The sequence below is a fragment of the Ostrea edulis genome, chromosome 2 (assembly GCF_947568905.1).
Source record: "Ostrea edulis chromosome 2, xbOstEdul1.1, whole genome shotgun sequence".
NCBI lineage: Eukaryota > Metazoa > Mollusca > Bivalvia > Ostreida > Ostreidae > Ostrea > Ostrea edulis.
The window spans coordinates 88156218-88218991 of NC_079165.1; the positions used below are offsets into that span (position 1 = coordinate 88156218).

Sequence of the window (62774 nt, forward strand, 5' to 3'; positions counted from 1 at the left end):
CAAACTAAACTTTTACCTTGATATTCTGTTGATGTATATACATACCAAATTTCAGTCAAATATGCGCATCTGTAGCAGATATAATGAACGAAAATTGATTTAAGACGGGAAAAGGTAACACAATATGCCCCCAGCATTTCATAGCGGGAACATAAAACAACCCGGTATTTCATCAATTTAAATTTTAGACCGAAAAACGTATTTCTAAACTTTATCTAACTTTATTTAAGTTAGCATATTCCTAACCTTATTAGATTATGTTCTATAATGAGGCCACCAGGTAGTCGATATTGAACATAGTCTTTCAATGAAATATACACTATTTTAGGTAATTAAGAAAAATGACGACACAGAAAAAAAAAAATCATATCTCTCCGTTGAGTACTATATTTTTCATTCAAAATAGTTATAACGTTAATTATTGGGACATTTCATATACAAAGACTGTAACCAATATATCAAACGGTATATTTAATGTTACAAATAAGAGGTAGAACTTTCAGCTTTCCCATTGATTATTTTTTCAAAATAAGTGGGGAAAAAATTATATGAAAATAAACTAAGTGTGCTTCAATGGTCTACTATCGCATATTGATGCATTGAAACCCCGTTACGTAAACTGTAAAATAAAAATAAAAATTGCCCTCAACTCCGCACACACTGTCACCAGACATTTTGAATATTACATGTAACATGAAGGATGCATATGGAATCGATATTTTTGCTGTTAAAATCAATTCAAAGTAAAGGAATATTTATATTTTCATCTGGTACAGCTGTTATTAAATATTGGACTTAAACAAGCATGAATCCATTAAACAACATCATTAAATATATTTCTAATATCAACGTACCAGAAAAAGTTGAAATCAATATTGAAACACCACGGGTTCTTAATAGCTATTTCCAAATTTTAGAATTTACACTCAGTATTTTTCATCAAGTGTTTAAAATGTCATTTCAGTTAACTGATATCGATAGAATGGACTGAATGAAACAACCAACATGCATCATAAGTGTTTTTTATCAATGATAAGAGATAAGATATTTCAATCAGAAAGAGTCCATTATTACTTTTACCGTACTTTTAATTGATATTGAAACTATTAACTTACCCCTGACATGAGTCAGAAACAGAACACTCCCGTACAGATGGAACAAAAATACGGAAAAGCGCAACATAGCAGTGTCTTCTGGGACACCCAGGTGCACTAAATATATGAAATCCGCTTAAAGTCCGCCAGGGTAGTTATACAGGGCGGGAACTCGGCCAATGGAACGTCCATTTCTACGTATGGAAACTCGATACCAACGTCGGGTTTGGAAGTACTCAATGATTGCTGAGGGGTGGATTTAAGACCTGTGCTTAATGTCGCGAGAAAAGAAAAAACAGGGTGATACCTATGTTAATTAAGACAGGGTGACCGGTAACAGACCCTTGTAATTACGACTGTCAATAGTTAACAAAAACCAATGAAAGGTACAAAGATTTATTTTAGATTTATAAACGCTATCACTTTATCAACAATAAAATAAGGAAATTTTTGTTTGATAATCCACTATTTTACAGAGCTTTATTTATGTAACATATACATTAAAAATACATCCATATATTGCAAAGGAAAACTTGTCACTGTAATCTAAGATCTACGGATGTGCTTGATTTGCCTACATCAATGTACACCCGGTGCAGTCGATTTACACCTTATAATCAAGTGCAGTTGGGTGTAGTGTAGTATATTCTATATGGATGTTCAGCAGCTGATAAGATCCTTAATGGAAAGTTATAATGAACCATTTTAATGCTAATAAAGAAAAAACAAACTACTAGTATTCAAGATTTTTTTTCTTAAAAAAAAAAATTGTATTATACTAATGTGTATTTATAAATACCCACATATAGGTCATATTCCAAAATGCTGATTTATTTGGCGCCGAACTTGTTTTTAATGATTGAACGAAATAGCAATCGTTTTCATTTATCCTTTAAAATAGATTTCAATTTACACTTCAATTCTTTTATTGTCCTTGGGTTATACAACTCATCGGAATAAATCTAGTACATATACAGGTATACACACAATATATCTCATTGTATAAGATAAACAACAGGTGAGTGGACAGGAGAATATGGGGGGGGGGGGGAGAGAGAGAGAGAGAAGAACTCTTGTAAATGACTGCATACAGTACACTGGAATTATCGTCGTATCTACATGTACATTACAGTGAGCAAAATACGGAAAGAAAAATCTGCATTCCCGTTTGATTATTTTTCAGCCATATTGATTTTTTTCAGTTCATTTACTAACACATGCCCTCTACAGGTTGTAGATGGTGCACATAAAAAAATGTATACTTTTGCACTTGATTAAGAAAAGGTGTACACTTTGTGGTCGGTGTAGACAAATCAGGTACACCCATGTTCTTTCCATTGCACCGAGTAGAAACAGACTGTATGTATACATTTTCTGCTCAGATTAACATGAAATCGGATGAACAAGTTCTCGACAGTGTAACTAATAACCCTTTAACGTATACAAGGTGATGGACGGAGAACTCGCCTGCATCTGGGTGACAGTATTACCCGACAGCACAGAGCCTGAATACAGAGAACAGGCCTTAGTGATGACGTCATACGTAAGGGTGGCGCACACAAAGAAATCTCGCAAACACAACAAAGTGCAGGAGGTTAGATTTTCCGTGGAAGTGACGTACACGGGGGTGTCCACTGGCTCTTTTCCGTACATCACAGGTATGAAAGTCCCGTAGTGCCTCTTCTCAACAGGCACATTAACTGCAAGTATAGTAGGTAGTCCGTGCAGTTATACTGCATGTCATACACATACATTGTACTACACTCACCTCCTGAGCGCAGCTGATGTACATGTATATACAATAAACAGAACATACACGACAACTTCTCAAAATAATATGTTGTAGGTGTGACTGTTGAGACGAGCGAAGCCCATTAACATCTTGCCCATTTTATCCGCCTCTTCATTTAACGCGGTGGATGTAAACAGTTATATGTAACGTCATATTAGCTGCAATGTTTTTTCTTCTTTTCTCAAACCAAGCAAAAACAAAATATTTGAAGCTATGAGAAAGCTTGTCTGGAATTTAAAAACGTTTATGGTACTTTCTAAACAATCTAATTATTTTAATTACAGGATTGTCAAAGAAGTATACCGCAGTGATGGCGACATTTTTCCAGAAGCATTATGGGTAATACTCATCTTTTTTCAGCTGAAGTAGTCTCGTGCAACCAGACGCTCTGCTTTTTCCGTAAAAATCTGCTCGTCGGAGATTTACGGAGACAGTCGAGTGTCTGGTTGAACGAGACTACAGCTGAAGAAGAGCAAATTACCTGACTCCTATGTGTAATCATTGGAGCGAGCTCGTCGCGTCGCTTCGCTCGCAATTAGGATTTACTTGTTAAATGCGCCGCTTGCATAACTTACTTTGTATATCACTTTAATCAAGCTTACCTCCAGACCAGATTGCAGCATCATAGCAATTTGTGGAACAGTCCAAATTTTTATCCGTGTTGAAACCAACACAGGAGACTAGTCCACTGTAAGTCTCCCCGTCAAACGATCCACCCACTCTCAAAGTCCCCGGAGTCCTTATTCCAGGAGCAGTATGCTGTGCGCTTGATTCCTCTCCCGTTTCATATTGATCAAAAGTGAAACGATCTACGAACATCTTGATTTTTCCTGTGCTGACGTCTATCCCTAACCCCACTTTCTGCCAGTTTCCGATTACCAAAGGGCTGTGTGTGACAGATATACCTGTACTGTCGTTAATGACGATTCTAGACTCAGTAGGTGTAGAAATAAATTTCGTCTCAAACATATTGTCGTCGGACTTGTAATGGAAGATGCAGCTGTGCAGAAGCGAATCCGGATTGACGAAGGCGGAAAATCCGTAATCCGCAAGGCTGTTGAAGTTTGGGACGCGGAGGTCGATGAATGCATCACCCTGCAGTCTGACAGAAGGCGGTGGAGAGGGAAAGGTAAGGTTGGGGTAGTTGTCGACGAAAGTCAGGGAACAAGGCATGATAGAGATCGGATCCGCATTCAGTTTGATTTCCTGAGTACATATTATTGGAACCAAAGGCCATCTCATCTCATTTTTCGACGTTGTACACGCTGCGTCATTGCCTGCCAAGGAGGAAATGAGGAAATTAAATGGTATGCTTTGCGTATTTAACTTAATGCTTCGATTTGGTCAGTTGAGTAGGAGTTTCAAGCAAATGAGTTCATTTAGATTAGGTTATGATACATGCAGATCTATCAGACCAAAATTACAAATCCATTGTAATCATTTGATTATCTGTATAATCGATATTAGCATGTGTAAAATCAGAGATCAACTACTTATTTGCTCGATTGTATTGATTTGATCTATTGGGAATTTGATGTATAGGAGTCATTTTGCGTTAAATAAGGAATTTACAGTATGGTATGGAGTCGCTAAAAATCTCAAATAAAACTGATTTAAATAATAGTACTCATCAACCTGCTGCTGAAATATTTTGATATCGAAATAATATGTATCACAGAATAAATACCCCACCCCTTGGAAAAATTCCTGTTTTCATCAGATTTCCATTGTTATAAGGGTCAGAGGTCCAGAGTTAAAACGGTCATAGGGTTTCAGTGTTAATACAGTGAGAGTTTAAGTGTTAAAACGGCCGGAGTTCAAGTACTAAAACGGTCAATGTTCTAGTATCAAACGGGTAAGAGTTTTTGTGTTAAAGGTCAGAGGTTCAAATATTAAAAGGATCAGAGTCCCAGTGTTAAAACAGTCAGAAGTCAAATATTAAAAGGGTCAAATTTCAAGTATTACAACGGTTAGAGTAAAAGTATTAAAACGGTCAAAGTTTTTAAAGTGTTAAAACGGTGAGAGTTAAAAGAGTTTCAAGTTTCCGCGTAATGGACTCCCAGGGTTCCTTAGAAATGAAAGCTGGATTGATTTCCGAGATTTTACTTTGTGAAAATGACAGAAAAACTAATTCCCCCCTGCCCAGGTTAGTTGACTTTAATTCGCGAAAACTTTGTAGAGGAAATTTCTACGGAAGCATTTTAGGGCCGCAGCAATATCTTTTTTTAGTTTGTTATAACAAATTAATTCGTGATATAGAATTGCGGAATTATTAAGAATATAATAAATAATTTGAAATTATAGATTTTTCAATTCATTAAATCAGATTTTGATTCATTAAAACAAATTAATACAATTTGTTAAAACGAGTAGTTGATAAAATGTAGTTGGATGAAGATGTCGCAAGATCAGACACCTGATCCCACCTCTGGTATATTTACGGGTCCGTGTTGTCCCAACTCTTAATTTTGTATTCTTTATAGGAGTTATGAAATTGATGACTGTTCGTTATCTTCACCTTTTCATCAGTACAAGTTTTTAAAAATTTGTTGTAACGAATTTTGCAATTTGATATAACGAATTTCGGAATTCGTTATTTCAAATTGAATTCGTTATTTTCAAATTTTGAAATCCGTTATTACGAAGTTTATAAATTCATTATAACGAATTTAATCCGTTAAAACGAATTTTAATGTTTGAAATAACGAATTAAAATCGAAATAACGAATTCTGAAATTCGTTATTTCAAATTAGAAATATATTTTTGACAAGTCCTAAATGGGCTTCCGTAACCAGGGGCCCTAGTGGAAAAATGAACTTTAAATGTGAACTAGTTCTAATTGTAACGGGGACCGTTACAGATGTTCCCCAAACCTCCCCCAATTAAAAAGTGATGTCCTTGTGAATCTATAGGAAAAAATCATTTTATTTTAGCCTTTAATTACATGTAGTACGTTCAATATGGTCATTTCAGTACCAAGAAATGAAAGAAAGCGTTGCACGTGCATACACGCGCACGCGTGTATGATTCAGAATTTTTGTTGATGTCGTTCAACAGGCATTTGTATCATATACCCACAGTATGAATTTCATAACGTTTCCACCAAATATAAGGAAGTTATAGCGATTTTAAAATCGTCCAATCAGAAATCAGCACACGTGCATGCACGTGATGAGCAGTAATTCTAACCACAGCAATTTGTAAGGAGTACCAAGATACATCTAAACCCCTAATATGAATAGAATTTGATGAAAAACAAAAACGTTATGGTCCTTTAAAAATTGAACATTTAAAAAACGTTGCACGCGCATGCGCGTGTGCGTTGGCATTTTTTGTTACACCAACATATAGATACACATATTGTCTACATATGCTGTGAATATCATCTCATTCGCTTCATAAATAAGATAGTTACAAACGTTTTAGCATTATCCAATCAAAATGAAGCACACGTGCATGCGCGTGCAAATTGGTAATTTTGACCATGTAAATATGTTAAGGGTCTCAATATCTACCTATGATATGAATTTCAAGCCATTTCAATGAACAACAAAAAAGTTAGACTGATTCCAAAGTTAGCGTACAAATTTTGTAATGCGCGTGCACGCGCATGCGTGCTGGCAAAATAACTATTATTTTTCATATGTACAAATGATATACTATCATCCTATTTAGGTTTTATATCGCTTCCTTCAATATTCTGATTTTCCATTTTTTGTACCAAAATTGCAATGCACGTGCGCGCGCGTGCATGCACGTGCAAACAAAATGACTATCACTATGCACATCTACAAACGCTATACTATCATTCTGGAAAGTTTCATATCGATCCCTTTTGTAGTTTCTGAGAACACTACCGGACAAAAAAGTACCGGAGAAAAAGAATAATAATAATAATAACTAGACACGATCTCGTTGCGAGCAACGAGTAGGTCTTCCGTCCGATTTGTTGATACACTCGGAGTTAAAAAAAAAAAAAAGAAGACAAATGAGTCCCAATTTAGTTTCCGACTTTAAGACACTTTAGATATAATCAATTTTTCATATCATAAGCTTCTGAAGCAAAGTTGCGGTGAAATTCGTTTGAAATTCGACTCTCCAGGCGAGCCATAAGGCCCTCAGGCCTATTTCTTGATGTCATTTGTTAGCCCTCTATAGACTCAACAACTTTAGTTCTATATGTCTTTACAAAATATTTACCTGTAAAAAGTTATTGAGATCGACCGATATCGACAAAAAATCGACTCTACAGGCGAGCCATTAGGACCATAGGCCTATTTCTTGATATCAATCGATAGATCTCGATAAACTGAACAACTTTTGTTCAATATGTCCTTACAAAATATTTACCAGTTACAAGTTTTTGAAATCGACTGATATCGACAAAAATCGACTCTACAGGCGAGCCATGAGGCCCACAGACACATTTTTGGATATTGATCGATAGGTTATGACACATTGAACAACTTTTGTTCAATAATGCTTTTCAAAAAATATGTCGTTTTAAAGATATGAGGCGTCAAATATTTACGATTTTGGCCCTTAAAATCTCTAATTACGTAACATATGACCTACTTTTTGATTTGATAAGATCAAGCTCGTTGAGATGAACATTTCCGCTTCTACAACTTATTATAAAATATTAATAGTTTCTGAGATATTCTCAAAAACATTTGGACCCTTCTGAACCCCTAATTTAAAGGGCCAGCCCGTTTTGCTTGATATCGTAAGAAAGGCCTTGTCATTTGAAACATTTTTTGCTCAACAAGTATTTAGAAATTCTTTACCGTTCTCGAGTTATCTCTACAAGAAATATTTAGGGGCCAAACTGTAGCTCCCTAACGGGGCCACATAGGGAAAAAACGAAATGTACATATTGTTTAGATTATCATTCTGAACAACTTTTGTTCAATAATGCTTTTCAAAATATTTGTCGTTTTAAAGATATGAGGCGTCAATTATTTATGATTTTGGCCCTTAAAATCCCTTATTACGTAACATATGACCTACTTTTTGATTTGATAAGAACAAGCTCGTTTAGATGAACATTTCCGCTTCAATGACTTATTACAAAATATTTCTAGTTTCTGAGATATTCTCATAAACCTTTGGACCCTTCTGGGCCCCTAATTTAAAGGGTCAGCCCCTTTTGCTTGATATCGTAAGAAAGGTCATGACATTTCAAACATTTTTTGTTCAACAAGTATTTAGAAATTCTTTACCGTTCTCGAGTTATTTCTAGAAGTAATTTTTAGGGGCCAAACTGTAGCTCCCTAACGGGGCCACATAGGGTAAAAACGAAATATGCATATTGTTCAGATCATCATTCTGAACAACTTTTGTTCTTTATTGCTTTTCAAAATATTTGTCGTTTTCGAGATACAAGGGGTAAAAAATTTATGGTTTTGGCCCTTAAAATCCCTTATTACGTAACATATGACCTAAATATTTATATGAATAGATTTGGATTGTTGAGATGAACATTTTTTGTTCTTTGACTTATACCAAAATATTAACGATTTTTGAAATATTTGATCTAGACTTTGAGCCCTTCTAGATCCCTAATTGAAGGGGCTAGCCCCTAAATCTTGATATTTTCGAAAAGATCTCAAAAATGTGCACAACTTTTGTTATACATGTTTTAACAAAATATTTGCAAGAAAAAAGATATTGGAGATCAAAGGTCAAAAATCGCCGAAATCGGCGAAAAAATTTGTCATCCATTTTTTCAGGTCCAGGCGAGCGTTTAGGCAAATCGCCTCCGGTAAAATCGAATCCCCCACAAATCTTCTAAAATATTTACTCTATCTTGTGTAGAAATTTCAAGACTCTAGCTTCAAAACTAACGGAGGAGATGTGTGGACAACAAGGCCCTTCAAAAAGTCACTAAAAGAGAGATAACTCCTGACCGGAAGTGACGTCAAGCACGAAATTTTGCAAGCAAACTCTCGTCACCAAAAGACATCTTTCCTGAAAATTTCGTGAAAATCGATCGAGAAATGGCTGAGAAAAACGCGTGTACTACCAAGGAAAATAATAATAATAATGAAGAAGAAGAACGCGAACAATAATAGTAAGGTCTTCCGCAGGAGACGGAAGACCTTAATAATAATAAACAGTAGAATCACTAGAAGGTCTTCCGTTGGAAACGGAAGACCTTAATAATAATAATAAGAAACAGAGTAAAAACAATATGTTCCCAAACTTTGTTTGGGGAACATAATTACATCCAGTTATTAGAGCAGGTATTTTGAGTGCTTATACACTAGAAAATACCTAAATATCAGCACGATAAGATACAGCCTATTGCGTTGCGTCATATTTCTTTCACTTTCAGTTCAAATCCTATTTTCAAATAAGAAATGGTCTGAATAAGTGAGTTGTTCTAATACTCTTGATATTTTGCATGACGTGATGTCTTGCAAAGAAATTATCATTACCAAGTTCATGGAAGAGAGGTCAACATGAATATTTAACTCCTATTCTATAGATTAACATCGCATATTTACTAGTTTCCCCACAAAATTAGAATGGAAAATATAATGGTGTTATAAAGGCCGACCTCTTTTAAAACTTTTTTATTTCACTAGAGGCTCCACATGGAGCATAATAGTACAAAAAAGGTAAAATCAACAACAATGTTGAACACAATGAACGAAACACAACAGGACAGTAATTTCATAAAAAATATGGACAGTACTAACTTGATAAATTTGGCAAGTCCTATCATAATATATTTCTCTTTACGGTTCAATAATACACTATAGCTAATAGTATTTCGACATTCAGTAAAGCGTTTTGGCAAGAATGTACACCTTTCATGAAGAAAATAAGTACAACTGAACAGATAATGGCATTCATCGCCTAGTTCTAGTTTGTTACAAAGAGTACATAATCGATCAGATCTATCAATACTTAAAAACCTACCAGATTCATTTGGCAGTTTATGGCTACTGCATCTAAAGCGACAAAAACTATGCAGTAAATCTTGTGGTAGTGTAGGTAAATAATTTTCAAAACCAAAAGTTGTCTTGTACATCCTATAATTAGAACACTTGGATGAGTTATATATTTCATCTTTCCAGGTTTCAACAAAGGAGTTATACAAACACTGTTAAACCTTTTTAGATAAATGAAAGTTAAAGCTGTATGACCCGATGTTCATCTATTATTTTTGTGCATTATTACTTTAAAGCAGATCAATAACTTTATAAAGTTATTAACTTTCCCCTAATTACATGCTTGAAAACATCTGCATGTAAAAGAAAACAGTGAGAATATTATTTAGAAAGTAAATAAGAGTGGTACATATATAAATCATCCCATAATAGACGTCTATAAATAGACCCACGCGCGTCAGGGGAATCCCAACATGATGTATTAACTCGTCTTGTTTTAAGGCTGAAAGAGCGTAAAACAACGAATTACTAAGAGGTATTTGATATTTTCATTTCTATTAAACTTGTGGCACGGTACTGTTGTAACAAAATACACAGCTTTACACAGATAAAACCACCGCTGATCTGAAAGTTTGAACTGGTCACGTGACTATCACTTGAAATGGCAGTGACGCAGTTATTTGTAAACATCGATTTAAAATCAAATAATTTGGGTTGAAACATGTGAAATAATGTATGATATGTCATACTACATAACTACATACGTGCGATGATTTAATAGCGTTTTTACGAGACGGAAAAAAATATTGTAATTCGGACCATACAGCTTTAACATCAACATGCTGATCGTTCCGAATCTGGATATTGTCAGTTCTAATTAAGATATCTGTTATACAGTTTAACCATTTTGAATGATACACTTTTCCTCTATCTAATTTGTATAATATGTTGTACAAAGTATAGGAGATCTTTTCATGGTTACCATTTATAATGCGTTCCCAGAAACCAATCATTCTTGCACTAATAGGAATAGACATAGGTATTCTATCAAGTTCCGCATATATCATACAGGTTGGTGAACATTTTTTAATTTAAGTATATACAATGTACTTACAAAATTCAAGATGCAATCTTTCAATGATATTATTATCTTCCTAACCCCATACTTCTGCTCCATACATCAAGATGGGAGCAATCATTGAATCAAACAATTGTAATATCATATCTATAGGTAAGCATAATTTTCTAGATTTAAGTAATACATAGAACATGTCTTTTCTTGCTTGTTGTACAAGTCTGTCTTTGTTAGATTTAAAAGAGCCCTTTCTAGAGAATTTAATACCTAAATATTGAAATTCATCAACTACAGTCAATTGCTCACCATTAAAATCTAACATTGTCTACATTACGATTCTTGCAAAAAGTGACGACTTTGGGTTTTTTTCAGCTCAGATTCCAAGTCTGACAATACAAGAACATTGAATTCAAAGAAGATTGTAGTTCTTCTGCAGATTCAGCTAATATTACAGTGTCGTCAGCATATAACAGTAGATGTAACTTAAAATATACTTCAATTTCTGAATCATCAAACACCAATGTTACAAATATCAGTGAGGCCACAATATGGATGTGACATAAAATCAACCAGATCATTGCGAAATATGGAAAACAAAAGAGGTGATAAATTTTCACCCTGTCTAACTCTAATATTTGAAGTGAAAAAATCTTAACAAATAGAGCCATCTCTAACACATGATTTGGCATTCTTATACAAATTTTGAATAACAGTTAGTATTTTGCCATCGATAGACGTACGTAGTAATTTTTGCCATAACATGATTCTGTTTACAGAGTCAAAAGCTTTACGATAATCAATAAATGCACAATAAAACTTTCTCTTTCGAAATAAGTATAACTCTATCAAACATTTAAGATTATATATATGGTCTGTTGTACTGTATTCTTTTCTAAAACCAGCTTGTTCCTCACATAGTAACCCTAAATTTTCTACGTAATTAAACAATGAAAGGTGAAGATAACGAACAGTGATCAATCTCATAACTCCCTAAGTAATTAAACAATCTATTATTGAGTATATACAACTTAATATTGTAATACCCCTATAGCTGTCTACATCAGCTTTATCACCTTTTTGTTTTTGTATATTGGACAAATGTAACCTTCAGACCATGTACTAGGTATTATACCACTTTCAAATACAACATTAAAAATCTTTACCAAAATGGGCTTAAGCTTATCAACAGAGTGCTTCAAAAACTCGTTTAATAAGTGATCACCACCACATGCTTTATTATTTTTAAGAGACCTAAACAGCATCAAAAACTTCCTTTTCACTAATTATTTGGTTAAGTTCATTATTATGTTCACTAATATTATCAGGCAGAACAATATCAACATCATCCTGAACAATATTGAGATTCTTGAAATGATCATAAAATACATTAAGAGCAACCTTACTAACAGTATCCGAGCTAGTTTGTTTTGCACTTGAGACTTTTTGAAGAGTTATCTGCCCTTTGTAAAAATAAGAAAAATCTAATTTTCTAAAAATGTTTATGTAAACGATTAATCTTATTTCATATTTTCATAAAGAGAAAGTGTAAGTAATTTTCTACCAAGAGATTTGTATGAAATTATAATTTATTTGAAAAAATATCTTGATAAAAACATGATCTCCCCCATAGAATTCAGTATTAAATTCTAAGCAGTAAACAAAATCTTGAAATTTCCTATGATGGATTATTTCTATTTGATGAACTCTTCAAAATGATACCATAATTACAAAAATCCCACCGTCCATTTACTAGATATGAAATATAGTCGTTATACATTGAATACCTTAAAGGGGCATTAGATGTCATTTTGTCACCAAAAATTGAATTCAATGAAAATGCTCTGTATTATACATTTCAGTAATAACACCAGTATTTAATTATTTCAAACACTTTAACCTCAAAGCAGGCATAGTAATATGTAATTTTGGTGATTAAATAATCATGGTCTTGCAAGACAATAATTCTTCCTCATATATTTCTTTACTATCTAACGTAGTTTTATTAGGTTTCTTTTGTTTTTTAAACAAAATAGTTTTATAAGTCATTAATAAATTAATATTCCTATACCATTGAGAGATTTTGAGAGAAAAAGGTTGCCACCACTTCACAGTTAATGCCGCTTTAATTTCTGATGCTTATAAATTATTCGTTGAAAACGAAAAAAAACATTTTGCACTTTACTGTCCTGTGTATGACAAAAATTCGATTTCAATATTATGATATTTTAGTGATAAATTATACTGTGGTACTGATCCTATTAAAGAAATTGTTAACCCATGTGATTATAATATAACAAGACATTTGTGTAACTATTTAGAAAACAAATTCATGGACTTTAAAGAACCGTATGAATATGTCTTATATGCTATAGTCATTATGTCATAATTTTTTCTCTTCTTTTCGTTATCTGTCATTTGTTTTGTTATTTTGACTGTATGCCAACATGGTGATTGCAATAAATGAATTAAAATTGAATTAATTTCTTTTAAGAACTATCAGAAAACAAAGAGTTTATATTACTTACTTGGAAAAATAAACAGATGCCAAATAAATATCATCCAATATGATCTCGGAGGTTCCATGATGTATGCCAAATAAGCATCGGTCTGTGTGTGAACAGCGGCCTCTCAATTCGATCCGTGCGGGTAACGTTTCCGTACTTCATATAGAGCAGGCATCCGTGTTTAGTTTCTCCGAGTTCCCGTTAAAAGCAGAAAATGACCTCTGCCATTGATATACAAGTGTAAGTAAACAAAGCGCGTTAGTGGCTGTTTTATCATGAAATTGAATGTCCTCAAATATGGCTAAGATCTATTTTAGTCTGAATTACCTTAACATTCGTACTTTTAACCTTACTAAATAGATGAGGATTTTATATGACCTTGAGATTTATTTAATATAAATCTTTAGCGTTTCCTTCGTTTGACAATAACAATATAATGTTTCTATCTAGAATGTACAAGTTATGAACAAGGTTAAGGAATACCCCCCCTCCACTCATTTATTTTGATGGCATAAATATAGCGATTTCAGAAAATTTGTGATGTACATCGACGGATTTTTTTTTAAAAAGACACCTATTTTGTGATTGTACCACATTAAGTGAAACCATGATGTGATAGTCATGGAAATAAATTATCATTTTTACAATGTCGTGTTTTTACTCTACCAATATACTGGTGTACTCATAACCATACATATTCTTTATTCTTACTTAATATTAATGGTATTGAAGATTGTAACTATATACATGTATATGTAGAGAGAGAGAGAGAGAGAGAGAGAGAGAGAGAGAGAGAGAGAGTTCAGTTGAAGATACATGTATATCTATTCCATAGCGCTTCCGCCTCACGTCTCTAAAACAGCATATGCATATCGACCAACGACATGAACAATTCGATAATCCCATTCTAATTAAATCTACACTGTAGGTCCTTTGATCCTAGCGACAACCTCTGTTCCTCAGGGTATATATATGTACACTGTACAGTGCAGTGCTACTTACCGGTATGCCTTAAGCAATTGGGAAATAACAAAATATAATACCTTATATCATTTATTCTCGAGTGTTCCTTTGTGTGTTGTCTGTGTAGATGTGACTTTTCAGAATCTACATGTACATGCATTTGTACACGTGATACTGGGATTTGATGAACAATAAGCCTTTTTGTCTGATCCTCTGTAATTGCTTAATAAAATGATTTTATTACAGTAAAGTCAGTAATTGTATATGTACATGTAATTTAAGCTGAAATAACAAAAGACCAAGCGGTACATTTATAATGATATCTTGCTTTATGCCATCCTTTAAAATTTCAAAGTACATGTACCAATATATTAGTACTTGTACAGCTATACGACATATGCTCAACTTTAACATAATTAATAGGCTATGGACTACGGTTTTTGATTGGTGGTTTATTACGGATTATCAGGAAGTTTACCAGCAGCTGTACGAATATAAACCTTCAAATCTATACAATATTATCTTCGAATGAAGGTCAATTTAACACACTTCCATCAAGATGCAATAAACGCGCTTTTTCAGTGATCGATAGTGCTCTACTTCTCCAGGGTCGTTTTTGTTTTTAAATAAAAATTTCTTAAATTGGTTCTAGAAGGGATTATTCTATTAAAGGAAAAGAACAAAAACAAATTGAAAATCAAGCAAAAATTCAATACCGAGAAATGTAATATTTGACTGGCTGAAAGCAATCGGTGATGTGTATGTCTACTCAGCTTAGCGAATCTGAAGACATTACAAAATTGAATCTCGTTATTTGAAATTATCAAGCATTTATCTCTGAGGAAAAAATCTATATTAAAACTCTTTAAAAAAAAACCCAAATGTAGATCGTATTTGATGTGCCACTTGCAAGGATAATGAAACCAGAAAATGCGTGTTTAATGGATTTATTCCTTCTGTCATGAAATCGTACTCGATTTCAGTTTTCACAATATATTTTTTGTTGAATGTTGAATCGTGGATTTTGATATATTTTTTTAAAACTCTGCGGTACAAGTTAAAATAGAATCCTTTCAATGTTTTGTATCTATGGTATGAAAATATTTGCTCAGCACTCCCGATATTAATAATTTCTTTGTAAAGATGTTTCAAAAGTGACACACACACACACTGGTCTTCCGGTGAGGATCGACGTTATTCATTAGGCGTAGTCGGGGCGGTCGATGTCATCCGGTAGGATGTAATGGTGCTTGTGTATTGTGTATGGATCACTCAAAATTGTACCGTTTCTATATATGTTATATTGAGGCATATCGAACGTTGGAGTTTCGTCAAAGAAATTCATTGGGTGGATTGAAAATCCGCGCCGCGCTGCAGTTGTCATGGGGAAATCTTCAGTGCTTGGGAGGTGGAAAAAGTGCACGGAAATCCACGTAACTAGGTCAGAGTTGACGATATCTTCATCATTTAGATATTTGTTTAAATTATGAAGTGGGTCGTGAAGTCTTTGTTTATCGTACTGGAAAGAATCGACGAACTGCTCGTCATCATGGTGTTTTGATACCGCCAAGTTGTACTTCATATGTGGAAGAGCATGCAGCGCTGGGTGATCGGTGGGTAGAACATCCTGATATTCCTGCGTGTGTTCGATTTTGACCCCGCGGAAACTTCCCCACTTATTTCGTAAATTTTCGTTAATTATAGACCAAACTACGGGTTTAGGTTCAATAACTAGTCCCTTTTCTTTGTTTAATCTTTCGTATTCTAGATAGCGAGTGTATTTGAAAGGAATACCAGGTACATCAGATGAGGTTCTGTTTGTTTGACTTCTAATGGCTTCTGAGACCGTCCCTCCTTTCCAGTGGATCTTTTCGAATGTGTTCTTGTGACTAACAACGTCAATGTCTACCTTGAATGCAAAGATATGATCGTGGATGCTTCCTACGGAATGCTCGGCCACTCGGTTACCAAATTGGGTTCGCGATTTTTCAGAACCGACTGTGTCGTCGTCTTTGAACCAGAATGATGTGTATAAACTCCCAAACGCAGTTGCATATGTCCCCATTTTACCGTCAAGATGAAATTCAAAGTCAATGATGTAATCATAATTACCGAGCCCGAGTGGAATACGGATATTGAGATAGTTATCATTCATTCCGCTGTTTACATATCCATTATGACGCCACAATGGGCGTTGTCCGTCAGCCTCGAAAACACAAATGCCCTTTCTAAGGACAGGTATCTGTCTGGACTCACTGAAAGTTGTCACATTTAGTATGGTACTATGCTCAGGACAGTCAAGTCCTTGGATCACATTTGGATAACTACCCAAACGAAAAATCATGTCGCTTAGAATAGTGGCGCTCGAACCCGCTCCAGGATTCAACGACGAGTATAATAGGGTGATATCATTTAATGAATTCTCGTAAACCATTCTATCTCCTTTGTAGCAAATGTCAAACAAGGCTGGTCCATGATAGTTATTCATTGATAGTTCTATGGACCATCCCATCCACTCCACAAGATTGTCTGTAATTTTGTATCTGGGTCCCTGAGGCTCCACGGTTTTTGGTGGTTTTCTCGACGCGTTTTCACGTGATGGCTGCTCACTGCGCCTCCTATAGTCCCGAGAGTTCTTAATTTGATCAACGTACCCTCTAGGTAGAGTGAAAAGAGAAAGGCTCCCATTCTTGTATGCAGCCAAGAGTTCCTCAACGCTTGCAAAAGGCCCCTGGCGAAAGAAGAATATATCATATACTTTCCATTTCTTCCAGTCCAGTCCTGCGTGAGATACGGTGGCAGACAACGGGAGCATATCAGAGGTGGACAATTTTCCACGAATCCCAAGGAACACAATTGAGATCCGCCCCTCCTTGGAACTAGACGAAGAAACAAACACATGTAATTGTTTGGCGTGAATTCCTCGGGAGTTCACTGTACATCCATCAAAACATTCCTTAAATAATTCATTTAATTTAGATAGTTCTATCGTAGCTACACTTTGGACCACAGCTGATTCACCGGAAGTTCGAGGTCGTCTGTTATAGTCAACAAGGGTTCGTAAAACCTTGTGTCTCATTTTTTGCTGTTGTAATGGTCCTATTTGATATTCCACAAAGTAGGGGGGTACTGCTTCCGCTTTATCTACGTAAACCCTGGCATACCTCCCAGGATAAGGACCATTGTTGTCTAAATAGGACAAGATCGTCTGCTTACTTGACAGCATGACAGAAAGACTAATTATTCTGCTCCTTTTCAAAAATGGTATAGATCTATTTATCTTGGTTATATTTGCTTTCATGCAATAATCCATAATTGAATTCATTTCGTCCATTGAAAGTTGAGAAAACACAGAGGGCAGGGACTTCCGCTTATAGAGAGGTGAGGGGTAGTTGTAAGGGGGTGAGTCCTCCCTGTCGGTAAGTAAAACATGTCCTACGTAGTACCCCAGTCCTACCCCCACAGACAAGGAAAGGACAATGATCACAGCGTACCGCCAGGTCCGGGAGAAACACGTTTCATCCTTGAATGTGATGTCGGGTAATGTGGTCGCCTCGCTGAAGTCTTTCGAGTTCGCCTCGCTGCAGTCTTTTCTGAAAATTTAAATCATCTAAATTGGTTACTTGATAACAACAGCATTCCAAACATTTCGCTCTGTATCTGTGAGCATTTCGGTGTGTGTGTGTGTGTGTGTGTGTGTGTGTGTGTGTGTGTGTGTGTGTGTTTACTCGCATGAGCACGGAAATGACATAGATCTGGTTTGTACCACATTTAAAAAATCGCAGAGTCTACCAAATTAAAAATTTCATCGGCCTAACGAAGTATAGGAGGCAAGTCGTGGACATTAAAACCCCGATTTTGTTTTGTTCTATCATCAACTTAGACTTGATTACGTGCATGCCCCATTGCCAACTCGTACTAATTTCAAAATCTACGCGCTTCAGTGTAACACAATCGCGACTCAAAGAAACGTATCTCTCTCAGGAGGCATATTAGGAAATTATTGTTGAAAACAAATTTTTACCTTTTCATGCTTCAAGTCCCAAACTGACAGAGACGGACGAGACACCTAGAGATGTAACTTTACGGAAGTGCACCGCTACCCCAGGTAACTATCTACTCGAACACCTACAGATGTACAGGTAACTTCAGGAAACATACGGCTACCCCAGGTAATTACTCGATCACACACTGAATTCTTGATTAGACAGGGACAGTAATGTAGTACTAGTATACACAGGTAGAATTATAATGCACATTTGTCACTTCTTTCTTCGTTCATCTTACAATTTCTTGTTCTAATCCATCTAGATTTTACAAAGATCTGAATATTAATAAAATGATAATATGACACGTTGTTTTCTTTTGACGGGATTTAAACATTTGATAAATATTTCGCGATGGAAAGCAATGGTCGATATTCACATACAAAATTATTCTTGTGTGTCTTTGTATAGAAATAATTTAAATCACAGCAAATGCTTTCTGCTTATGTTTAACAAAAAATCGAATCACCAAGGTTTTCCAATTTAATTCACTTTAAGAAAACCTACGTGTTTTAAAGATACAAGTTTATGATCAATAATGTTTTACAACAAAGCATCATAAAAATTAAGCACCGTTCCCTAGCGGTTGTTTTGTTTGTTTGCACATTTATTACCAGATTTAATATACATGTACCCTATAGTGACAAGTACAATCCTGCATTGGATACAGAGAGAATCCTGTTTTCAAATACAATATTAAGAGATTCTTGAGAACGGCCTCCTGGTGTCCTTTGCAGTTTTGTGATAATTTTTTAAAATCATTACATATGTATGATGTGCTTTGGCAGTGGTATATACATGTATTGTGCTACATCTAGTCTTAGAACATATTTTGTAATTTCTTTTTTATTGTTGATTTCCCTCCACTTACAATCAATCTCAATTGTATATTGAGTGAACAGGACTTTGTTATATATGTAAGGCCTTAGTATATGCATTTAATCATCAATGTCCTTTTATGTTATTGCCCCGTGTGGGTCCATAATTGGTAAATAAATAATATCATAGAATAAGAAATCATTGAACCCTACTTCCCTCAACTGATAAAATTCATATTAGGAGAGATATATGAACTGAAACGACATTTCCTTGGTACAGGATAGAAATAACCTTGAAAAGTCTGATCGGTATAGAACTTAACACCTTGAACTCAACTCCAACAACCTTAAAAATCTGCTCGGTATAGAACTTAACACCTTGAACTCGACTCTAAACAACCTTAAAAAGTCTGATCGGTATAGAACTTAACACCTTGAACTCGACTCTAAACAACCTTAAAAAGTCTGATCGGTATAGAACTTAACACCTTGAACTCAACTCCAACAACCTTAAAAAATAACCTTAAAAAGTCTGATCGGTATAGAACTTAACACCTTGAACTCAACTCCAACAACCTTAAAAAGTCTGATCGGTATAGAACTTAACACCTTGAAGTCGACTCTAAACAACCTTAAAAAGTCTGATCGGTATAGAACTTAACACCTTGAACTCGACTCCAACAACCTTAAAAATCTGATCGGTATAGAACTTAACACCTTGAAGTCGACTCTAAACAACCTTAAAAAGTCTGATCGGTATAGAACTTAACACCTTGAACTCAACTCCAACAACCTTAAAAAATCTGCTCGGTATAGAACTTAACACCTTGAACTCGACTCTAAACAACCTTAAAAAGTCTGATCGGTATAGAACTTAACACCTTGAACTCGACTCTAAACAACCTTAAAAAGTCTGATCGGAAAAGAACTTAACACCTTGAACTCAACTCCAACAACCTTAAAAATCTGCTCGGTTTAGAACTTAACACCTTGAACTCGACTCTAAACAACCTTAAAAAGTCTGATCGGTATAGAACTTAACACCTTGAACTCGACTCCAACAACCTTAAAAATCTGATCGGTTTAGAACTTAACACCTTGAACTCGACTCTAAACAACCTTAAAAAGTCTGATCGGTATAGAACTTAACACCTTGAACTCGACTCTAAACAACCTTAAAAAGTCTGATCGGTATAGAACTTAACACCTTGAACTCAACTCCAACAACCTTAAAAATCTGATCGGTATAGAACTTAACACCTTGATCTCGACTCTAAACAACCTTAAAAAGTCTGATCGGTATAGAACTTAACACCTTGAACTCAACTCCAACAACCTTAAAAATCTGCTCGGTATAGAACTTAACACCTTGAACTCGACTCTAAACAACCTTAAAAAGTCTGATCGGTATAGAACTTAACACCTTGAACTCGACTCTAAACAACCTTAAAAAGTCTGATCGGTATAGAACTTAACACCTTGAACTCGACTCTAAACAACCTTAAAAAGTCTGATCGGTATAGAACTTAACAACTTGAACTCGACTCTAAACAACCTTAAAAAGTCTGATCGGTATAGAACTTAACACCTTGAACTCGACTCTAAACAACCTTAAAAAGTCTGATCGGTATAGAACTTAACACCTTGAACTCTACTCTAAACAACCTTTAAAAGTCTGCTCTGTATAGAACTTAACACCTTGAAGTCGACTCTAAACAACCTTAAAAAGTCTGATCGGTATAGAACTTAACACCTTGAACTCGACTCTAGATAACAACCTTCAAGGTATCACACCGGTAATTACTTTCACTATATATTACTATATATAGAGGTAAAAAAAAAAATCATTAAAAATCAGTTTACAGAATTGATGCCGAATAACGCAGTCAAATGTTCTACGACACCTTCTCGTCTGCCGACACCAGAAAAACAACACTCTACGCGGCATTTTCGAAGAAATTTTTTTTACCCGCAAACAAGACTACCCTCAAATCCACGTGTTTTTCACATGTGTCTAAACAGCCGGAGTGCACCTCAGGAAGTAGCCTCAGCTACCAACATCAAATAGTTCCTTTGTATACACTTGGTTATTTCTGCAAATTACACAAAGTTTCCTAATCAGGGGTACAAAAATTAAAAGAAAAGAAGAGGAAATGAGAAAAATCGCGCATGAAAAAATATTCTTTTAAATATATGGAATTACATTTGACTAAGTTCATTTTGATTGGACAATTGATTGGACAATTACCGGTGTGGCACCTTGCAAAAAATCTTATCGGTATAGAAGTTAGCACCTTGAACCCGATTCTCATAACCTTAAAAAATCTTATCGGTATAGAACTTAACACCTCGAACCCGACTATTTACATCTTCTTTTCCAAGAATTTTCCTGCAATCTTCCATGAAATGCAGGGACACATAATTCAAACTAGCGTTGTCTTAGTGCAATGAGTGAACATACAGCAACCGAACTACATGTATGTAGGAGATGGATACAAAGTTCGTGGTTACGATAATCAAGCAATATCTCCATGACAACATTACTTCACGCGCTAGTTACCGTCGACAAACCACTAGGTGTGCTGAAACTGGTCGAGACAGGAGACATATTCGCCTATTAACTTAGAAACCTTCTCACAGAATCTCATTTTTTTTTATTTTTTTTTATTTTTTTTTAGATATTCGTTCCACATTTGAATCTTGGTGTCCAGGTTTAACTGTTGGTATGGAAACTTCCACACTCAGAAGAAAATATTCATATACGTGACACTGGCAGGTATTTCGCATATTCGAAAGAAAATAAACCAATAATATACAAACATGAAAAAACCAAAATGACCGTTGATTTTTACCTTTTGCTCCACATCTGTGTTAGTTCTCTGTGCATTTATACCTTCTTATGGTACATTCAGATTAAATAAGAGTAAAGGTAGAATTGTCCTGCTTAAGAATCCCCTCTTTAGTGAATTCTAAAAGTAGTAATGGAATATAAAGATCCGGTTGTGACCTTATACAGTAGATTGTATCTTACATTTTGTAGATCCCTTCTAACGAGGACACTTACTAACTTAATAACAGTATGTATTCGCAGCGTTAAGTAGCAGTCTACGATCTGCTCCTGAAAGGTCAAGTATTCCTAAGTTTAATGTGCTTTCTAGCATGGTTCTTCTTCTTGTTTGTGTAAATTGTTAGACACAGTAATCTTCCTGGTTCATTATATATATTATGTCACAAAACCATTTGTAGTTGTTTCCAGCATGTCCACTGGTCATTTGCAAACACGCCAAGTTACCTTTGGGCGGGTGGATCCAATTGGTAATTTGATTGTAGCCTTTGGTGGGTTGTTACCTACCCCCCCCCCCCTTTTTTTTAAGGACAGACAGCTATTTTTATGGCATTTTATATATTTTGATTCCTATTATCAATATTTTGTATCTTCCTGGAGTAGGGGGGGGGGGGGGGTTCAACTTGCAAACCATGATGCCATATTGATATGTTTAATGTTTACTAGTCTCCTGACCCCCTATATATATTTTTTTAGTATTTTGTATATACAACTGCATATTTTTTATTGCGTCATTTACATAATGAATGGAAAGTTTCAATTCAAATGATGTTGGGATTTGCCTGCCAAAAACAAAGCAAAGTCTCCTTGGCAATGTTTCTAACGTCGGAACATAAATACTGTTTTATAGTATAAATAGCAGATGTACATACAATACTGTTTTATAGTATAAATAGCAGATGTACATACAATACTGTTTTATAGTATAAATGGCAGATGTACATACATTTTACCATGATATACATAAAGACATCTTTCAACTAGCTTTTGATTAAGGGTCTTTACACCGGTACATTACACATTGAAGAGTTCTAATATAAGGGTCTTTACACCGGTACATTACACATTGAAGAGTTCTAATATAAGGGTCTTTACACCGGTACATTACACATTGAAGAATTCTAATATAAGGGTCTTTACACCGGTACATTACACATTGAAGAGTTCTAATATAAGGGTCTTTACACCGGTACATTACACATTGAAGAGTTCTAATATAAGGGTCTTTACACCGGTACATTACACATTGAAGAGTTCTAATATTTTGGGGTACTTTTTCACTACGAGTTAATCAAGAGATAATTGTGCTTTACTGAATGATCTACGAAATATTTAACCTCTTACTAAGTCGGACATGTACCTGTATGTGGTGTTCTCACAAACTAGGTAAGTGTTTACTTTTATTGTATTGCATTAAAAGAAACCATCAGAATCTCGATAGAATATTGGAATAAATACTATGGATAATCACTGTACACATGGAATAGATACTATGGATAATCTCTTTACACATGGAATAGATACTATGGATAATCTCTTTACACATGGAATAAATACTATGGATAATCTCTTTACACATGGAATAAATACTATGGATAATCTCTTTACACATGGAATGAATACTAAGCTCGGCGCTTACGAACTTTGAGCAGGAAGGAATCTTTATCGTGTCATACCTGCAGTGACATAGGGCCTCGGTTTTTAAGGTGATTTCACTTAACATAAGTGATGTCATTTATTGTTTATTGACCAAAGGATCCCTGTGGCTCATCCGAAGGACCGCCCCATTTACTCGCCTGCTACGACAAGCAAGGGGTACTGACCCGGATCCCCACGGAAACAGTAAAAAGTGAACGTTTTAAATATATACACAGTTGCATGTATATTGCATACAGATTAAAACATGAAATTTGTAGCTGGCAGAATTCCATAAGTTCAGAAGACGACTAAATCTTTGAAACTACTCTATATTTTCAAACTCAAGGTAAATCGTGGTCTCTTGTTTAGAAAAATGTAAACGATAAAAGAATCAATAATCCCCCCCCCCCCCCCCCACTCTAAGAGCAGTAAATGACAAAAATTTTTGATTTATTGAATTACTTTTATTGGGCAAACTTTCATTTTCCCCCCAAAACCTTTAAAATATGCTTCATCTTATTGATTTCCCTCTATCAAAAATGACAAAAGTAGTAAAAATGACTACATAGGAGACATATTTCAAGCCCTATAATTTCCATAAAATCGCTTCGCTCTGGACCCACTGTGGGCCTCAACGCGGCCCCAGACCAAGTTGTGCCCCTAACCGCAATTCCTGGATCCGCCCCTGATAGTGAGGGAAATATGAAGATTTATTCACCCCAGAAAAATCATATTCCCCGAAGGCAACGCTCGAGGGAAATACGCTTTTTCTCTTGGGTGAATAAATCTTCATTATCTCCTAAACATTCATGCAATAAATTGTGTATTATACCGAAACAATGCAAGACTACACAAATGCAATAGACATTGCGGGAAAAAAATCCTGGATTCCCTTATTCATATGTAGCTGAGCTCGCCTTAATGGCACATGTAACATTGCGCCGTCGACTTATTAGAGTGTACAAGAAACGGAATAATTTATATGTTAACCATTTTTTGTTTCATTTCTTCTCGAATTCGGATTACGAGTAGACTCCCGTGCAAAACTGTGGCGTTAAAACCGCTGGTATATGGCGATCATTTTTATTTCACTTGTAAAAGTCGGCAAAAGGTTTTGTATAAATTAACTGAATTTTGAAAATTTACTTTAGATCTAAAACTCATCAAGACTGTTTTTGAGGATTGGCGTGATATCTGTTACGAGTGTTCGTGGTATTTTCTTTTGAGGATTGGCGTGATATCTGTTACGAGTGTTCGTGGTATTTTCGGGAAAGGAAATCTTGTCTTTGTTTGGGTGGTTGTCATTAAGAAATGAATCTTATAATCCTTTTCTTGATGGCGGCATCAAAGGGAATATAGGACGGAAAACTTCATCAATGCGCTTAAAAAGTTTTCCGTCCAATTTCCCCTTTGATACCGCCACCAAGAAAAGAATTGTAAGATTAATTTCTTATCATTTAATTATGTTTTTGAATAGCATAATCATTAGTTTCTCACATCAAAAAGCTTTAATTAACGTTTTTGAAATGGCGCGTAGAAATACATGTACGTAACACACTAATATGTGTTAAAGTCAGGTAGAGTTACTGGGCAGAATTAAATGGATTTTAACGCCAAATTAGAGGTGCACTGGTTAAAATATGAATTATATATGAAGGAAGAGGACAAGCGGTGACTTGATGTATGCTGCATTGTGTTAGATAGGAAACACATTGAACACTGTCCAGAGTCGTAGGAACGGTGGAATGCAACTAGTGGAATTTTTTAAATGCAAAAATCAAACGAATTTTTCAGCCAATCAAAAAATGCAGTAATTTTATCAAGACAATAATATTAAATGATTCAGAAATCAAATTCAGAAAGCGAACAAAAGGGTCGGTGGAATCGTTCAAATATAACTTTTGGATGCAGTATTGGGAAAAAGTAGCTGTCATAAAGGGTGCTCCGGTTTCTTATTTGTTTATGATTTCTGCAGAGCTCGTCCGATGGATTTGATTGTGTTGATATTGTATTGTGTTGTTTATTGGCTTTAAACCTTACCGTTCATCACCATAATATATATTCAATTACAAAGTATAAACAAAAAAGCTGTATACAATATGAAAAGTGGAGTGAATATTAGAGGATGGACATACATGAAGAGAGTTATAATTCAAGTTTACATAAAAAACAAAAAACAGCATATACATTAGATGATAAATTGACTAGATCGTAAGAGTAAAGCACTTTTTAAAAATTTACCCAGATTACAGAGTTGGTTTTTATTATGAATTGACATCAGTTGTACCAGTTTAAACATAGAATCATGCGACCAATAATACTTTTTTATATATGCAGATCTGAGGTTTTTGTACAAAAGACATATTAAAATAAAATGATATTCATCCTCAATTTCGTTCAAATTACAAAATTCACACAATCGATCTTGTCTTGCTGTGCCATTATATCTACCTTGTTCAATTCTAAGCTGGTGAGCAGACAATCTAAATTTTGTTAAAAGATTAATAAAATTTTCCGGAATAGATTTTGTCAAGTAAATTTGATTGTAACATTATCAATAAGGTGTTTATACAGAATACATTTGGGTGAATTATAAAAAAAATCATCTCGTGACTGCATTAAGTTGTCAGTTAAATGCTATTTGAGACATTCTAGAAATAAAACTTCAGTGGTTAAACCATACATCACCAAATCCGGTGGTCGGGCTTATTTTAACAGCCCAAACCAGATAATAATAAATGCTTAACTTGGCAACGCCAATTACAGTTCTTGTGATGGCAAATTAACATGTCATCATATTTTAGTTTTTATAACTTTCAACCAATATTTAACAATTTTTATCATACGTAAATTATACATTGGCACACGACCAAGTTCCCCGTAAACCATATAATTTGGAGTGCACTTCTTTACATGTACAATTCGCTTACAAAAGTCTACATGCACCTTTTCAACATCGTTACCTGGATTAAAACCCCAAACACTACCATAATTCAAAACGCTTGAAACATAAGTATAAAATACATGAAGTTTAGTTACAATATTCAGTGACAGATTATCACAAATTCGAAGAATATGGTACACACATTTTATACCCTGCTCGGCGATAATTCACGAAGATTTTATAAATTTACCATTAAAATTTAAAGTAAGGCCAAGATAATTACAGCGGTCAACAACTTCTAGTTTGCTACCATTGTACAACCATTTGCTGGCGGCATTTATTTTCCCTCCGTTACGAAAGACAAGAACTTTTGGTTTTTTGAACGTTAACCTTTAGGTCCCATTCGTTACAATAAACTGATAAAGTATTTAACATGCTTTGTAACCTTGTGGCTGATACAGAAAAAAAGTACAGTATCATCAGCGTACATTAGCAAAAACAGTTATATATCTTTTTAAAAAGTAATTCCATCACAAAGGCTACTAATAAATGCATTCTCAAAATCATTCACACAGAGAGAGAGAACAAAAAGGGGGACAACCTCTCACCTTGCATTAATCCGTTTGTACATGAGAAGAAGTTCGATAATTCGGATTGAAATCTTACACAGGATTTTAAGTTACTATACAGTGATTTGATAATTGTAAGCAGTTTACCAGTGATGCCACAGCGTGATAATTTAGATAATAACTTGTTTCGATTAACATTATCGAAAGCCTTTTGATAATCAACAAAACAGCAAAATAACTTATTTTTGCGTGATAACGCTCTACTAATGACACTTTGTAATGCAAATATAGCGTCTGTAGTGCCAAAACCTGGTTTGAAACCAAACTGGGCATCTGACACAAAATTATTCCCACTTTAGCAACCTATCATTTAGAACAGATAAATATTTTTGCTAACCAACTCACCAGAGTTATGCCTCTATAGTTATTAGTGTCGTTAGCATTTCCTTTCTTAAAAGATGGGGAAATAATTTCCTCAGACCAACACGTTGGAAATGTGCCTTGATTAAAGATAATATTGAATAGACGTGACAGCAATGGAGTAAAAATAACTCGAAATTTACAAAAGTATTCATTTAACGAGTTATCAATGCCTGGTGATTTACCAGCTTTCGTTTTCTTTAATACATTACAAACTTCATCACATGATATTGGAACATCTAGCTCTTCGAAAATGCAACTTTGAGCTCGGTCCACATCTGTATTATTGTTATCTCCATCATTGTTACAGACAGACTTGAAATGCTCAAAAAAATTATTCAAAGACAACTCTGTAGGTGGAGACCGTGAATTCTTCTTAAAGGCTTTGTAAAATTGCTTAGGATTATTCTTACGTAACAGACTCAATCAGTTCCCCTCTGACCTTAAATACTTACGTCTGACCTGTCGTTCATAACGTTTGTATTCACCTTTAGCTTCAACCAGATTACATCTATTTTTCGGGCTACGCTCAGAATTAAAGATGCACATAAAATGTCGATAAGTGTTGTACAAGTGTTAAAATTTTTTGTCAAACCAAGGTTTATCCTTGCCAGTAGGACTTTTCTTATTAGGTGATTTTTTTTTTACAACATGGGACATTTCTGGAACAAGGTTGGTATGAGCCCCAGAATCTGGATCACAGAATAATTTTACGTGTTTTAATTAACAATGTACCTGTGTGTGTTGACACTATTGTATCACGATTTGTGTATATCATTGACTCTAGCAGGTTTAATAGCTCCTTGTGTCGAGCTAGTACAACTTTGTACATGAGAGGCCGTTCTTTACACACAGATATCGACTACGGATTACTCCTTTTACGCGATCGAGATATTGGGTTCACGGCGAATGTGACCGGTCAACAGGGAATGTTTACTCCTCCTAGGCACCTGATCCCACCTCTGGTGTGTCCAGGGGTCCGTGTTTGCCCAACTCTCTATTTTGCATTGCTTATAGAGTTATGGGATTGATCACTGTTCGTTATCTTCGCCTTTTCATTTAAAATATATCAAACCATGAGCGAAGGACGTAGAAATACGAGGATTTTGATTAAAGGTATCATGACCTGGTGAAATCACCCCTATTACTTTCATACTGAAGCGTTTCAGTGTTTTGTTTTTTAGGAGGCAGTGGACCCACAAAAGAATATCCAAATCCCTTGTCTGCAGAAGGATCAGGGAACAAGTACACTGGATTGATTGATTGACTGATTATTTTACGTCTCGTCGAGAAGTTTTCATTCATATTGAGACGTCACCAGCTGTAGGTGAAGTACCACAAATTTAGACCTATGCTTAGTGCTCAGGGATGTAGCAGTGAGAGTTTTTAATCGTGCAAACGCCTGCTACGACACGGGATCTCCGTTTTTAAAGGTCATATCCGAAAGACTCGTGATTCTCACTTCTAGCGTTTGGCGAAGAAGCAATCACTTACCTACTTTAACATCTTCTGTTTGACGCAGCCATGACACGAGCGGGGCTCGAACTCACGACCTCCCGGTTACGAAGCGTACGCTCTACCACAGAGGTACCGCGACCGGTCCAAGTACACTAGAACTCAGTGGAGGAAAAAACAAAGACTACATGTTGGTTAGGGAAATTTTGATTTCGTGATTTTGATCTTGTCATTGTTAACTTATCATACTCACAATAATTTGATTATATTCATCAAAATTATCACATTATATATCAACATACTTGCAAAAAGAAAAAGGACATTGCACATTTATGTAGGGTGTATACAATTCTATATTGAATGAACAATAGGTATATATTATGCAATGAGCATATAAAGTTTGAATGGGCATTTAGCATAGGGAATCTGTTAGTTGTAAATACTCAAAGATCTTGTTCACAGAGTAAAATTCGAATTGTACATGGGTTACCTTACAGACGTGTTTGCCCAACTCTCTATTTTGTATTGCTTATAGGAGTTATGAAATTGATCACTGTTCGTTATCTTCACTTTTCATGCAATAATTCAAAAATGCATTCATCGACTGATATGATTTGAACAGCCCTAACGCATGATTAAAAAGAGAATAACAGGATCGAAATTTTTGAAAATCTGAAATTGTACAAACATTGAACACGTACAGTCAGATGATACAATTATTATAATATGATTCTTTTAAACCATTATAGATCTAGACTGGATTTTAAGTAAATGAAAATTAAAATCACCAAAATGACGGATCTGTAACCTCAGAGTCAGATGGACAAATAAATAAGGTCGTTCATTAACCACATTGATCAGTTGGCATATAAGTAAACTTTTTAAGTGAGTAAACATTCTGCTGATGTTAACCCACTTTGACTTCCATTATAGTTCACTATGAAATCAATTACAAAATGTCGATTTCAGAAGCATTAGGAATGAAGGGAAAATCAGGAACAATTCATTGAACACAAGAGTCTTTCGTAGTGTAAACTACAAGGCCACTCCATGGTGCATCTGTAATCGGTGTGTGATTTTTTCCTCTTTTCAGAGGAAATCCTCTGATTGGTTCAATTTTCGAAAGAAAAAAAGAAACACTCTGGATTTGATCTAAAGTGAAGAAAATGATAATTTCCCTGGTAGGGTGAGGCGTTTTCCTTCCTTTTTGACCAGGTTTCCTCCGATTTCTGAGGAATTCTGTCACAGCCCTGCAGTTTAACAAGAAGCCGACCCTGTATAAATTATGTAGTAATCACAGCCCCTGTTAAGTTTGAACTTACCCAATCTCTACCCAGAGTTGTCGATTCTTGCTCTCACATATATGTGAGTGTAAGGAATGATAACTCTGGGTAGAGATTGGAACTTACCATTTACTTTTCTAAGATAAAGTCAGTCTTAATTAATTTGAACAAGCTTCCTCCATTTTCGTAGCAACCTTTGGACATTTAACCTGTAGTATGCCGTGTTCCTTGCCTTCACCTACATGTAATTTGGCATTTAGTGTCGCAGCTGGAATAAGATGAAAATAATACCATACCCGTGGATGTGGTTGTCGGTGACAGGTTTTAAGAGGACATTTTTCTCTAGCTAATTTCTCCCTATTTAATACATAATCAGTCGCTGCAGTTGAAAAATAAGAGATTTCAACACAGTATTGGTTGGGACCTTTTTTCGGTTGGAACCTTCTTTTTCACAACTATGTGTTTCTTTGATGCTGTGTTTCTCTTATCCAGTCGGGTTGAGGTTTGTTCTTAAATCGCTAATGCTTTTCGCACGGTTAATGCGTATTATGACAATATACAGTTGTACCATGGGGCCAGTCTCAGTCTTGAGACTAGAGTAAAAGAAGCATCACCACAACTCGTATTGTAGCTCTTTACAGTTCCTCTCCTATGCACGCTTTCTGCTTGCAATTTGATACATTGCAATTTTATGATCTTCTAGAACTGAATTATAAATGAAAGGAAAGTTATTGTACATTGGTATATAGGTCACATTTAACATGAAAAAAAAAGAAGAAAAATGACCCTTATTTTTTATCAAAATTTTTATCATCGCCCCTCCCCTATTAAATTGTCATCAGTAGCAGATATGAGAAGCTTGCAACAACCAGCTGAACTGCAGCGGCAAAACTTAAATCAACAGTCTATATACATGTATCAGTTTTTAACACAAAATGTGCAACAATCTATATTTATGAATTAATGGGGTTTATCCAATATGGATAAACCTGGTTATTTCGTGCAGGTCCGTTTACTAGTTCTTGCTTAATGTCCAAAGATCGATAACTCTTCCCAAGTGTGTTTAGTGGTAATTTGTTCGAGCTTGGCGTTTAAAATTACACGCATTTACATCTGAGCATGTCAACTGGGTTTCTTTCTTTTTATTTTGTCATTCAGAGAGCAGACGAAAAATAAATCCAACCCACCCTCTCCCCCTCGCATATGTTTTGCTTTAATTTCTCTTTTCAGCGTCATGGCTAGGATGGTATGCAGATTTTGCCACATCAGCGTATCGGAAGCGTGCAGAGGACATTGGGATCGTAGACTACTCATGGACATTGGTTTCTGATCAGGAGTGGCATAATTTGGCCATAATTTGCCGTCTCCAGGAGGTACTGGTTTTTTCCAGCACCCCTCCCCTGCCCAAGATGGTACCTCTATGCTTAATTTATATGCTGCCATTTGTTCATCGGCGCATTTTTGTATTTTCTGTGATATATCTATTAAATGGTCATGACAAGCACGCCAAACATAAATTCACTTAATGAATTCACTAATGTCCTTATATTAAACCCAATTTGCATTCTGTTCTATGCTGTTTGTCGTCGTTTATGTTAAAGGTGTCGCGAAATAATACCTTTGCCAATAAACTCTGAAACGCTTGCTCCAGAGTGACTGCTTGCACCTTTGATATTGTTTCATATGTGAGGTGAAGTTTGTAAGCTACAAGTAAAGCTTTTTAAAAAAGTTTGCCGTCTTTAGCAGCAACTCTATAAAGCGAAGTTGAATTATGTCCCTTGTCTTCATTATTGAATTGAGCTAAAATAAATAATCTCACGGACATCATACCTACAAAGCTGTGTCCTGACTCCCATTGTAAAAGTTTGTATTTATGAAGGGTATATGTACTGGAAATCAAAATCACTGTTCCCTGTATTAGCACTGATTAAAGCCTCTATATCAAATGAAACTGAGATTTTCAGTGTGTATATCAAAATATTTATTTTTTAACAAAGTTATGAAACAAAACAAACTAAAAAGATTTAAAATGCTCAAATTTGCATAAAAATTATTCTTGCATATTGTATAGTACAACTGCTTTAGAAATTAACCAGGATAAAAACCTGAGAATATTGTAATAGTTTTGCCAAAAATAATATCATAAAATACATAGAGTTTGATGGAAAAGATTAATAATTGTTATTCAAATTTGAGCAATTGTAAGGAAAAATATATTCTGAAGGAATAGGATAGTTTTAGAACAGATATGTTGAAAAAAAAAACAAAAAACTTTAAGTTTACCTGATACAGACAGCCTAAACTTACAGCAGGGGTAATTTTAAGCAACATAATATGTAATTAAATGTTACTATCCTATTCCTTCTTAAGATTAGCAAAGTTATCAAATGCCACTGATAATACAAACAAAAATGGTTGCATTGGAATCTCTGATTGTCAATTAAAATTATCCCAAAACACAAGCAATCAAAACAAAAAACGGCGAGTTTTTCTGTTTGTATGCAAAAATGAAAACATTGCTGTAAATGAAGTAACCATAGGAATGCTTTGTATTGGTTGCTTTTAAAAAAGTAATGTGTCAATTTCATGAATTGCATTTTTCTTTTGTTCGTTTTGTCGATTTTTTTAACATTGAAAATCTTGAAAAATTGTTAAGTCGTACGAAAATTAGAACACCAGAAAATTATCTCCCTTGCCTTGAAGAGCATTTCAACCAATGAAATAATTGAAAATTTTCACTTCATGCACTTTCTACCAATGAAAAAAGAGAGGAAGTGCTAAGTCCGAAGACTGTAAAACACTTCATCTCTGTATACCGTCTTCCAAGGAAGACGGTAATAATAGAATCTTACTTGATTAGTGAATATAGTAAAATTGATTAAAAACCTACTTTCGTTTTCGTAAAGCTACCATGAAATAGCAAAAATGAGGGTAAAGTGGTGGACACGCTTTGGCGGATATAAGCCAGTCTACAACTACGATAATACGATATGAAGAAAATACATTGTTTATCGATGCTTGATTTTGATCTTACAGAAGAAATAAGTTTTGATAATTGTTGAAAATATTGAATATGCCTGTTCGTTTTTTCAATCCATGATTTTAGTCTTCTAATCAGCCGTATGGAAAATTTCAGAACAAAGAGCCCAGAACGAGGCAACATTATAAATATTCTTGGGCCTTTCTGGCAAGCCGAAAAACAACCCGAGAAGTTGTGATTAGTTAAAAACATGAAGAGCATAGATTTGTGTAGGTGTTTAGTGTTAGTTATACTTATGATAGTTTTGACTAGGCCCATATTCATCATTAAAATGCCAGAGTGATCTGTGGATCAAACCTCTCAGAAGAGTTCAAACTGAAGGCGGGAGTAAAACAGGGATGTCTGCTGTCCCCTCTTCACATTCTACATTGACTGAATCATGCGAGAAACCACCCAAACCAAGCGGACGGGAATCAGTTGGACTTTAACAGAAATGCTGGCAGACCTAGATTTTGCAGTTGATATGGCACTGGAATCCCACCGACATTGTGACATACAAGAAAAACAACCAACCAGCTTGTAATAACAGCAGGAAAAATTGTCCTGAAAATCAATAACACCAAAACTAAGATCATGAAGATCAACACGAAATCAAATGAACCCATCACCTTAAATGTTACTTTGTATACCTAGGAAGTAAGATCACCACAGATGGGGACTGGAAGTCAGATGTATTGGCTCGGATTTCTAAAGCCACAGGAGCGTATGCTGCATTGGAAACATCTGGAGGTCAACAAAGATCAGCACAAACATCAAAATTAGGCTTTTTTAGAGTAATGTGATTGTGGTCCTCCTGTATGGTGCTGAATCTTGGAAAGTAACAAACATCATCTCAAACAAGCTAGATGCCTACCAGACCCGTTGTATTCGCAGAATACTACGCATCTTCTGGCCAAATACCATACCGAATGAAGAGCTATACCGAAGGACTACCATCACTCCTCTATCACAAGAAATAAGAGAAAATGGCTGTGGATAGGGCACATATGTAGAAGGCACCCGAGCTTCATCTCAAGGGTTGCATTGAGATAGACACCACCCAGTAAGAGAAAGACAGTAAGACCAAAAGAGATCTGGAGGAGATCGGTAGGGAGAGAAATGAAAGATAACAACTCGACATGGGGTCAGATCCAAAGATGGACACAAGACAGACCAACATGGAAGTCTCTGGTGACGGCCTTATAGATGTGCTGATCAGCACGAAGAGGGTAAAGTAAGTAATGTTTTGTGATAACACAGATCTTGAAAGTAAGAAATAAGTCGAAAACGGTCTAATATGTCAAATATCGAATGGTCAGGGACTGTTCTGGGAAGTTTGCGCCTTATAACTTTAAAGTTAAAACATTTTCCTGAAATTGGGTTGTAGACTATCTAGCAATGTCCAAGAAATCGGGCCACTGTTTACAATATAGCAGTTTTTCTGTTTGTCATTCATATATTGCATTATGTTTTCGATTATTGCGTTTGACGAGAAGAAACCACGTGCATTCATAATTTTGCCCTTAAATTGTCGCACTGGACAAAAACTACCATTGTAAACACATTCGCAATACTGAGTTTCAAATTTTGAAATTATGAGCGACCGTTCATTTTGTCTTTGGTCAACTATTCGGCATGACGGATTACGATTGCATTCGTAAAGTCATTATCTACTGTAGAATCATTTAAATTCGTAGGGGCCAATTTTCGTGGATTGCTGTATTTTTACGGGTTCGTGGGGACGTAATTTCGTGGATTTATATATTTGTAAGAAAGATAACTCTGGAATGTTTGCTTTGTCTTTATTCGTTGAGGATGTAAATTCGTGGGTGAGGGGTACCCACGAATTCCACGAAAATTGAATCACCACGAATTCTAATGATTCCACAGTAATTTTCAATACCGAAAGAGATCGTTTTTGTTATAAAAAGAACATTTAATTTGAAGCTCCAAGTGACTTCCTAATATTTATAAGTTTTATCTCCTGTATATGATATCAAAATATAACATAACCAATGCACGCAATTTTGAAAAAGAAAATTTTTAAATTCACTTGAATTAAAAATATTGTTCATTCAATTCATGTGCGCAATAATTCAAACATGCATTAAAAAGTCCTTCCTCTTTGCAATATTATTTAATTGTGATTTCCAGCGCTTGAAAGAGAAAGGGTAATTAATAATGTTTTCATACTAGCAGTTTCTACTGACATTTATGTCTTCGTCACAATTTTGGCTTTACAGATTTAGCTTTAGTATTTCAACACAAGCTGTCAGTGATGTCTTCAGATCTGGAATTGATCATATGGACTTGTTAGGTGCAATATATAGGAATGACGTTATTAACAGCAGTCCAAAGCAGTCACAGCAGTCCAAAGCAGTCACAGCAGTTTAAAGCAGTCACAGCAGTTCAAAGCAGTCACAGCAGCTCAAAGCAGTCACAGCAGTTCAAAGCAGTCACAGCAGTTCAAAGCAGAGTTTCCAAATAAGATGTCAATAATAGACTGTATAGAGCTTACGACACAAAAAACATCCTTCTCGAAACTTCAGTTCCGGATGTAATCTGACTATCATTCTACTACAACTTTCAACAGAATAGCTGCCTGTGATACTATGGGCACTTTAATTTCACACAGGATCAATGTCTAATAAAGGTATCGACATTAAGAGTGGTTTACTGAAACATTTGTTACAACTAGTGGAATCTGGGTACATGAAAGAAGGGAATTCAGTAATGTCATACAAAGGATATACAGTATCAGAGAGGCTTGATAAAACTGACATCAAGCCCAGTCTTCCTCCGTTAGTGTACAATGGATGCTATCCACCCACGGCAGATGTTACACTGACGCAGGAAATAGCATGGCATCACATTCATATAGAACGAACAATTTGGAGGATAAAAGATGCATTGCAATTTGATTTTCAATCTTAAAGGTCAAAACTAGTACCCTCCACAAAAGGTTTTCGCGTTAGATAAACAGAGAATAATACAAAATTCCTCGAGCTGATACTAGAATCTCGGGTTGATAAGGTGTGCGATACACATTTGGACATGTATTGTTGTTTATATCAGTATGTATATTTCCTATTTCTAGTTCTTTTCCTGACATTCTTTCTCTGATGTTTACGAAATGTCGTCTGCTTCCAATCGGAAACAAGCGAATAGAGGAAATTTATGTCTCCGTTTAAGAACAGAATAAGTGGGTAGAATAACCCCCAAAATGCAGATGGAGAGAGAGAGAGAGAGAGAGAGAGAGAGAGAGAGAGAGAGAGAGAGAGAGAGAGATGGTAACATTCCCCCTATACAAATTCACAAACAGTAGACACAACCGTTCAATAAAGCCTGATCTAAAATGTTTATAAATGCGTTAGGGTGAATTAAGTCACAAATTGAAAACACTGATGCCCTTATTGCCAAATTCAAGGCCAGAAGGTAAAACGTTTGGTATGAAAAGAAAGTTCTTGTCACAAGGAATAACCCTATCACAATCCGTGCAAAAGTAATGGCCAAAGTTAAAATTAATATGGACAAACAGACCAAAACCTATGCCCCCGAATCTCAGATTAAGGGGACATAAAAATATAGACACACGCTCTTAATTGTAAGAAAAGGGGCCTAGTTATTACCTTATATAAATTGTGATCTTGAAATTTCACCGTTTGATCTCAAAATCAATAGAAGTTTTTCTAATGTTAAAGAGATTCCTCACATTGAATGTCATTGCATAAGCTTGAAGAAAGGTAATCTTCTGGAAACCATTTTCTGTAACATAGGAATTTCTGGCCTTGAACTTTGACCTTTTTGATTTTAATTTTAATAGGGATCTTGTTCATGTCATAAACAGTAATTGTATCAAATTCCAAAGCACACGACTAGAGAAAATTATAGTTACTAGTCTTACTACATGTATCTGAAAACTATTTTATGTGACAGACGATTTTCTGACTGAACTTTGATCTTTTTAAAAATCAATCGGGACCTTTTTCAAGTCATGGGGAATCATTGTATAAAATTCAATGCAGAAGCTTAAGGACTTCATTATGGAAACGAAAATGTGACAGACAAAATGACGGACGAACGGAGAGAAATACATGTACACACATCAATATTAACCGCTTTTTGCTAAACGTTGGAGACAAAAATTCTGAGGTACTCCAAATGAAAATTACGAAGGTATTTAAAAGACGTATACTTTAGGGGTGAGATAAGATAAGGTGATACAGGGAATATTATAAATGGTAAAAGAAAAGACAATGATACAGGGAGTGTAACAAAGGGTAAAATAAAGAGTGATGATACAGGGAATGTAATAAAGGGTGATGATACAGGGAGTGTGATGATACAGGGAGTGTAATAAAGGATGATGATACAGGGAGTGCAAAAAAGAGTAAAATAAAGGATGATGATACAGGGAGTGTAATAAAGAGTGATGATACTGGGAGTGTAATAAAATGTGATGATACAGGGAGTGTAATAAAGGGTGATGATACCGGGAGTGTAATAAAGAGTGATGATACAGGGAATGTAATAAAGGGTAAAATAAAGGGTGATGATACAGGAATTATAATAAAGGGTGATGATACAGGGAGTGTAATGATACAGGGAGTGTAATAAAGGATGATGATACAGGGAGTGTGATAAAGGATGATGATACAGGGAGTGTGATAAAGGGTGATGATACAGGGAGTGTGATGATACAGGGAGTGTAATAAAGAGTGATGATACAGGGAGTGTAATAAAGGATGATGATACAGGGAGTGTGATAAAGGGTGATGATACAGGGAGTGTGATGATACAGGGAGTGTAATAAAGGATGATGATACAAGGAATGTAATAAAGGGTGATGATACAGGGAGTTTGATGATACAGGGAGTGTAATAAAGGATGATGATACAAGGAATGTAATAAAGGGTGATGATACAGGGAGTGTAATAAAGGATGATGATACAGTCAGTGTAATATAGGGTGATGATACAGGGAGTGTGATAAAGAGTAAAATAAAGAGTGATGATACAGGGAGTGTAATAAAGGGTGATGATACAGGGAGTGTAATAAAGAGTAAAATAAAGAGTGATGATACAGGGAGTGTAATAAAGGATGATGATACAGGGAGTGTGATAAAGAGTAAAATAAAGAGTGATGATACAGGGAGTGTAATAAGGGGTGATGATACAGGGAGTGTAATAAAGGATGATGATACAGGGAGTGTGATAAAGAGTAAAATAAAGAGTGATGATACAGGGAGTGTAATAAAGAGTGATGATACAGGGAGTGTAATAAAGAGTGATGATACAGGGAGTGTAATAAAGGGTGATGATACAGGGAGTGTGATAAAGGGTGATGATACAGGGAATGTAATAAAGAGTAAAATAAAGGGTGATGATACAGGGAGTGTGATATAAGGTAAAACAAAGGGTGATGATACAGGGAGTGTTATAAAGTGCGCATGTCTGTGTTTATATCAGAGACACAAACATCCAGTATTATATAACAAATTCAACCATAAAAACATTTATTCAGTCAAACTCAATGTTACTCATAGCACTGTAGTCAGTAGTAAACGTGATGTGCTTCATTAGTGACCATTCACTGTAGTCAGTAGTAAACGTGATGTGCTTCATTAGTGACCATTCACTGTAGTCAGTAGTAAACGTGATGTGCTTCACTAGTGACCATTCACTGTAGTCAGTAGTAAACGTGATGTGCTTCATTAGTGACCATTCTGGACATAGAACTCCTTCATTTACAATTTCATAGGAATTGAAATGATAGGGGTGCTTATAATAAACTTCTCTCTCTCTCTTTCTCTCTCTCTCTCACACACAAATACCCACCCATCCACACAGAAATAATGAAAAATGACTTAACTTTTATTTTATTAGATATCAACATTCCGATTAAATAAAACTAACAAAAATAAAAGTTGATGAAAAGAAAAGAAGTTATGATTTTGGCTTTGGTTTCGGTTTCGGCTTTGGCTTTTTGGGTTTGGCGGCCCGCTTTGTTACATTTTCATAAAGTCTTTCTCCTTTGTCTGCGGAGGTAGATGGTTTTGTATTTCCTTTGTCTGCAGAGGTAGATGCTTTTGTCTCAGAACCTTTCACACCCTCCTGTGAGAAGGCTGTAGAAAAATATGCATCCAATATTTCTGTTGCATATAAAGAATACAAAAATATAAATTTGTATGCTTTAAAAAACGTATTACCGTGATTTTCATATGTTCTGTACTGGCATGATTCGTATACGTTGACATCACCGCTGGTTTCTATCACTGCATATGCTTCAAATCTAAATGAATAATACGTTTGATTTTTGTTTTTAAATCATCACATTGGAACTAGCAGGTCTTTGAGCAAGACTTTTCTAAAGAGTTACCTTTCTTTGCTTTCTTTGTCAGGTTTTCTTTCTAGAAAATAAAACATCGAACAGGAATATTTCGTCATCCGACCAAAAGGTTATATTTGAAGGCTTACAAGAGTCTAGTTTGGATAGTGCTACCTTTCAGGTACTTGTAAGTGACAAGGACCAGCGCCACTATAGACAAGAGCAACAGTGGTCCCAATACACCTCCGACAGCAATGGACACGGATGACGTCGATGAAGCCTCTATAAATATAGTTTAAAATAAGGAAAAGCCTTGGAATAATTAGGCTACTACACGGAATTTTAAAGGCATAGGATCTATCTTTTATCTAAAAAATGACATCACAATATTTTGCAAGAAGAACTCCAAAAAACAAATTTGTAGTATTAATCATGAGTTATCTATATCTGCAGCGCTTTGAAATTGAAGTCATTTTGACGTTTTAGCCCTTCATAAAAGTTTTGTCTGGAGGACAATATATTAAACTGCTACCCCGCTGATTGGTGGCTACACACAAACATAAGAGATGCGAAGTCAACATGGTACCAGTTTAGGCAAATGAGAACAGGGAATTGTTTTGTAATTACTATCGTATCCAATGTGTTTGTAAACTTTTTGTGATTTTTTAGTTATGATCTTAAATTTTGCCACCTTTTTGGAACATGCAAAATTTCACCAATATCTTAGACCCTATGCCTTTAATGTTCATCAAGCTTATATATCCATCTACTATTAGTAATCAATTTTAATAAAATGTGGAGGACACACGATTTTGAAGTACAAGTATGCAGTATTTATGTATTATCAATAACCCTTTTGAGCATCCGTGGTGCAGTTGACAATCGACGATGTAGAAAAACCAAATTCATTGGATGTAACCACTCTGAAGAAAAACTTATTGTTGTCTTGTAGATCCAAGACTGTGACCCGTAAAATTCTATGTTTCGTTCTTTCTGGTATGAATTCTGATCCATTGAAGAAGAGGACAGCATTAGGACGGATGGAGTATTGAACAAATGATCCTTGTTCCAAATAACCAAAGTATGAGGACTGCCAAGTCACGTGAGCTTTTCTGAATCCACAAGAAACTAACACCTGCGAGGTCTTCAAAGGTTTTCCTGTTAATTGAATTATTGTCATTACACAGGCTGGAATTATTGTCATTACACAGGCTGGAATCTTTTTTTTTTTAAATCAACAGTATTACATATTTACATTGATTAGAACGAAGTATGATATTTGAGTTCGAATCTACCTCTGGGGATTATGTTGACTTTTATCTTTCTTTTTCCATAATTGTTCGAAACTTCTAGAGTGTATTTCCCATAATCCTCAGGCTGAATATTTGACTTGCGCAGTGTTATGACAAAGATATTCGTTGTAGTTACGGATATTATAAGTGAGATGAGAGTATTTGGAGCACCATTCGGAAGAGTCAATGTGTAGTTGGGACTTGGATAAGACAAAACATTGATCAGACCGTTCAGGTGTCTGTCGTCTGCTACTGGGATATCAACCGAATTTCCCGGTGGATTTAATCTTGGCGAACCTACAAAACAATTTTTATCACAAGATTGTCACACTAGTGATAATTGGTAAGTATAATCCAGAGGATTCATTTGGAAAATTTAAATGGAAATTGAATTTTATTTTCAAATCGATGTTATACACAGTCAAGCATAATATCACTTTGTTATTGAAATTAGATATTGACGGCAAACTAACAACTCAAACGGGATGATTTCAGCTTCTCCATCGTCATTTTCCCAGATTTATGTAGCAATATTCCATTATCACCTGTATATGGTGTTTATATCTCTCAACTGATTCGATACGCAAGAGCTTGTTCTGCGTATGGTCAGTTTTTAAATCGAGGTAGACTACTGACAAACAAGTTGATGATGCAGAGGTTGAAACAGTCTCGTTTAAAGTCAGCATTTCGCAAATTCTATGATCGTTATAACGATCTAGTTTGCCAATACAACCTATCAATGGGTCAAATGCTGTTTGACGTGTTTCATACGGATTGTTAGGCCGTTCTTGGCACACTGATTTTGACTACGGATAACTCCGTTTACCTAATCAAGATATAGGCCTCACGGCGGGTTTGATCGGTTGACAGGGGATGCTTACTCCTCCTAGGCACATGATCCCACCCCTGGTATATCCAGGAGTCCGTGTTTGCCCAACTCTCTATTTTGTATTGCTTATAGGAGTTATGAGATTGATCTTCACCTTTCATATGTTTGTACTTATGTCTTACTGTAACAAGAATCAGTTTCCTTTATATGCAGATATGAATTTGATGTCCTGTGAAAGGTTCCGGGTAATATCTAGTATACCAGCCTCTACTTCGCGTGACGAGGGTAAGGGTTAAGGTTAGACGATGTATGTTCCCGCCCTATTTATGGGAACCGGCATACTGGAAATGTTTCGAAGGTCCAGTCGTAAAAAATCAGTTATTTCAAATAACGTTTTTAGGAAAGAATTTGGCTTTGGAGTCTTTCTTATTACACTACAGCGTTGTGAGAAAGTAGTTGAGTCAAAACCTTTCCTATGTAAAGTAGAGACCGGTCGCGGTAGTTCATTGGCAGAGCGTTCTTATCTGGGAGGTCGTGAGTTCGAGTTCCGCTCGTGCCATAACGGCCAAACCAGAGAGCTGTATATAAGTAGTGAAAGCTCCTTCGCGAAACGCTCAGTATTTCGAAGTGAGAATCACGGGTCTTTCGGATATGACCTTAAAAATGGAGGTCAAATATCACGACAGGCATTGGTACGTTACAGAAACCCACTGCTACGACCCTGAGTGCTATGCATAGGTACCTAACCTACAGTTGGTGAAGTTGCAGTATTTGTGAAAAATTCTCGATGGGATGTAAAACAAACAATCGACCACGTACAGTTAACGTACAGCAGCATGGATGTGGTATGATTGGAGATTCCGTTGCTGGCGACCACTGAGAACGTCCCGGTGTCTGTACACTGGGCACTGGGTATAGTGTAGATAGTAGTGCCGTTGACCATTCGCTGGGTGGACAGTAAATTATTGCCTCTATACCAGGACACGTTAGAAGGTGGATTGCTGGTCAGCGTTGTGGACAAGTGTGCCCCTTGTCCTTCAGAGACCGTCCGATAATCCTGATGGATGAGAACTGGTCCATCTGTAATAACAATCTGTTGTGAAAATTTAAATAACATACATGTAGCTGTTGCATATGATTTTTTTTCCGGGGGAGGGGGGGGGGCAACGCACTTTGAAAAAATTACGCACTTTAAAAACAATTTTCAAAGTGTGTTAAATTTGGAACCAAGTCAACGCACTTTGAATTTGTTTTTTATAGTGTTTTGGGAGTGTACATCAGCATTTTATTTATGGATACACTTGACGTACATTGTACTTTGTGTATATATATATATATATATATATATATATATATATATATATATATATATATATATATATATATATACAAAGCACTAAAATGACCAACGACATGAACAACGAGATTGTCAAATTTTCGGGACGACCCGTCCCTTCTTCAGGACAAACGAAAAAAATTACATAATGTGGTCAATATCAACAGAGCATAATAACAAAAACTACATATAAATACATCTAGCACTACAACTACACTAATCTACAAACGTATTTATAACGCAGACTACATGTTTTTGGTCATTTTGGATCAGCTCTTTGGACGAATAAGGCATGTCCTAATTCGCTCCACTTTTAACGTTGATTGGCAAGCCTAAAGACCAAAAACATGTAGTCTGCGTTGTAAATACGTTTGTAGATTAGTGTAGTTGTAGTGCTAGATGTATTTATATGTAGTTTTTGTTATTATGCTCTGTTGATATTGACCACATTATGTAATTTTTTTTCGTTTGTCCTGAAGAAGGGACGGGTCGTCCCGAAAATTTGACAATCTCGTTGTTCGTGTCGTTGGTCATTTTAGTGCTTTGTATAATTTTTTGTATTTGACCTTGTATCCATGTTGTGGATCCGACACTCTGAGGTATCGGGTGTTGTTGGAACTTTAGTGCTTTTATATATATATATATATAAAGAGAGAGAGAGAGAGGAGACAGACAGATGTATAATTCTGGAACTTTGATTTTAATAGTTCGGGAGTAGAGAAGATTTTAAAAGGAATTTTGCATTTTCCCTATATGACCAATATGGCCACGCCCTAGTACAGGAACCCCTGCCCTGGAGGTATGATGTTGTTAGACGCTTCCTTGCTCATTATTACCATATACTCAGTTAGTCTGCTTCGTGCTCGGGAGTAAAAAAGACGATTTAAAGATTGCACTAATTTTCACAACTTTTACCCAAAATTTATGGTCCCTATAAGGTAAGGGTCATGAAAATAATTTACGCAACCTTATCCTACAGAGGCTACATACATTGTACAAAATTTGGTCAAGATTAGCTCTTAGTAGTACTTAAGAGGGGAGCGATAGCAATAGGTCTTCAGAGTGACTCAGGTAACCTAATAAAAATTGGACGTCGTTGAAATGGTGACCATCTTAAAGGACCCCGCGCTTTTAGCAAAATACATGCAAAATAGTTCTAAAATATTGTTTTGGAGAGAACCATTCTGTACTCTGCAAAGATTTTATGGGTGAAATTTGAGCCTGGTAAAGCCAATGGGAAAGAAATATGCTCCTGACAAGGATTTTATACAGAAAAGTTAGTTTGCTTTGGACCTTTGATCTAGAAAATTGGTTCATGGCCACTGCACATCCCACCCATAGGCACTCGGTGTAGTTTGAGCCCGACTGCGCCAAGGGTAGAGAAAATATGCTCCAGACAAAGATCGTACACAGAATTGTTTATCTACAGTGACCTTTGATCTAGGAAATTGGATCAAGGTCACTGTACATCCTCTACACATAAGCAATCTATGGGTTAAGCTTTGGTTAGACTTGGTCAAGGGAAAGGAAGACGAATGAAATCGGACGAACGGTCGGACAGTCTAATCATTATAGGGCTCTCGCAGAACAGACCCTTATAATTACCAAATCCACAAAAGTTTTAACATCATCTCCGGAAGTGACGTCATCGTCAAATATTAAGGTTCAAATAATCATCTATCATTTTAATCATTTTTGAAAGCTTCAAGAAAATCGACCGAGCCGTGCAAAACTTGTTTTTTTTCTTCTTTTTTTTACAAAGTGTGTTTAAATGGCCGATATCAACGTATTTGGTTCATGTAGTTTCCATTGCCATAAATCGGCATCAAGCTTAGTAAAAATGGTTGCATTCGTGAATTTGGTAATCATCATTCACAGTTTTTAACGGAAAATGTTCTTGGAAGATTGCCTCATTCAGATCACGAGGATTGACACAAATACAATTTTAACCATTGTATTCAATGGGTGTGACTATAGTGTTTACCTATGGTTTTGTTGATCCTATCTCACAATTACACTGTTTACATTGTAACGTGCATCATTGGAAATTTACATTGGATATAGGCTTCTCACATTCTTAGAAATTTTTCATATAGTTCTTGAGCTCTTTGTGTTCGTCAGATGAGAGTTTCTCTGAAGAAAATATTGTTCTGCCTTTCTCTCCTACCCATAAATTAAGATAAGAAACATTTCCCAGTTTTAGTTTTAAGGGACCAAGAAAACAGTGTCTTCGTGTTTGAATAATTTCCACGACTCCATATCGTTTGATTCCCAGTCCATCTTAATTGTATGTATGTCGTATCTTAAAATTTAGACACCATGCTATGTTTTCTTAATAAACAGTCAAGCTAGGTACATTTTTCATACCTTTACTCGAATCCCTCCCACACATATATTTTTAAGACATTTACCCAAAACACTTTAGTGATCAAGATGACATACATTACAGAATGACTGTTATTGAGGAAGATGGGAATATCAAATGGAATGTGGTCATTCTTGTATACCCTCCATTGTTGTTTTAAACATTTAATAGGGACATTCCCCATATACTCCACAACGATGCAGTTTATACTTGCATTTATTTTCTGAACTATTGTCTACGTTTGCCATGGGTAGAAATGACATTGGTGTGATGGTATACAGCTGATTCGCGTCAGACTGCGTTGATCAGGATATTCACATATCGTAACAAATGAATTATATTATGCATGTATAAACTGTTAAGTCACAAAATTGTTACGTATAGTAGTTAAGAATAGTATTGTATTTTCTCTCAGTGACACTATTCTACAGTAAATTATCTAGATAAAGTTTAGAGAGTAAGAAAGAGAAAAGAAAAAAGTAAACAAACACAGAACATCCAGTACGATGGGTTGCCGGGTTTGGCCTTTTCCTCCAGACCTATACGAGTTCTCTGCAACACAGTAGTACGTTCCGGAGTAACTTCTACGGATATTATACAAAGATAGTGTTGAACTGTACTGTCTGAAGCCAGAATTTCCTGCTTTGATCCAGTAAGTACTGGTTGAGGATGGATTTCCTTGTGTGACAATACACTGGACTCTGACGGAACTGCCCTCAACTGGTTTAAGATCAGCAATAGGTGATACAAGTGGAGGGTCTAAAAATACATGCAATCAAATTCAATTTTTGTATCAAAAATTAACATAAAAATGAAATGTTGATACGAAGTACCTTACCTGTTACTACGTGAGTTTTGAAAATCCTCAAACTTACATTGAACATCTACTACGAGGGTTTGGGAATTACTGCCCTTTGATCCCGAGGAGTAAGTATTTTCTGCGGTACATTTGTAAGTCCCCGAATCATTTCTGTTGATACTAAACAGACGTAAATGTGTACTGTTCTGTTGAAAGGTTTCCTCTCCTGATCGTGTCCAGTACATTTCCGTGTTGGGTGGATTGCCCGGAACTACCGTGCATGCGGCAGAGAAATCGGTTAATTCTACTGGATATTGAGGACTGAATGACGACACACTGGGGGGATCTATAACAGAGGAATCGGCGGGTTCTCTTAACATATTAAGTGCTGAATGCTAACACAATCTTTGACAGACAGTAATTTATCTACACTTTCCAGAAAAGGGAATCAATTTTCGAATTATACTTGCATTCTAAATCAATCGTTATTGACTGTGAATCCCTCCCTATGTTGCCGTTGAAGACCTATCATTGGGTCAAATGCTGTCTGTATTGTTTCATACCGATTGTTATGCCGTTCGTGGCACACTGATTTTGACTACGGATAACTCCGTTTACCTTATCAAGGTATAGGGCTCAAGGCGGGTGTGACCGGTCGACATGGGTTGATTACTCCTCCTAGGCACCTGATCCCACCTCTGGTGTGTCCAGGGGTCCGTGTTTGCCCAACTGGTTTTTTTTTTTGTTTTTTTTTTATTGCTTATGAGATTGATCACTGTTTGTTATCTTCGCCTTTCACCAAAGAAGCCAGAAATAATCATCTATTACAACATGACAAACGGGGTGTTGATTCCATGGATCAAATGGCCCATTCGTATACAACGAAAAGGAGAACCAATATATGGCCTGTTGTTCTATTATTGAACATGCTCGACATCGGCGGGATAGCAACATACCTAGCATGGACTATGGTCTGCAAGGGCCTAGGTCTCGAGGACCCGGTATTGCAATTAGTGCGTTTTTTAAGAAGTATAATGAAAAGCAAGAGATTAGACAATGTTACGATGGATGATAATAAATTAAGTTATGTATGATAAACTGGAAAATGAGTTCAGTGTGTAACAAATAGGATAATGAAATTTATTTCGATTTCAGTCGACGATAATAAGCAAAATTCTATTTTGTGAAAATTGTCAAAATACCAATATGACGTTCATGTTAGATATTTTCTTGATAAAAAGACATATATTGCACAAATTTATCATAAGAAGTCGGTAACGGTTCAGGCTAGACACACATAAAATAAAAACAGTCTGTCAATATATTTTGTGGTATGATCAAAATTTCTACTATCAGGCTTCGAAGGCCCCTTCCTGCAATCAGTGTGGGTTTTTTTATCCTGCTACCGAAGGGTTAAATACGTTTTTCATGTAAATAGAATGGTGATTAAAGTGCAGCGAAGTATAATATACGAATATGAGTGAACTTGATTTCTATCGGTCCATTTTCAGACCTAGATAAATAGTTCTGTTCATACTGAGTCACATCATCATAGTTTATTCCCCCCCCCCTCTCTCTCTCTGTCTCTGAGTTTGTTATCAATATGAAACATCGCACTGCTGTCAGACACAGTCCTGAGACAGGTAAGACGTGACAGAAGTTTGATTAATTCAAAGAATCACTAACTATTTCCTTCTTATATGAAGAGCACGTATCACGTCCCTCTGGAAGAGTGCATGCATCTTTTTCTGATCAAGTTAACAAATGACCCAATATCAGCACTTTAGATTTTTAATGTTTAAATGTAATTTAAACATTTCCTTACAACAGCAATAATGAGCAAGGGAAATGCCTTTGAAAATGTGTGGGTTTTTCTTTTTCGGAATTCTGATTATTTTGTTTTTTTGCAAAAAATCGGTATAAGGAAGATATATGAAACAAAAACAGTTTCAGTAATGGTTTTAGCAAGGCTTTTAATAAGGACAGGTACCCGGCCAGATGTCGCCGTGTTGAATGACATAAATCGCTGGCTGGAATTTCATCTAACGTGAAGCATTCTGACGTAATACAGTCACACAGTAATGAAATATCAAGATATGTTTTAATCAAACGAATTGTTGTTTATTTGAATAATAAATTCCTTGTGCTATTCTGGGTTTTATGAAGGTTTTCTAGTTTTACTGTAAAAGATGTTTCAGGCAATGCCATTTTTTAGTGTGTTCAGTTTTACGCCTCATCCTGTTGTAGATATACAGTGTATCACCTTTAGATGAACCGCCATAAAGTTTGATATATGCATAGTGCAGGCTGTCCAGAGGTCCTGAAATTCCTATTTTTTAGTTTTGCTAAAATTCCTTTAAAAATGTTACAGTCAAGGGAATTCCTAAAAACAAAGGCCATGATTTTTCATGTCATTTATTTTTCATAAAAATGCATTCATACTAAATGTGTCTTAATGTAGTTTGTAGATCTTATTCAGATAATGCAGTGAAAGGCAGTTAACCAGTGGATCCATTTGTCAAGCTTGTTTATTGATTTTGACTCTGTGATAAAGATGTGATTATTAAGGTAGATAGATAGCAATACTTTTAAGCATTAATTCCCAATGAAGTTCATGCTCCTTCATGGAGAGTGTAGCATGCAGTATGCTTCTTTATTTATTTGAGCCAAGTGACTCATCAGAGTAACAAGTACAACAAAAATGGCAGACAATCTAGAGAGAGAAAGAGTGAACTTACAAAGGAAACAGGAAAAATGAAAAATTAACGTGACAGTATTGAAGCACTGAAATATTTTACTAATTTCAAAAGATTGTCGACATTGTTGATAGTTAATAATTGAATTAATTTAAAAACATTCGGTCTAGAATGATGATAATTTTTTTCAAAACGTTTTCTTCAAATCGTTATACAGTGTACATTTTAATAAAATGAAATTCGTCTTCAATATTATGAAGGTTACAACATTTACAAATCTATGCGATTCAGTTACGTGATGATGTCTGCCTACTTCAGAATTCAAAAGATGGTTAGAAAACAACTTCCTGTAGGTTTTGTTAAATCTGTTTGCAGGCAGAAATGATCAATGAGGTGTAGATGTAAACAGGTAAATAGCCTTTCGAAGAGCTAAAAATATCATATGACATGTAGCTAACAATATCATAATATGACATGTTTTGTTTACATGCTCTAGAAGTCTTTGTTTTATAACAGAAAAAAAACCCATTTATAACAGAAAGTACCCTATACACATATTTAGATATATAGAGAAGTATTTCCTTTTTACTCTTAAGAAGCTTTAGTAAAACCATTATTTATGTACAATTACAATTGTGAATGCATTCAACATTTTCAGTAGGCACTGTTTTGTGTGTTATATTAATTAATAGTTTACTTAATAATCTTGCTGTTTAGTCAAAGTGCATAAATGTCTGCGAGCTACATTCACTTCAGTCAATGCGTAACACGTAAGTAAGTAGAAAACTAAATTTTCAATGCAAGATTTTATTGTACAATTTAAAAAAAAGTTTGTTAAAAATAATGGTGAGGAAATGTAGTAATTATTAGGGGGAGAAGAGGAGGCCACATAAATTAAGCACTGATTGTTATTAAGGCGTATAGATAGTGGGCAATTGACAATCTCATTTTTAGAATATGGTTCTGACAATAATTGCATCATTCTGTATATTTCAGGTTATAGCCAATGATAGCTGAGACAATGGAACCCTGGTAGACGCTCTTCCTGCACTTGAAGTTTTTTTTTTGGTAGTTTTATTGTTATTAATTTGCATAGGTAAGTCCAATTAGATGTTCAAAACTGTCCTATTTTAGTTATGAAATTCTTAATTTTAACTATAAATTAGCCCATAGAATTTCTTACTTTTATCCCTAAGATTAGCCCTTATTTTTTTGTCAAAAAATGTTGGACAGGCTGATAGTGCATACGGCTCTACATAGCAGTAAGCCGTGCTAACATCTACCTTGATACGTTTTTAAGGTCATATCCAAAAGAACTACATGTATGACTTTAAATTCTTATGCCGGGCAATTAACGAGGGAATGTTTAGGCGTCATAGGGTTGACGTATCGCCAGGATCGACAATCAAACCCTAGTCTTCCCGTTGCCTGGCAAGGGTTTTTAGCATTAGCCTATCGGAACAGGCAAGATGTACATAAAAAGGTGAAGATAACGAACAGTGATCAATCTCATATCAGGACGAACAAGGACCTTTAGAAAGACCACAAGAGTGATCAGGTGCCTAGGAGGAGTAAGTATCCCCTGTTGACTGTTTACATCCATCGTAATTCCTCTATCTTGATTAGGTAAACATGTATCCTGCTCACACACACACAATCTCAAACTTACACTGAACGTTTATGGACATCGTTTGACTGTTTGATCCGCCACCTCCTATGGAGTATACATTTTCTACTGTACAAACATAATCTCCCGAGTCACCTCTCTGTATATTTGTCATATTCAATGTTTGGTCATTTTGTCTTAATCCTAAATTTGATATAGTCCAGTACACAATGGTGCTGTTTGGATTTCCCGCGCTGTAATTACACGTGACAGTAATGTCGTCCCCTTCCATGATATCGACAGAATTAAAAGAAGAGACCGTAGGCGGATCTAAAATTAACAGTGTTTAAACATGAATATGACACAATGCAGTCATTAGGGGAAAACATATCATAGGTTGATAACGTCCATTTCACTCCTGGGGACATTTGATGTTTGATTCATTGATAATTATATGATCATGTGCATTTTAATTTTACATAATCTCACTTAGATCATTAACAGAATATCAAATATGATTTGTTTTCCCCTGAAAAGTAAACGCCACATTTTAGAATTATTGGACTATGTTGAATGTGTTTGGGTACTTTTTTTTTTTTTTAAAGGGTAGCATGGTAAAACACCGGTTGAAAAGTTATTTGCACACAATATGACTGAAAAAACAAATTTGTATACAGATGGAGGCTACAGAATGGTGATGAAAGACGATTTATACCCACTTCGCATGGAAGAAATCTTTGTTTTACCCTGATCTTTGGACGCCGTACTTACACTGAATGTCGATAGCCATTGTCTCAATATCCGTCCCTGTATTGAAGCTGCTGTAGACGGTTTTTGTAGTGCATATATATGTCCCAGCACTGCTTCTCTGGATGTTTTCGAGACTAAGTGTCTGTGAATTTTGTCTGAATGTAGATGCTTGTCTTGTCCAGTACACTGTCGTGGTATTCGGGTTTCCAGCGCTGTAATAACACGTGATCGTGACGTTACTTCCTTCAGCGACTGTACGGTCACTCAGAGGTAATACCGCTGCAGGATCTAGAATGAAAAGTGCGAAGTGTTGTGATTATGTTATACACTTCCTGACATGAATTTTTGTTTGTTTAGTTGGTTTTCATATGTACGGCACTACAAGATTATTTCACTTTTATTGAGACGTCACCTGTCTACACTGTGTGTCTGGCGCTATGGGTTGTAGTATTGAGGGGTCTCTAACATGACAACGCCTGTCGCGACACGGAACCACTTGTTTTTCAGATCGCATACCCCCCACCCCCCAAGCACCGAAAACTCATTTCTAAATGCTGAGGTTTGACCATGAAGTAGCAATCACTACCTATGTTTACGTTTTAAGCTTGGCGCGGCCAAGGCACGAGCGGACTCGCGAACTCACGACCTCCCAGTGGCGCTCGGAACAGTGAGTCCCCGCGGCCGATATGCTTGCACGGTCGTATTAAAGGAGGAAGAGCAGCGTCAACCAAATGAATTCACGTAAAAAGGAAACATGCGCCATGATAATAGAATTTCAAAACTCACAACACTATGGACAATTTCCGAAGCTAAGAATGATAACTTTAAATTTCCGGATCACTATAGAAACATTTTATGTTTTGTTACTAGCTACGAATAATAACTTTAAATTTCCGGATCACTATAGAAACATTTTATGTTTTGTTACTAGCTACGAATAATAACTTTAAATTTCCGGATCACTATAGAAACATTTTATGTTTTCTTACTTGACATGAGCTGCTCTGGCATTTTGCTCACAATAAAATATTCAAGTTCGGAAATAAAAAAAAAAACCAAACAACTTATTAGGACAATCTATAAACATTTGTTTCATAAGGGCAGGGAAGGAACATGAATATTAGGATAATTACACAAATACAAAGAACGTTATATTAGGACAACAAAAATGAACAACTCGGAAACATTGATATTAGGACAACTACGGTACATTAGAATTAGAACAAGTAAGGAAAATCAACAAAAGGACAATTATAGGGAACATTGATATTAGGACAAACAAATACCATTCATATTTGGAAAACCACAGGAAACATTGACATTAGAACTACGGAACACTGACATTAGAACTGCAGAACATTGACATTAGAACTACGGAACATTGATATTAGAATTACGGAACATTGACATTAGAACTGCAGAACATTGACATTAAAACTACGGAACACTGACATTAGAACTGCAGAACATTGGCATTAGACCTACGGAACATTGACATTAGAACTACAGAACATTGACATTAGAACTACAGAACATGGACATTAGAACTACGGAACATTGATATTAGAATTACGGAACACTGACATTAGAACTGCAGAACATTGACATTAGAACTACGGTACATTGACATTAGAACTGCAGAACATTGATATTAGAATTACGGAACATTGACATTAGAACTGCGGAACATTGACATTAAAACTACGGAACACTGACATTAGAACTGCAGAACATTGACATTAGAACTACGGTACATTGGCATTAGAACTGCAGAACATTGACATTAGAACTGCGGAACTTTGACATTAGAATTGCGTAACATTACCATTAGAATTGCGTAACATTGACATTAGAACTGCAGAACATTGACATTAGAACTACGGTACATTGACATTAGAACTACGGAACATTGACATTAGAACTACGGAACATTGACATTAGAATTACGGAACACTGACATTAGAATTACGAAACACTGACATTAGAATTACGAAACACTGACATTAGAACTGCAGAACATTGACATTAGAACTACGGAACATTGACATTAGAACTACGGAACATTGACATTAGAACTGCGGAACACTAACATTAGAATTACGAAACACTGACATTAGAATTACGAAACACTGACATTAGAACTGCAGAACATTGACATTAGAACAACGGAACATTGACATTAGAACTACGGAACATTGACATTAGAACTGCGGAACACTAACATTAGAATTACGAAACACTGACATTAGAACTACGGAACATTAACATTAGATATAGACCTCACGGCGGATGTGACCGGTCAACAGGGGATGCTTACTCCTCCTAGGCACCTGATCCCACCTCTGGTATATCCGTGAGTCTGTGTTTGCCCACGAGTGAGTACAATGATTGAGTTTTTCATTAACTGGGCTTGACGCCTTTCTAGATTTGGTCAGACTGCAGGACACAAAGGATAGTAAATATTCTGTTATAATATATTGACGTGTTTCGTTTGAAGTTCATGTACATACATGTATTCTTGAACATAAATAGGCGTTAGGAACTGTGTGCTTGCCTGTTTCATATAATGAAGATATATATAACAAGAGGCTTAATACAAAGGAAGGAAGGCAAATTAAAAGGTTAAAGTTTAACCTACATTGAACCGTTAGAGTAGAGTTATATTCCGGATCAGTGTTGGTTCCTACCACTAGAGTGAACTTCCCGGCGTCAGACCTCCGGGTGTTGGTGAAACAAACAGACAACACATTGCTGCTCTCGCTACACGAAAACGTTCTGTTCCAAGCGTTCAGCGTCAATACATTAGCACCATCTACTTTAATGCACAGTGATTCCGTGTCTTTTTGAATGTGTATATTACTCGTTGTGTTTGGCATCACAAAGGGAATGCACGTATTGGATCCAATTTCTGATATAACATTACTTTGGCAACCTGTTAATAACAATAGATATGAAATTAATTATGCCCCCCCCCCCCCTCTTTCAGGGGGGAGACATATTGTTTTTGTACTTAACATTTTGTTTCAGTTAAATTAATTGTAAACAAATATAGACAATGTCTAGGTATGTGACAGCCTACCTTGAAATAAGGTAAGAGAAACTTACTTATAAAGAAGGAAAGGTCCATCACCAATATTGTCAAGAACAGAAGCCTGGCCATCTCGATGTTTCTTTCTCAAACCGGTTACTTCCTGGCCAGACACGGCTGTAAATTCCGTATTTGTAGTCGTGTATGATATCAGTACGAGGTCTCGACTGTAAATTCCGTATTTGTAGTGACGCACAATAGCCAACAAGATGTCTCGAATGTTAATTTAATTTTTTCGATTGATGATGTATATTAACTGAACAATGTGGTGTGTTATGTGAATTTAATTTTATTAACATATACATGAACATGTATCTCAAATCAACAAAATACAAATCTTAAATTGAGGTGCATCATAGGTGACGGGATAAGCGATAATTTGAAATGGGAAATTATCTGCAATAGACTGTGTCATCTCAATGTCGCAAAATTTAAATGAAAGGTGAATACCAATGAAAAGTTGTTATTTCAAAATAAACACCATTCCCTTTGTGTTACAACGCCGATTAAAACCACAATGAGAAACAAAAAATTAAGGAAGTTAGCTCTTTAGCTTTTGAGCAGAACTGCAAGGATGCTATAACATTGTATGCAATAATCCCACTGGTGCAAACATTTCATACATGATAGGCGAAGATAACGAACAATGATCATGTATTACTTAACCCCATTTAGTTGAAAACATTTGTGTCAATTCAAGTTTTGAAAGGGTTTAGCAGGGACTGCATTTTCTGGCGGAAGGATTGTTTGATTAAGACTGCATGATTTTACAGTTTCCGTTTTATACAATACATGTATATCGTCAATTTTTATACCCCTATACTTATATTTCAGTTTTATAATTTATGATACAAGTAGAGACTTGGAACTAATTCAAATGTTGTAATTTATAAATTTGGTTGATATATTTTCCCACACAGAACACTGATTCTTTAAAAAAGTCTAGATTAATTTACCCGAAATTTTGTATAAAATTCATTCAAGGTCAATAATTCAAAAATTTGATCTATAACCCCTCATTTTAAAAGTTCCAGTTTAAATTTTAACAGAAGGTTTTGTAAATGTGCAATATTAGAAATTGACATTACTCCTAGTATTATGCCTCAGTATATGAAAATCCTATACAACGCGTAATCTGATTGGTCTATAGATAGACAGTCATGTACAAGGGAGGATAAATAGAGAATGTTGCAAGTTAGAATCCATATCGTATGTCATATCAACGAATGACTGATATTTACTATAAACCCTCTGAGGCATCCTTCAGACGCTCCAAAATTTCAAGGGCATGGCAGTAAGACTAGACTGGATAACTCTTTACACAATGAGATTGGTCACAGTTTTATAAAAACATGCTCACACCACGGTGTTAATTATGCAAATATAGGTCACACACTGAAAGTTTTATCAGTTCTATCATAACTCACAGTTAGAAAGTCTTGGAAAACTAATAACCGTATTTGGCTCATCAGTCGCGATATCTGCCACAGACTGTAGGAGATATAGCTTACATTCGCCAACGGGTCAACAACCACCGGTCCTCTGTCAAAACCAAGATGATATGAAGCAGTAGCTACGATTTTCCATGACAGTAATCACAAACGGGAGGACACCAGTGGTTATTGATCACGATCCAAGTTGGTCGGATTCCGAGAGAAAACAAACGAAAAATCCTGGATGCACAGACTGAAGACGTTCGACCCTCAAGCTATCAACACACCCACGACTTCACCGGGATGAATAAAGACTGAACCTTTACTAGATTCTGATCTCCATCTACTCGTTTGATCATGTCCTCAACACTACGTACAGCCGTATTTTCCATTTGATTTCTAGCTTTAAAACCCTATTTACTTGTTTTACATGTGTACTAGATTAGATACCGGTTTATAGGACTGCGTGCTAGTTTTACTTTCCAACATTTTGTATATCTGATAATTATTTGACTTTTCCGTTTCATAAGTTGCTATCCCTTAATTTTCCATTTTCATTTTTACTCTGTACCGATTTTCAAATTTATTCACAGCACACAATAAAGAATCTCATCGGGATCTAGTAAATTTCTGCACTGATTACCACCATTATTTAACTCATCGTAATTTTAATCCTTCAAGTATGGGGTCATTATCAAATTTCGCAGATTTTTCAGAGTTAGAAATGACAAGAAATGTATAACTCTAAATTCCATTTTTTTCTAGCATAACATGTTTATCAAACATTACGGTAAAACATATTAGTAATAATACAATATACTTGAAAATGGCATAAATAATTGATATATTTTGGTCTGATGTTTTAAAAACTAAGCAATTCTATAATTAAACTGACACAAAATGGTATATCTGAGACACTATTTTAAAAACCTTCCTCTCTTTTTAACATGATACCTGCATTATTACAAAATGACACAAAAATGTTATTACAGATTAAATAGATTCATTTAAATCTTATTTTATGAAAAGTTTAATAATGCTATACAACCCTCTTTGTTTGCGATCAAGAAAATTGTTCATGTAACACCAATGACAAAATGTGTTTGACCACTGACAAGTAAATTACACCACTGACATAAAAATAACAGAAGTGGACCCAAACACTTTAACAGTAAAGCTAGAAATTAATCAATACCACTCCTTTGAATAATATCATACATTTCCTTTCAATGAAAAAGAAATCTGACAAGAATATTTTTGCTTGTACGTACAAATGATGAAGGTGTGTGTTACACCACTTATATTGTCGTTACTCCACTGATCATAGTGTTTGTGTAAGTTACATACTAGTATGCAATAATAAATTATGTCAAAGATAATCACCAAATACAAATTTCAAATATACATCTTTATTAGGTCACCTGAGTTAACCAGGTGACCTATTGCTTTTGGTATGTGTCTATTGTCATGCGTTGTACATTAACAATTGAACAATTCTAACTTCTTGATAACTACCATTCCAAATTATGATGCATCCTTGGGACAAGGGTGAATAAATTGTAAATTCCAGGACACTTGCACCCCTGGGGCCTCAGGGGATGAACAAAAATTGACCCAGTTTCAAAAATTTTCTTTAAAACCGCAAGTCTGTAAGGAAAACTAAATTTCATGAAGAGCAGGAAGTCCTCTGCCACAATTGTACATTTCATGGTCCCTGGGCTATAGGACTAAGGTTCTGATTCAGTTAGACTCCAGGGTGGGGACCAAACTTAGCATATAGTGTGTATTTGTAAATCATTTAAGTAACATTTTCCTTAATGCTTTTGATATTAACTTTAAAGTAATTGGATACTTATGAGGAGCAGGTCTGTCTTTTACCAAAATTGGAAATGGGGTAGGGGTGTGGTATCAGGGTGGGGTCAAATGGTCATAGTGATTACATGTGTATGTTTGCAAATGGACATTGTTTAACTACCTTTCCAATGGGATCCATTTTTCACATTGCAGCACGAGTTATCCCCCCCCCAATCCAGAGGGCGCACAGCACGTTGAGGCCCCTAAATGATTGCATCATTATAAGGAATATATAGAAAATTTATTATTTCTTATTGTAATTAAGTGCCAGTTGAGGAATTTTCATAGAAATTGTTTCCAGGTGTCTGTTATTGGGTACCTGTAAAGTGCGAAACGAAATCGAAACGAAACGAAATCTACCGAAACGAAACGAAATCTACCGAAACCCAACAAAATCTACCGAAACCCAACGAAACGAAACCTACCGAAACGAAACGAAACAGATTGTACAACCGAACTCTTTTAATTATAGTAATTAAAAATGGTATCTTAGGCTCCTGTGAAAGTTACCACATACAAATAAAATTCGCCTCCCTTTTGATGTAGGCTTTGGGCTTGACTGATACAAAGTTTTAAAAATTGGAATGGAGGGGGGGGGGGGGGGGGGGGGGTTGGGGGGGGTTGAGTAAGCAAAACGTACATATCCAAAGTTGATTAAATACCATGTGCAATTAGTTTCAGATCCATAAATTTCAGAACGGAGGGTTACAGTCTCACAGGTCAGAGGTCTTAACGAGGGGTGGGGTCGCAGGCGCTGGATCCGCGTTTGGGCATAAATACATGTTTCAGTGTTTTTTGCTCTAATGACAAATCTATGTATACATGTGGATATTGTGTATTTGTATGTAGTATATCAAATGGTGGATTCTGAGTATGTCCTCCCGTTCTCTTTGTAATTTATGCTTCCCTTGTTCATAAGCCTTTTGATTTTACAAAATGCTAACCTCTCCTTCTGATATTATTGCATGAAACAGTTTCCGTTTTCCGTCTCGTTTTCAATTCCACGTCTTAGCAACACCCCAAATGTATAGAGTTATCTTTAGACTCACTACATATCAATAATAATTTTTGATAATACATGTATATATATCTTACCGAATTGCATTCATATAATATGGTATACTATTTAATTTATTTCATTATTGAAAGTACTCGCACCTCAGCAGTTAGAGATAAAATAAGAGGTTAAGAGCTCTTCCTGCTTTCAACTTTCTCAGACACCAGCTTCTTCAAACAATGTATCTATACCCAAAGGCGGATCCAACGCCGGTGACCCCAACCCCTCGTTTAGTGTTTTCCCCCAGACCTCTGAGACTGTAACCCTCCGTTCTGAAATTTACTGATCCGAAACTAATTTCACATGGTATTTAGTCAACTTCGGATATGTACTTTGTCCTTACTCACCCCTCCCCCCTTTCCAACCTTTAAAACTTTGTATCAGTCAAGCCCAAAGCCTACATCAAAGGGGAGGCGAATTTTATTAAATCTGTGGTAACTTTCACAGGGGCCTAAGATACCATTTTTAATTATTTTAATTTAAAAAGTTCGGTTATACAATCTGTTTCGTTTCATTTCGGTAGGTTTCGTTTCGTTTCGATGGGTTTCGTTTCGGTAGATTTCGTTTCGTTTCGGTAGAATTCGTTTCGTTTCGCACTTTACAGGTACCCGTCTGTTATTATATTTTTACATATTACTGATGAAAGTTTTGGTATTAATTGTATCATAACTTGGACAGAATTAAACATCAAATACTGGAGATAGGTCTAAACCCCCCAACCTCCCCCCCCCCCCCCCCTTTCCCTTCTCTTCAATTTGATGAAAGGTATATTTTAAAAAGTGTTCTCTGTAAAATCGAAGAAACTAGACCTTAATTATGATTTGTAATACCATTTTCTAATAAACTCCATAAATTGTTATTTTGTCAATGGAAACACAATTTAGTCATTGGTGTTACATAAAATATACAGCTAATTTCAATAGTCTAAGACAATTGTCAAATGGAATATGCATTGCAATGATCCCAAATGTCGCAATTTCTATTAAAAAACAAAAGAAAAATTGTAGAAAGTTATAACATTAAGCATTTATCCATTTTTTTTATTTATTTATTTACTTTTTTTTTTTTTTTTTTTTTTTTTTTAGAAATTTGTAATGTCAGTATAACAAATTTAGTCAATAGTGTAACACTTGAAATATCTTATATGTAATATATTCATATGATGGCTTTAATTTGACCAAAATGACCTACCTGCAGATAATAATGTTAATTGTGACTAAATAAGCTAAATCAATTAAGTTATCATTGTTGGTTATTTAGAATTTTACCATATAATACAAACATGTCAGTGGTGTTACAATTTTCCTCAGTTGTGTAACATTATTCTTTGTTACACAACTGACAGTTACACCAATGATGTATTGAGGTTAAATATGTCGATGTAGCCTTAGGAATTCATTAAATACAGATAGCAGCAAGCTACATCTAAATTAGATCTATAATAGGAACTATGGATGAACATCCCATGCGTCTACTTTGAAAATTATTTGTGAAATCAGTGTTACACCACTGACTTGTTTTAAACTGTACTCATTAAACCAAACATACCAAAATTGAAAATATTTCACGATCACAAATCACACTGTTTCAAGCATTGGTTTTTGGTGACAGGAAGTGATGTCACTAATGACAGGGAGTATTCACACATCAATTTGATATCAATTTCCCAATGTATTTTTTTTTTTTTTTTTTTTTTTTTAGATTTTACATCTCTGTTACAACACTTATCAGAAATTTTTGTACATGAATATTTAACCTTCTCATGATATTTTGTCAAAAGTTCAGAGTTATAATTTCATGAAAAATTTCAATAGACAATTCACTATTACATGGTGCAAGTTTATTTTTAAAATGAAATATGAAATTAATTATGGTATTGTACCTGAAAGAGAAGATCGGGATTTATTGACAGTCTCAAAACGCCAATTTCCGTAGGTTGGGGTCAATTTTCTTCTTTAAATGTATGACAAAAAATAAAAATATGCATTGTAATATGACACCTTATTCATACTTGATTCGTGGATATTCATTTTTTCCAATTTACATAGCTTATTAACAAGATTTTTTGGAGTGACTGAAAAATCTGCGAAATTTGATAATGACCCATGATACAAATGATAATTAAATCTTGAAAACAACACTTTTCACTTCGACAATGAATTTTATCCAAAATAAAGGGAGCCGCTATGAGAACCAAAGTTGCACCTACAGATGTACATATGCAACCTTAGTGACGGGATATGTAGAAGACCAATTACATAATTAAATTTAAAAAAAAAAACAACCCAGTAGTCTTTGGCATCGATGTTAGTATTAAATGAAAAAGTTATCTTGATTAATGCTTCATTTTCTGTAACAAGAGTGAATAGGAGTTAGATAAATTACATTCACTTCCTAACACTGTGCATAATTCAATGCACGGAACTCCTATTTTTAGTTACACTCATTATGAAGAGAGGACTCAGAAGTTACACTGTAAACTCATGAATAAGCACCAATACCTGAATATCATATCGTGTCACCCTCCCCACAAAACAAAATATCCCCTTCAATTTAGCGCGGAGGATTTTTTTTTTTTTTTACAATTATTACAGCGATACTCCCTCGTTGTAGACGTTTGGAAGAATTTAAAGAATTTACTTACGGAGAAAACTACACCAATGATTTAATCAACGCTGTCCATGGTACAAACTCTCTACACCATCTGACGTCAGTAAACACGCTTTACAACAAAACCACCATTTTTATCACCCAGTACAACAGTGTATTATTCTTGTTTCCAATGTAGTTTATTGATACTTGTCGTTTTTCGTGGTGTGTATTATTTGTTTATGTAATATACGTCTCTTGATAATGACACGGGTTGTGTCGAAAATTTGAGTTTTAAATAACCAACAGTGTCGTGGCCTTTTCAGTGCTTTTATAAATTCCTTTACTGGCCTTGTATCTTCTCAGATCCGACACTTTAAGAAAGTAGGGTGTTGTTGATTTTTCGTGCTTATATATATATATATATATATATATATATATATATATATAGGGCTGCAGCAACATTCCTTCAACGCACAATGTTCTGGTTGATCTCTTCATTCAGTGCCAACACTTTTACGCCATGTCTGCCTTGGTTGACCTACTTTCCATTTCCCTTGTGGGCTCCAATCCACAGCCTGCCTGGTTACGTTTGATGCAGGCTTTCGTAGCGTGTGGCCAGTCCATCCCACAATCCATCCATTTCCGCTTCTTGATCTCAATTTCTATATTGGGGCATGTTTCATTCTGCCCCACCTTTGTTTATTGGAGATGACCTCCGGCCACCTGAGGATGTTTCTGAGACATCTGTTCACAAATCTATGTAGTCTGTTTGTGTTGGTATTTGTAATTTGTCAATATATCGCAACGAACTCGAAATAAAAAGACACCACAAAGTCTTCCTCATCTGTTTCATACCTGGATATTTTATTGAACATAGAGGTTAACAGCAAGCTGACAACTTAACTTTATGACAAACGGGGTGACTTTAGCTGCTCCATCGTCAACTTCCCATATTTATGTAGGAATTTACCATTATCACCTGCATATGATGTTTATGTTTCTCAACTGATTTGATAAACACGAGCATGTTCTGCGCATGATCAGTTTTTAAATTGAGGTAGACTACCTAAAAATAAGTTGATGTTACAGGGGGTTCAACAGTCTTGTTTAAAATCAGCGTTTCTATGGTGGTTATAACGATCTACATGTAATTCACAAATACAACCTGTCATTAGGTCGTATCCTGCCCGACTTGTTTCATACCAATTATTTGTCAGTTCTTTACATACTGATTTAGACTACAGATTACTCCGTTTATCTTATTAACATATAGGGCTCACGGCGGGTGTCACCGATCAACAGTGGATGCTTACTCCTCCTAGGCACCTGGTTCCATCTCAGGCTTGGAATTCTCAAAATAAACTCAAACTTAGGTTCGAGTTTTCTTATATTTGAGCAGTCAAAATTTGAGTAAAATCCAAGACTTAAGTCCAAGTTTCGACTTC

General features: G+C 35.5%; 2 protein-coding genes and 1 long non-coding RNA gene across 3 annotated transcripts; 1 reads left to right on the forward strand and 2 right to left on the reverse strand.

The window, feature by feature from the left end:
* Positions 1-1477: 1477 nt before the first annotated feature.
* Positions 1478-13473, reverse strand: LOC125680114 (uncharacterized). Its single transcript, XM_056155345.1, has 3 exons — positions 13387-13473; positions 3489-4163; positions 1478-2794 (listed from the first exon to the last, which is right to left on the reverse strand). The coding sequence occupies exons 1-3, from the start codon at positions 13442-13444 to the stop codon at positions 2517-2519; spliced, it is 1011 nt and encodes a 336-aa protein (XP_056011320.1). The 5' UTR covers positions 13445-13473; the 3' UTR covers positions 1478-2516.
* Positions 13474-15259: 1786 nt separating this feature from the next.
* On the reverse strand, positions 15260-54529 carry LOC125680115 (uncharacterized). Its single transcript, XM_056153514.1, has 14 exons — positions 54411-54529; positions 53944-54237; positions 51327-51593; positions 50619-50885; positions 46330-46599; positions 45944-46213; positions 42573-42833; positions 40928-41221; positions 40485-40790; positions 39807-39914; positions 39684-39714; positions 39514-39596; positions 39255-39429; positions 15260-17921 (listed from the first exon to the last, which is right to left on the reverse strand). Exons 1-14 carry the CDS (start codon positions 54463-54465, stop codon positions 15530-15532), a joined length of 5073 nt encoding a protein of 1690 aa, XP_056009489.1. The 5' UTR covers positions 54466-54529; the 3' UTR covers positions 15260-15529.
* On the forward strand, positions 18337-31855 carry LOC125680463 (uncharacterized). Its single transcript, XR_007371963.2, has 4 exons — positions 18337-18436; positions 21871-21968; positions 28733-29197; positions 31517-31855. It is a non-coding gene; the product is annotated as an uncharacterized LOC125680463 (long non-coding RNA).
* Positions 54530-62774: the final 8245 nt, after the last annotated feature.

Coding starts and splice junctions, on each gene's coding strand:
- LOC125680114 (XM_056155345.1), bottom strand. CDS start 13,444: ATGGAACCTCCGAGATCATATTGGATGATATTTATTTGGCATCTGTTT. Junction 4,164..13,386: donor GCATCTGTTTATTTTTCCAA/GTAAGTAATATA, acceptor CCTCCTTGGCAG/GCAATGACGCAGCGTGTACA. Junction 2,795..3,488: donor TGCTGCAATCTGGTCTGGAG/GTAAGCTTGATT, acceptor CTATACTTGCAG/TTAATGTGCCTGTTGAGAAG.
- LOC125680115 (XM_056153514.1), bottom strand. CDS start 54,465: ATGGCCAGGCTTCTGTTCTTGACAATATTGGTGATGGACCTTTCCTTC. Junction 54,238..54,410: donor GGACCTTTCCTTCTTTATAA/GTAAGTTTCTCT, acceptor TGTTATTAACAG/GTTGCCAAAGTAATGTTATA. Junction 46,214..46,329: donor CCTCGTAGTAGATGTTCAAT/GTAAGTTTGAGG, acceptor ATGTATTTTTAG/ACCCTCCACTTGTATCACCT.